Source organism: Coturnix japonica, chromosome Z (assembly GCF_054131305.1).
Source record: "Coturnix japonica strain WE chromosome Z, WE-NBRP24, whole genome shotgun sequence".
Taxonomy (NCBI): domain Eukaryota; kingdom Metazoa; phylum Chordata; class Aves; order Galliformes; family Phasianidae; genus Coturnix; species Coturnix japonica.
Genome location: NC_140702.1, coordinates 3,480,912 through 3,539,350, shown reverse-complemented (window position 1 = coordinate 3,539,350; position 58,439 = coordinate 3,480,912). Strand labels below are relative to the sequence as shown.

Genomic DNA, 58,439 nt, shown 5'->3' with positions numbered 1-58,439 from the left:
ATTATTCTAGAAATAGAAAGGTCAAAAAGTACCCTTTCTCACCTGTTACATCGACTTTGAAGGTGAGTTTCTGGCCAGCAGCCTCGCAGCTGTACTCCCCTGCATCTTTCTTCTCCACCTGGCTCACCACCAGCCGACGCCGTTTGCCCTCTGACTCAGCGTTGAACTTCTTGCTCCAGGTGATCAGTTTCCCCTCCTTGTACCCCTTCACCTCCACCTTCTCCTGGGCTTCCTCGCAGCTCAGCGTGGCATTTTGGGTCAGTACAGCTTCACCTCCTTGTCTACCTTGTCCTTGTTTGTAGACTCACCTTGGGAAATGATAGGCATATCATATCATATCATATCATATCATATCATATCATATCATATCATATCATATCATACCATATCATATCATACCATATCATATCATAAAGCTAAACGTTTTGCAGTCTAATAGCAGATTTGAACATGAGATTTAGAACACCTGCATGCACAGCTGAACCTCCCCCTTCTCTTTTTTTCTGCTCATGTCTCTCTACATTTCCAGTAAATCAGAAGGGAACGGCCCTCTAGAACAGGCTGCCCAAGGAGACTGTGGATGCTCCATCCCTGCAGGCATTCAAGGCCAGGCTGGATGTGGTTCTGGGCAGCCTGGGCTGCTGCTTGGCAACTCTGCACATAGGAGGGGGCTGGAACTGGATGAGCACTGTGGGCCTTTGCAACCCAGGTCATTTATGAGTCTGATTATTGGCATTATCCACCTCATTGTGTCATTCAAATTTTGTAACCAGATCTCTTCAAACACCTCCCCTTTTCTCACTCCTTGCATGCCTGGTGTGCTCTTGCACTGTAACCCTGCAGACATCAGCTGACTACAAGAGCTGCACAAGTTACCCTCCTTGCCTATGGTTTGTTGCAGGAATTCATTCCTGGATGGAAAAGCACATGTAGAAAAGTGTTGCTATGACACTAGTTGACCAAAATGTTTTGCACCAGAGGGGCGGCAAGTTGATCCTCCAAATGCAAGACACACCAAATGAAGCGTTCCTTTATCTCTGGGATTCCAAGCATTTTCTCACCTCTGACTTTCACTTGGAATGTTGCTTTGTCATCTTTTGTTTCACAGCTCTAGCTCCCTTGGTCTTTCAGGGTCACATTTTTGACCATGAGCTTGCGCTGCGTCCCCTGGGAGATGATGGTTGTCTTCTGGTCCTGCTTCACCTCTGTTTGATCTTTCTTCCATACAACAGCTCCGCTTGCAGCTGACACCTCACACACCAGCTCCAGGTCTTCAGAAGGACTGACTGATATTTCTGGAGTCATTTTGGGCTTGTTGACAACATTAATGGCTTCATCTGAAGAAAAAAAGAGAAAGTGGTTTACATCCTGACTCAGGCTTATTCAGCACAGCATGAAGATACAGTTAGAACTGATTGTAATGTCTCTGCTCATTACATTTGGGTGATCGAGTTTCACCTCCGGAGATACTCACATACAAACGTGTGCTTGATTCTCCTGTGTAAGGAAAGAGTAAGTTCTATGCAGACAGTTCTTATTTCTTTTAATCAATTCTGTATTCTGCACGTGTTCTTCTGAAGCTAAAATGAAGGCAGCTAAGTAACGTGTTTGCAATGCATGAACAAACCTATTCAACACCTTGTCTCTAAGCTAACAAGCAGCGTTTGAAGAGCACATCAGTATTTCATGCCCTTCATTCCATCCAGACAGAACCTGCCTGAGGAGCAAGCTGATGGCTGTCAGCTACAGGCAGACCTAGCTTAGCATTGCATTTCTTAGAGCAACAACTGTTGCTTTCAGTCACTGAATATACCAAGGCCAATTGCTATGCCAGGCACATTTATGGCATCAGTGAACAAATAATGCGTTAAAAATTGTAATAGACAGGAGCCATCTATTCTTTTAAAACTAGGTAACCAAAGAAGAACAGTCCCTCTAGAGTCAAGCTGTTAAGAACTAACAGCATCAATCAATATCACATAGATAGATTACTTCCCTGCCCTAAGACCATCTTGTGACCATTTGTTGCTCCTAATTAAGCCCTCTTGATGGCTTTTTTGTCTGAGCCATGTGACATTTTGTGATAGGAGTTACTGCTAGTGTTCCCTTCACCCTACACCAAAGTAGGAGGTATCCATTCTCAGGGAATCATGCAGGCTTCCTCTGGATTTGATGCTCAGAGACAGCCCCAGAACTTTTTAAATCTTAGCTTAGCTCTCATCCAATAATGTTCATCAAACAGTGCAACTTGTCCTTTGGGGATGCCTTTGTTCTGCATCCACCAGTTCCAACGGAGTCTTCTTGGCTTGTTTTAGATCAGTTTTTCAACAGATAAAGCCAGGGTCTTTGAATTACAAAGTGAAATTGCAGAATGCATGATTCTCAACCAAACAGAACGGGAGGTGGGATGCAGGGTGAATACCTGAGCCAACACCACCTGCAAGCAATCCTTCAATATCTTAGGAATCTCTAGCCATCCCAAATCCAGTGTTGGGCTTGATCTATCATCTCTGCTGAGTTTTTAGCCTGCTGATGGTGAGCATCTTGGTGGAGATGGGTGAGCAGTCGGACTAGAGGGTCTTAATCAACCTTAAGGATCCTCTGATCAGAGGAAATTGAATGTGCTGTTAAAGGTCACAAGAGCTGCACTGCAGCATGAGCATACACAGCAAAAGGCTTTCAGTAGAGCTTCGGTTCATAAATGAGGGCTGGGTTATGGAAAATAGGCTCAAGAAATAAACCAGAAAACAGATCTTAACGCCAGGTTCTGTGAATGCAGCCAGCTGAATTTCACAGATATTGAATTTCAATGACAATTTCTTGTGTTATTTTACCCTCCAGCTCCACCCTGAACAGGAACAGATCAGTGACAAGCATTACTCCTCCAGGCTTGACCTGACAGTGCTTTACTTGTACTATGAGCTAATGCCAGGAAGAGCAGGAAAAGAGTTTCATCCACGTGCCTTCTCCTTCCTTAGTAAAACCAGTGTGAAACTGCAGCCACGTCAGGCTGAAGGAGACGTCTCAGATGTCCTGCCTGGATGCAGGAGCTCACGTGTCAGAGGATGTCTGGCACGTCAAGTCTCATGGCAGTGCAGTGCATGACAAACTGCAACAACACTTTCCTGTGGGCTCCTTTGGGCACGAGGCCCAGCGGGTGACACACCTCTGGCTGCAGCTCATCAGAGCCTCCCAGCAGCCACGTGATGCCCATGGGAGAGACACAGCTGACCCGCACAGCAGATGATTTACCAGCTAGCTCTGATTTACAGCAAGAGAAGATACAAGTGGTGATGCTGAATGGTGAAATACTGCGAGTGTGTGGCATAGGTATAAGATTTGTGAGCCTGAGGATGTTCAAAGTCAGGATGGACAGGGCTCAGAGCACCTGATGGAGCTGCGGTGCCCCTGTTCATTGCAAGGGAGTCCAACTAGCTGACCCTTAAGGGTCTCTTCCCTATCTATGAGATACACAAAAGCTGATTCTGCAGTAACCAAGCTACCAACAGCAGCTGTTTGTCTTACAGCTTGCCAACACAGATTTTAAAATAACAGCATTGATTACTCATTTGATAGTCACATTACAGTGCAAAGCACATGGAAACGTCCATCAGCTAATTCATTTAATTCTTTGGGCAGACCTGCCAGTATGAAATATTATGCTAACATGACAGAGAGAAGAAAAGCAAAATTAAGACTAGCTGACAAGCCGTGGCAGGAAGTTCTGCTCTCCATCAATTTAGTCCCATTATTCAATTCTGTTTGGAGATGTCTCCATGACTCTCTGGAGTTTGTTCTTTGAGAAGAAGCAATTAAGTAAGCTCTCCAATGCCAAAGTGCATGCACTACTCTAGGCCTTTCTTGTTTCTCCATGGATCAACAAGGGTGACAAGCCAGCAGAATATGATGAAGAGCCTCATCATGCAAACTCATGCATTTTATCCCCCTCACAGATGCACTGACAACTTACAGCATCATCCATTGAGACGTTGTGAATTTTCAGGATGTGTTTCTTCCCCACAATGTGCAGTTCATATTTTTCACTGGCCTTGAGCTCCTTCCCATCCTTCATCCACTCCACAGTAGCGCCTGTGTCTGAAAGCTCAGCCTGCAGTTTGGCTTCCTCACGCAGCCGAGCGCAGATCTTTTCTACATCTTTGCTCTTATTGGTAAATCTCACTGCAGCACCTGTCAGGAGCAAAGGCCTCGTTAGTTCAATTGATATCAGGCTAACATGGTCAATGTTTGCTGCAACATCTCTGAAAAAGTATCACCTTCTGTTCCTGCACTCATCATTGTGTCAGTGCTGAGCAATTCAAGATATTTCATTTGGTCTTCTTGCCGGATTTACTAAGTAAAAATCAACCAAACATCTCCTTCTACTGATTAAGAATGCTCTAAACATGCTTCTGCAGAGGTTTCCACCCAATGACAAACAGGTCCTCCCATCATGAATGTTTATTTGTTCTATTTGGTCATGCAACGCTGATTGATAGAGATATTATTGGAATGATTGCTCCCCTACTTCTAAATTATTCCAGTGCAATCAGAAAGGCTGTCTGAACCTGGAGCTGAAAGTACTGCTCTATGGTGATGCAGTGGTAAACCTGCTGACTGAATGCACTGGCCAAGAGCTGTGAACTGCAGACATTCATCAGCTGGCATGAAGCAATCTGGTTCAGATACCAAGCAGCTGGGTAGATTGGCTTACCCTACACTCAGTGCTATCATGTTTAGGTCATTACCAGGACTCACGTCAGTCCATGGGATGCAATTTCAGGTATTTGGTACAGTCAGTGAATGCCTGCAGCCCCAGTTCTAATCATCAGATCACAGCAACTATGCCTTGACTATAAGAGGAAAGGAGAAGGATCAAAGCAAATACCTCTCACTCTCATCTTGGTGCTGACATCAACATTTTCGGCAACAAATTTCACTTCTGCTCCACCATCGTTCTTGGTGATGTTCTTTATGATTAGGCTGTGAGTAGTTTGGGTTCTCTTGATGATGCAGGTCTCGCTTTCCTGTAAGACTTTACCACTGAGGTACCAAGTGCTGCAACACATTGTTGTAAGATCAGTAGTAAACATGGCATCCCCTCCAGGTACAGCTTCACCAGTTGTTAGGGGGGATTTCACAACCAGGACTGGTCCTGAGGAAGAACATGTAATGCTCTTTAGATGCAAGTCTGGTATCTCATTTAGAGATGGAAGATTAAATCATGGGTACATTTCTACTTCTCCCTTTGCATGAGTGCTAGAAGAAGCACTTCTGTGCTTAAGATCTGTTACAGAATGTTCTGCCTCTTGCACATGTGAGATATCAAAAGATAAGGATATTCACGTCTCTCTCACAGAAACAGAACTTGTATCACTTTAGTGGTAGCTGGAGGTTGATAGGAGATAGGAGAACTAGGAATAAAGGAAAGCCTTTGGTGTGTTAATGCACTGCTATCCTTAAAGTCAAATGAAACATCTTTAGGGAACCAACACAGCTGCTCAGCACACACTGACCCATTTCCATTGGGGTTTTTGTGCTTACCAAGGTGCATGCTTCCTGGGAATTCCAGATACAGGCTCTGTCCATGCACATTGACTGCAGACACTCGGATCTGATCATCAGCCTCTTCAGACAGATTGCTCACCGTGAACTCTGGGACGGGGACATGAGACTCGTGGCACCTCACCCAGGTGAAGCCAGTTAGTTTATTGGGTTCCACAATGTAGCCATCGATTGGAATGGGGCGGTGCATCTTCGGAGGGGACCATGCTAGCGTCACTGAGGTTTCTGTTTTATTTTTCACCACGGGGTCAGCTGGGGGCTGGGTGGGAGGTTTTCTGGGAGCTGAACAGAAATAAATACAGAAATATTAGCATAAGGTCATGTAGGCTGGAAAAGACCTTCAAGATCAGCAGACTCAACTTTCAGCATGACCTACTGAGTCCCACCATTAACTACTGTGGTACCTGAGGACATACATGACAAGCTTATTCCTGCAGGTATTTGCATAGTGAATATATTCACCCTCTGGTTGCTTTGGAACATTTTAGAGGTTAAAATCCCATCAGACTTTTTCCACTGTGTTCAGCCACTGATACAGGCAGGAGGCTGGGAGTTACCTGATGGGCTCTAGTTACAGACTACTGACACAGTAAAGGATTGATTTCATTTCATTTTGGCCATCAAAAAGTTTGGAGTCTGGTTTAAGTCATCCATCTAGACTCCAATTATAATCATATGGAGAACAGCGCATTCAGGAGAACTTATCCTAATAAACCTGAATGAAATCACAGAATCATAGGATCACGGGAGGGCTTGGGTTGGAAGAAACCTTCAAGATCATCCAGTTCTAAACACCCTGCCATGGGCTGGCTGCCCACTAACCAGCTCAGGCTGCCCATCACCCATCCAACCTCGCCTTCAACACCAAGGACAGGCATCCACAGCTTCTCTGGGCAGCCTGAAATGGAAGCAATGAGCCACATGTTGAAGATACTCAAATATTCATGACTGTAGAGAGAGCCAAATACTCCATACATATTGCCTGCCTGGTCAATGGTATTAAAATGCCAACAACAGACTCATCCAGCTCATTGAAAATGGTGTGAACACAGCGTACAGGATTCTTCCAACAGCTAGTTAGATCTGCAAAGAGTAAAAATAGGAAATCTCAATGCCATACAATTTTCCCTCATAACATAAATAGACACATAACTGCTTTGGGGTGCACTGTTACCAGCCTGTCAGTTGTTGGTCAGTGCTAGATGCCAAAGGTCCCACTAACATAGCATGAAGCCGAAAGCTAGACGCTGGAATCAGATCTCCTGACCTTACCATCAGAAACTGAGATGTCATATTTTGCTCAGAGGTGCCTGCTTGTAGGAGGGACAGTTTCCGAGCTTTTTCTACTCCAGGATCCAGCTCAAGATTCAGAATTTAAACAGCAGTCAGAAATTAAACTGAGCTTTGTCACATCCATCAAATAGAAGGAGTGGTTGGGTTCTACAGCTTTCCAAATAACTTAGAAACTGGTACAACAATCAGATGCCTACCTTTTCTTTTTTAACTTGTTAATACATAGAGCTTAATAGCATCAGAATGCCCCAAGCACTTCAGACAACACGACAGCTGTAAACCCTTCTTTAAGGATTCCTTTGTTTAACCACTGAGTAACTGTAATTCAGTGGTGCTGCTAGGAGAAGGGAAGTCCTAATCTTCCCAGATGGTGAATAGAGTTGATGTTCACATGCAGACTGGTGCTGCAGCACAGCCAGAAACCACTCATTTGGGATACACAGCACCAAGAAAATAATGGGAATAGCTTCATAAAATCAGGCAGCTTCACCCAAATTTCATGTCAGGTCCATTATTCTTCCTATTTTCAGGAAGAAAGGTTTTCCCTTTTTCTTGTAGTTTTATTTTCTTTTCCTTTCATGCAAGCAGCTTTGTAGCTTACAAACTGTTTTCTAATCATCTCCTGGTATGGACAAATCACACAGGTTTGACTCCATGTTTTACATAGTTAGCAATTTATATTTGTTCCACTATGGAACTGTACAGTCATAGAATGGCCTGGGTTGAAAAGGATCTCAAAGATCATCCAGTTCCAACCCTTTGCTATTTGCATGGATCTATCTTTTTCATACGGATATTCCCATAGATGTACATATATATACCACACCTACAGTCCCACAATCTGCTACAACTCCATAGAATTATCAAGGTTGGAAAAGACCTATAAGATCATCCAGTCCAACCATCACCAATACTTCCCAGTTAAATCATATCCCTCAACACAACATCCAAACGTTTCTTGAACGTCCCAGGGTCGGTGACTCTACATGAGAGAAAAGGGCACACAGATAAGGGATTCTGCATTTGCTATTAGCAGAGGTGGGATGAGACCGAGCACTGCCCCAGCTCCTGGGATAACGCAGAAGGGCTGAGACCTTCCAGCTGCTTCCACCCAGGGTCACACAGCAAAGCCGACCCTGCAGGAGTCTGCATCATTCTTTGCATGGCATTGCTAAGAGGAAGATCCCCCCCCTACCCTTGGCTCTACACTCCAGCTGCTGTCTGCCATCTGTAAAGCCACCACAGCTCTCCTACTGGAGTTCCCATCTGCACAGTGACAGCTTGGTTTCTTCTTACTGTCCAAACAGCCACAGCCTCAGTGCTTCTCAAATTTCCCCTTTTCAGCTGATTTCCTCTTTCTAGTGGCTGGGCAATTCCTCCCTCTCACAGTCATCCCTCTGCCCCACTCTATGCCCACAGACCCACAGAGGGCACACAGAGCCAGCCCTGTCCCAGCAGCTGCTGCTTCACATCTGACAGTCTCAGGAGCTGAGATCCAGGCCGAGACAGCACTGCCCAGACATGGTTTGTAGGACGTTTGTGAGAGGAAATAGAGACTCCCTAGAGACCCCCACAGCCCCTGCACAGCTCTATAGAACAGTGTGATAGAACTACCTCTAGTAGAAGCAATCTCCACACAGAGATCCTTTCCCAGTGGCACTCAGCCCTTCAGTGGGGTCTAAGAGAGCTGCAGCCAGACTCAAACACAACTGCTCACACAGCTCAGCTGCCTTCACCTGTGCTCCTGACGCTGACACATTGCAGCCCCACATCCCCCTCTGCCCCCCCACAGCCCCACACCCCCCTGTCCTCCCCGCACTCCCCATCAGCCCATCCCACCTCAGTGCTGCCTCTGTCTCTTCTCTCCTCTCCCCGTCCCAGCGCCGGCCTCCCCCGGCCTCCCATTGGGCAGCGGCAGCTCCGCTGGCTCCGATTGGCTGAGCCGCAGTGCGCGGGAGTGGCCGTTGTGGGGGGGGCAGAGGGGGATGTGGGGCTGCAATGTGTCAGCGTCAGGAGCACAGGTGAAGGCAGCTGAGCTGTGTGAGCAGTTGTGTTTGAGTCTGGCTGCAGCTCTCTTAGACCCCACTGAAGGGCTGAGTGCCACTGGGAAAGGATCTCTGTGTGGAGATTGCTTCTGCTAGAGGTAGTTCTATCAGACTGTTCTATAGAGCTGTGCAGGGGCTGTAAAGGGAGCTGAGGGGGACTGTAGGGGGGATATGGGGCTGTGGTGGGCCATAGGAGGACTAGGGGCTCTAGGGGGCTCTGAGGGTGTGTAGGGGTTGTGGGGAGCTATTGGAGGATATGGGCAGGTATGGGGCTTTAAGGGGTGGTGTATGGAGAGATAGAGGGTTGTGGGGGCCTTAGGGTGATATGGGGCTACTGGGGGCTGTCGGGGACTGTGGGGAGGAATATGAAGTTGTAGCAGATTGTGGGGGTGTAGCTGTGGTATATATATGTACATCTATGGAAATATACATATGAAAAAGATAGATCCATGTGTGTTCTGGGCTGCACTGAAAAAGGGGTGGCCAGCAGGAGAGGGAGGTGATTGTCCCCTCCTGCTCAGCTCTTGTGAGGCCCTATTTGCAGCACTGTGTCCAGGCCTGGGAAGGATGTGGAGCTGTTGGGGTGGGTCCAAAGGAGGGCCACTGTGATGATCAGACGGAAATTTGGGTGAAGCTGCCTGATTTTATGAAGCTATTCCCATTATTTTCTTGGTGCTGTGTTTCCCAAATGAGTGGTTTCTGGCTGTGCTGCAGCACCAGTCTGCATGTGAACATCAACTCTATTCACCATCTGGGAAGATTAGGACTTCCCTTCTCCCACCAGCACCACTGAATTACAGTTACTCTAAGGAATCCTTAAAGAAGGGTTTATAGCTGTCATGTTATCTGAAGTGCTTGGGGCATTCTGATGCTATTAAGCTCTATGTATTAACAAGTTAAAAAAGAAAAGGTAGGCATCTGATTGTTGTGCCAGTTTCTAAGTTATTTGGAAAGCTGTACCACCCAACCACTCCTTCTATTTGATGGAGGTGACAAAGCTCAGTTTAATTTCTGACTGCTGTTTAAATTCTGGAGCTCAAGCTGGTTCCTGGAGCAGAAAAAGCTCGGTAGCTGTCCCTCCTAAAAGCAGGCACCTCTGAGCAAAATATGACATCTCAATTTCTGATGGTAAGGTCAGGAGATCTGATTCCAGCGTCTAGCTTTTGGCTTCATGCTGTGTTAGTGGGACCTTTGGCATCCAGCACTGACTAACAGCAACTGACAGGCTGGTAACAGTGCACATCAAAGCAGTTATGTGTCAGGACGGGTCAGGAAAATTGTATGGCATTGAGATTTCCTGTCTTTGCTCTTTGCAGATCTAACTAGCTGCTGGAAGAATACTGTACGCCATGTTCACACCATTTTCAATGAGCTGGATGAGTCTGTTGTTGGCATTTTAATACCATTGACCAGGCAGGCAATATGTATGGAGTATTTGGCTCTCTCTACAGTCATGAATGTTTGAGTATCTTCAACATGTGGCTCATTGCTTCCATTTCAGGCTGCCCAGAGAAGCTGTGGATGCCTGTCCTTGGTGTTGAAGGCGAGGTTGGATGGGTGATGGGCAGCCTGAGCTGGTTAGTGGGCAGCCAGCCCATGGCAGGGTGTTTAGAACTGGATGATCTTGAAGGTTTCTTCCAACCCAAGCCCTCCCGTGATCCTATGATTCTGTGATTTCATTCAGGTTTATTGAGATGAGATGAGTTCTCCTAAATGCGCTGTTCTCCATATGATTATAATTGGAGTCTTAAATTATAATTGGGTGACTTAAAGCAGACACCATACCTTCTGATGGCCAAAATGAAATGAAATCAATCCTTTACTGTGTCAGTAGTCTGTAACTAGAGCCCATCAGGTAATTCCCAGCCTCCTGCCTGTATCAGTGGCTGCACACAGTGAAAAAGTCTGATGGGAATTTAACCTCTAAAATGTTCAGAAGCAACCAGAGGGTGAATATATTCACTATGCAAATACCTGCAGGAATAAGCTTGTCATGTATGTCCTCAGGTACCACAGTAGTTAATGGTGGGACTCAGTAGGTCATGCTGAAAGTTGAGTCTGCTGATCTTGAAGGTCTTTTCCAGCCTACATGACCTTATGCTAATATTTCTGTATTTCTTTCTGTTCAGCTCCCAGAAAACCTCCCACCCAGCCCCCAGTTGACTCCGTGGTGAAAAATAAAATAGAAACCTCAGTGACGCTGGCATGGTCCCCTCCGAAGATGCACCGCCCCATTCCAATCGATGGCTACATTGTGGAACGCAAGAAACTAACTGGCTTCACCTGGGTGAGGTGCCACGAGTCTCATGTCCCCGTCCCAGAGTTCACGGTGAGCAATCTGTCTGAAGAGGCTGATGATCAGTTCCGAGTGTCTGCAATCAATGTGCATGGACAGAGCCCGTCTCTGGAATTCCCAGGGAGCGTGCACCTTGGTAAGCACAAAAGCCCCAATGGAAATGGGTCAGTGTGTGCTGAGCAGCTGTGTTGGTTCCCTAAAGTTGTTTTCTTTGACTTGAAGGATAGTGGTGCATTAACACACCAAAGGCTTTCCCTTATTCCTAGTTCTCCTATCTCCTATCAACCTTCAGCTACCACTAAAGTGATACAAGTTATGTTTCTGTGACAGAGACATGAATATCCTTATCTTTTGATATCTCACATGTGCAAGAGGCAGAACTTTCTGTAACAGATTTGAAGCATAGAAGTGCTTCTTCCAGCACTCATGCAAAGGGTGAAGTAGAAATGTACCTATGATTTAATCTTCCATCTCCAAATGAGATCCCAGACTTGCATCTAAAGAGCATTAAGACATCCATGTTGTTCTTCCTCAGAACCAGTCCTGGCTGTGAAATCCCCACTAACAACTGGTGAAGCTGTACCTGGAAGGAATGCCATGTTTACTATTGACCTTACAACAACGTGTTGCGGCACTTGGTACATCAATGGTAAAGTCTTACAGGAAAGCGAGACCTGCATCATCAAGAGAACCCAAAGTACTCACAGCCTAATGATAAAGAACGTCACCAAGAACGATGATGGAGCAGAAGTGAAATTTGTTGCCAAAAATGTTGATGTCAGCAGCAAGATGAGAGTGAGAGGTATTTGCTTTGATCCTTCTCCTTTCCTCTTATAGTCAAGGCATAGTTGCTGTGATCTGATGATTAGAACTGGGGCTGCAGGCATTCACTGACTGTACCAAATACCTGAAATTGCATCCCATGGACTGACGTGAGTCCTGGTAATGACCTAAACATGATAGCACTGAGTGTAGGGTAAGCCAATCTACCCAGCTGCTTGGTATCTGAACCAGATTGCTTCATGCCAGCTGATGAATGTCTGCAGTTCACAGCTCTTGGCCAGTGCATTCAGTCAGCAGGTTTACCACTGCATCACCATAGAGCAGTACTTTCAGCTCCAGGTTCAGACAGCCTTTCTGATTGCACTGGAATAGTTTAGAAGTAGGGGAGCAATCATTCCAATAATATCAATCAGCGTTGCATGACCAAATATAACAAATAAACATTCGTGATGGGAGGAGCTGTTTGTCACTGGGTGGAAACCTCTGCAGAAGCATGTTTAGAGCATTCTTAATCAGTAGAAGGAGATGTTTGGTTGATTTTTACTTAGTAAATCTGGCAAGAAGACCAAATTAAATATCTTGAATTGCTCAGCACTGACATGTAGAAGAGACCTGTGACGAGTCACAGGGATGTTTACTTAGCTGTCATTCCATGGTGGGCTTTTTCTTACACAGATGTAGGGAGAAACTGAACTTTCCCACGCAGGTCTCTGTTTTGCTGCAGGGTTTAGGTCTGATCTCTGAGATCCACACACTGGGCCTTGATTGCAATAAATGAGAGCCCTTTGTTTGCTCCAGGGGAAGACTTTCCATTTCTGCAGTACCCTCTGCAGAAGACACAAATGCAAATGCACCTTCTTCCCAGCAACAATTGCCTTGTTCTTTTTTACACTGAGTATGCATGAGGCTCTTCATCATATTCTTCTGGCTTGTCACCCTTGTTGATCCATGGAGAAACAACAAAGCCCTAGAGTAGTGTATGCACTTTGGCATTGGAGAGCTTACTTAATTGCTTCTTCTCAAAGAACAAACTCCAGAGAGGCATGGAGACAGCTCCAAACAGAATTGAATAACGGGACTAAACTTATGGAGAGCAGAACTTCCTGCCAAGGCTTGTCAGCTAGTCTTAATTTTGCTTTTCTTCTCCCTCTTTGTCACGTTAGCATAATATTTCATACTGGCAGGTCTGCCCTCAGAATTAACTGGCACAGGCTACCCAGGGAGGTGGTGGGATCCCTGGAGGTGTTCAGGAACTGTGGAGATGTGGCCCTGATGGATGTTATCAGGGGGCATGGTGGGGTGGGTTGGGGTTGGAATCAAAGGAGGACCCCCATGTATTTCAGCAGGAAGCACTACTGGTAATAAGACTTTTGGAGCAAATCCTGGTAGGGCCACGCTCAGCTGGTCCAGTCTGGAGGCTGTTCCTCCTTCCTGCAGTATCTGCAGTGAAAACCAGCAGCTGCTTTTGTGTGGCTGGGCTCACATCCAGCAGTGGTGAGGTGACTACAATTATTCCACTGTGTGTTAATAGAGGCCAGTTTCATCATCTAACTTTTGCGCTCCAATTAACTTCCATAAAGGAATTCTGTTTTTCTTTTCAGTCCTAAGTGTTGTCTCCATCTTTTAGGCTCGATTTGTTTTCCAGGGGGTTACAATGCAGTAATAGAACACCCTCCATTTATTTCCTTCTAGTTTGCTTGTTCCAATTCTTTCCTCAGTTTTCCGAGTTTAGACATTTTCTTTAAGCCCTGGGCTTCTTCCTTTGGCTCTGTCCCCTGTACAGTGTATGTCTTTCAACTTGTGGAGATAAGGTAATCTGGTACGTGGTTTATAAAAGCTGCCAATTTGCCAGCTTCTGAATTAGAATCTAGCAATTAGAACTAGGATTAAACGTGTATGTTTGGCCTTATGATAAATGAATGCCTCATGGTCAGCAATGTCCCTGCAGTTCTTTACCATCGTACATATTTTGTGTGCCCATATTTTGTTTCAGCACAGGCAGACTTCATAAACAAAGAGACAACTGGAGTCACGACTTGAGCCCTGACATCTGGGCTTCATTCTTCTAGTTCATGAATTGCCTCAGCACTTACATCATCTTTAAACCTATGACTGAAATGTTCCTAAGTTCTTAGCATGGGAATCCAGTCTCCTCTTTTGACAAATTAAACTCCACATTTGGAGAGTTGAGTGTCTCCTGCTGTACCCGAAGGACGTTGTGATCTCTGAGGTGTCTCCCTGAGGTGCTGTAAGCACAGCCATTAGCTCATAGTGCAAGTAAAGCACTGTCAGGTCAAGCCTGGAGGAGTAATGCTTGTCACTGACATGTTCCTGTTCAGGGTGGAGCTGGAGGATAAAATAACACAAGAAATTGTCATTGAAATTCAATATCTGTGAAATTCAACTGGCTGCATTCACAGAACCTGGCGTTAAGATCTGGTTTCTGGTTTCTATCTTGAGCCTATTTTCCATAACCCAGTCCTCATTTATGAACTGAAGCTCTACTGAAAGCCTTTTGCTGTGTATGCTCATGCTGCAGTGCAGCGCTTGTGACCTTTAACAGCACATTCACATTCCTCTGATCACAGGCTCCTTAAGGTTGATTAATACCCTCTAGTCCAACTGCTCACCCATCACCACCATGATGCTCACCATCAGCAGGCTAAAAACTCAGCAGAGATGATAGATCAAGCACAACACTGGATTTGGGATGGCTAGAGATTCCTAAGATATTGAAGGGTTGCTTGCAGGTGGTGTTGGCTCAGGTATTCACCCTGCATCCCACCTCCCGTTCTGTTTGGTTGAGAATCATGCATTCTGCAATTTCACTTTGTAATTCAAAGCCCCTTTCTTTATCTGTTAAAAAACTGATCTAAAACAAGCCGAGAAGACTCCGTTGGAACTGGTTGATGCAGAACAAAGGCATCCCCAAAGGACAAGTTGCACTGTTTGATGAACATTATTGGATGAGAGCTAAGCTAAGATTTAAAAAGTTCTGGGGCTGTCTGTTGAGCATCAAATCCAGAGGAAGCCTGCATGATTCCCTGAGAATGGATACCTCCTACTTTGGTGTAGGGTGAAGGGAACACTAGCAGTAACTCCTATCACAAAATGTCACATGGCTCAGACAAAAAAGCCATTAAGAGGGCTTAATTAGGAGCACCAAATGGTCACAAGATGGTCTTAGGGCAGGGAAGTAATCTATCTACGTGACATTGATTGATGCTATTAGTTCTAAACAGCTTGACTCTAGAGGGACTGTTCTTCTTTGGTCACCTAGTTTTAAAAGAATAGATGGCTCCTGTCTATTACAATTTTTAAAGCATTATTTGTTCACTGATGCCATAAATGTGCCTGGCATAGCAATTGGCCTTGGTATATTCAGTGACTGAAAGCAACAGTTGTTGCTCTAAGAAATGCAATGCTAAGCTAGGTCTGCCTGTAGCTGACAGCCATCAGCTTGCTCCTCAGGCAGGTTGTGTCTGGATGGAATGAAGGGCATGAAATACTGATGTGCTCTTCAAACGCTGCTTGTTAGCTTAGAGACAAGGTGTTGAATAGGTTTGTTCATGCATTGCAAACACGTTACTTAGCTGCCTTCATTTTAGCTTCAGAAGAACACGTGCAGAATACAGACTTGATTAAAAGAAATAAGAACTGTCTGCATAGAACTTACTCTTTCCTTACACAGGAGAATCAAACAGACGTTTGTATGTGAGTATCTCCAGAGGTGAAACTCCATCACCCAAATGTAATGAGCAGAGACGTTACAATCAGTTCTAACTGTATCTTCATGCTGTGCTGAATAAGCCTGAGTCAGGATGTAAACCACTTTCTCTTTTTTTCTTCAGATGAAGCCATTAATGTTGTCAACAAGCCCAAAATGACTCCAGAAATATCAGTCAGTCCTTCTGAAGACCTGGAGCTGGTGTGTGAGGTGTCAGCTGCAAGCGGAGCTGTTGTATGGAAGAAAGATCAAACAGAGGTGAAGCAGGACCAGAAGACAACCATCATCTCCCAGGGGACGCACCGCAAGCTCATGGTCAAAAATGTGACCCTGAAAGACCAAGGGAGCTACAGCTGTGAAACAAAAGATGACAAAGCAACATTCCAAGTGAAAGTCAGTGGTGAGAAAATGCTTGGAATCTTAGCATGCAAGGAGTGAGAAAAGGGGAGGTGTTTGAAGAGATCTGGTTACAAAATTTGAAGGACAAAATGAGGTTGAAAATGCCAATAATCAGACTAATAAATGGTCTGGGTTGCAAAGGCCCACAGTGCTCATCCAGTTCCAGCCCCCTCCTATGTGCAGAGTTGCCAAGCAGCAGCCCAGGCTGCCCAGAACCACATCCAGCCTGGCCTTGAATGCCTGCAGGGATGGAGCATCCACAGTCTCCTTGGGCAACCTGTTCTAGAGGGCCGTTCCCTTCTGATTTACTGGAAATGTAGAGAGACATCAGAAGAAACAAAGAGAAGGGAGGAGGTTCAACAGTGCATGCAGGTGTTCTAAATCTCATGTCCAAATCTGCTATCAGATAGCGAAATGTTTAGCTTTGTGATATGATATGATATGATATGATATGATATGATATGATATGATATGATATGATATGATATGATATGATATGATATGATATGATGTGATATGATGTGCCTATCATTTCCCAAGGCAAAATAGAGGGGAAAGTGTTTTCCTGCCTTAATGAGGCATCACGATGCTCCTGTGAAGGGCAAGTATAGTGAAAACGGGGAACTGAAGTAAGCTCTGCAGCAGACTACAGCAAAACAGTGTGACTGTTGTGATGTCCCTGCAGAGGAAGAAGACGTGTTTACAAACAAGGACAAGGTACAAAAGGAGGTGAAGGCTGTACTGACTCAAAATGCCACGCTGAGCTGCGAGGTGGCCCAGGTGAAGACGTAGGTGAAGTGGTACAAGGAGGGGAAACTGATCACCTGGAGCAAGAAATTCAAGGCTGAGTCAGACTAAATCTGGATAGGTGAGTCTGCTACTCACAGTAAGAGACCTGGTAGAGCTGACTATTCCCAGAGCTCCAAGTAAAACAGATATCTGCAAATCACACACAAAGAACAAAGGACTGCTTTGGTGAGCATATTTCCTTTGTGCCTTTGACAGTCACAGTTGTGGCAATGGTAGAGGCCATGAGTAGTCTGTTCAGGAAGCCAGGAGTACTATTCTGGGTCATGAAAAGGCAGCCAGTGGTTTGACTATCACATGTTTATGTGTTTTGATGTTTCACAGTGGGTCTTAAGTAAAAGGAACTCAGGCGTTGGTTGCCTGCAGGACAGATGTTCTTTTGGGTTCAATATGTTTGCATAGTGACTTGCAACCATGGGACTGGTGTTCAAGGACCCTCTTGGTTCCTTCAGCTCCTAGGTTCTTTCTTGCCTAGATTTGACACTTAGTTTCAACAGAAGAGCTGATATTCTCTGGTGAAGGCTATTAGTTTGGTCACAAGTGGTAACCTAAACCTGTTCCAACCTGTACATACAGACCTGCAAGATGGTCTCATTTCAGTCCCTCAGTCAATACTTTTTCTTTTCTTCCCTCAGGGCCAAAACCTGTGTTTATAAACCAGGAGCAGGTGCAGAAAGAGGTGAGTGCTGCCCTGACAGCAAGTGCCTCCCTCAGCTGTGAAGCAGCACTGGAGTAAAATGGTTCAAGGATGGAAGACTGCTTGCCTCCTCCAGAAAGTTCAGAATGGAATCTGTGGGCAAAACATGGCGTCTGGTTGTGGAGCAGCTGGAGAAGAAAGGTGCTGGAGAATACATCTGCGAGGCTGCTGGCCAGAAGATGACCTTCAAGTTGGAATCAACTGGTGAGCATTCGCTTTGGGAGCACTAAGCAGCTGTTTATGTGGCTTAGAGGAAGAGGAAGTGAGCCATGTCAAAGGGAAGGTGGTGTGGCGCAGGAATGCAGTTGAGATCAAACCCAGCAAACGTTTCCAAATTGATGAGGAAGGGGTCAGAAGAACCCTGACAATAACAGGGATCTGGACTGAGGATGAGGGAGAGTACTTCTGTGAGTCCAGAGATGACAAGAGCAGCATTACCATCACCCCCAAAGGTATGTCTCTGGAAATGAAGGCTGACAGTGTGGAAGGATCCTTGGCTTCCCTCATCAGCCATTACAACACTGCAAAGCTGAGTTCATTTGTGTGTTTATGCTGTTCTTTGTGTTAACAACCAAGTACAAAACTTGTCTTTCTCTCTAAATAACTGTGGAACAACTGCTTCTGAAGAGCACAGCAGTTAAGCGAGGAAATCAGCCTTCAAGGCTGGAATTAAGCATCCCAAATGTGAGATGGGATTTTTTTTACCCCTTCTTTGCCTCTTTTCTTCTTGCATCTTTGTAGATGCAAGGAGGATCTCCTCTACAGGCAGGAGATGTGAGTGTCAGTTATGGTGATCACTAACTGCAAGTCATAAAATCTGATACTTCCAATAAAATCATTGACTCTGTTGGCTCTTTGAAGGTGCTCATACATAACATGATAGCTGGTTTTGAGTTATACAACAAAAAAGCATTTAATGGTTGGATGACTGGATTAGTAATTTGGAGGGGCTTTGAAGCCTTCACTGTGGGTTTCAGGAAAGGTTAGTGAAATATCTGGGGCACAAAGAGCTGAGCATGTCCTGGAGCAATGGAGAAGGGCTGGATGATTTTTGCGCGTATTTTCAGCCATAGAATTTTGTGTTCTGGTGGTGTCAGTACATTCTTTCGTACAGCATGGATGGGTTGGTTTGTTGCATTGGTTCAGACTTTTGTACTAGGAGCTCAGCAGTGGTTAAAGCTCACACTTGTGCAAAGTAAACAAGCTCCTGCAATTCGTCTCTATTCTGTTTTAGCTGTGGATTAACTTTACAGTTTCTTCCACATGCTTTATGGTTCCTTTCTGTAAGTCTACTTACACAGACTGAGTTGCTTAACTTGAAGTCTTGCTCCAGGATTTTGGGCATATTCTTAGCAGAAATATCACAAATAATTTCACCAACAATTCTCCCCACCTATATGTAGCTTTCCTTTTTTTCACTGGAAGGTTTTACACTGGCAGATATGGTGGGCATGTAGAAACAACCCCATTAATTCTCATGAAGCTCTGATTTCTCTGACTGGCCTTTGTATTGTGATTCTGCATGCATGCCCTGTAGCTAAAGCCTGGATGTCTTCCCCAGCACCTTCAGTCTCCCATCCTTACTTGAGTTACTCCGTTGCAAATCTCTCTGCTAGTACAGGAGAGTTTTTATTTTACCCCTTCTGTGAGGCAGCAGCTGGATGAGAAGGGTGAGATGAGGGAGGACTAGGTTGTTTGGGTGGCTTTTTTTTTTTTTTTTTTTTTCCTAAGAGCCAACTGGGAATCAAAGATCCCAAAAATTGAAGACGAACTGTGTCATATAGAGCAGGGTTTGTCAAATCACTGGCATGCACTGTTAGGACATCTTCTTCATCAACATATTCCGGGCTGAGAGTTGTCACTAAATTCTGCTCTGTGTCCCAAAATGTGCACTTATCACTTCTATTGGCAGTTATGCCAATATTCTATTGGCAATTATGTCAGTAATGCATATAGGAATGTTTTGCACTGGGCCATTGCCACCAGAGTATCCCTGATCTATCAAGAGGATTGTTGTAACATTATTGTCCCTAGCACAAGTAATGATAATGTGCTCAAAACAATAGGTTTTTTTGTTGTTAATGACAAGTTCTAGTAAGCATAGAGAGTAGGCACTGCCTTTCATTATTCCTTATGCCGGATGCTCCTAGAGACCTCATTCCCAACGAAATCCACATCCTTCTTTCTCCTTCTCAGAATTGCCTTTGTAAATCAGCAAACCATTGGCAGACACGAGCGTCACTCAGAAGGACAAGGTCACATTTGAGTGTGAGCTGTCCAGGCCCAACGTGGATGTCAAGTGGTTCAAGGTATGGCATGTAATGGTGTTTTCCTTTCTGACTTGTCTGGAAATGAATGAGAGCCTTTAATTTCACTTCCAAGGGATGCGAGTCTGAGCTTTTGCTTGATAGCTTTTGCACTGCTCTCTTTTCTTTATGCTCTTTTACTTGCCCAGATCAGCACTCTTTGTTATTATGTCCTGAGTTCATTTATCAAGTTGAAATGGAAGTTTGTTTTGTGTTTCTTGTGAACTCCTGAGGTCTTGCTGCACAAAATATTGTTGGTTGGTGTAGAGTCTTGAGCTTCAACTCTAACACAGAAATTCTCAGCCAGGATTTTGTATCCTTGTTGTGATCTGGCTTTTAGGGTGAAATCTGAGTTTTCTTTGCACCTGACAGTGTGAGAATTTGCTCTGGCACTTTGTGTACCTCCCCTGTGCTCAGCTGTTCCTTCCCTTACTTGGGGATAACGTCATTTATTCAAGATGATGTCCAAACGGGCTTGTTAACAGTTTTCCACAGTGCTTTAAGCTGTCATAGGTCAGCCAGAATTTATGCATGTTCTATAGCCATTCCTCCATGTTGAAAACACTACACTGTGCTTAAGCTTCAGCATATGTTCCAGTAAGCACAGTTCCATTAATTCTAGGGAAGCGGGTGAATTAAGCATAGATCTGAAGGCTGCCTATGCTCAGTGCAGAGATGGAAGGACTCATGGAGATCTGACTTGATACTTTCCCTTCTTAGATGGGAAGGAGCTCCATCATAGTAAAAAAGAGGGCATTACTTCCCAGGGAAATAGGAGAAGTCTCATGATTCACCAGTGTGAATATGAAGGTCAGGGAACACCCACGTGCCAAGCAGCTGAAGACAAGACATCAGCTACCCTAAAGGTTCATGGTATGTTTAAATGAAAGAGCAAATAAATCCTCTTGTGGTGTTTTGCACCACAGGAAGAAATGCTTCATGGGCAGTTTGGGCATTTCTTGGTTAGTCATTTTGGATACCTTTCTCTTTCTTCTTTATGCTCAAGACAGATTTTCCCTCCATGTGTTGCACTGGTTAAACCCCAGTTTGTAGTTCATCAGCTGGCTCTGAAGCATCAGACTGGTTACTGAACAGACGGGTCTGCTGTGCCCTGGTAGATGCCACTTTCCAAAGGGACGTCTGAAAGGATGCTTTTATCTGATTTCCTACTAGATGCTGTCCTCATGTGGCCACTTGGGTTCAGTGTTAGCATGAACATGAACATCTGTTCTGTCCCATGACTTTGGTGAACTCTCATTTTCTCTCTCAGTCTGCAACCAGGTTGGGTTGGTGTTTCAGTACTGGCTGTTTTATGCAGGAATTCTGCCCCAGAGGTTTATCCAAGTTGTATCCAGGCCCTTCAGAAGGAAATGGAAATAGTAGCACAGAAATATGAGCTGATTCTGACATAAAGAAGTGCAGACCTGGAGAGTTAAAAGGGATTGTGTGATGTTCAAGGGATTTTGAAGCAAAAATGTCCCCTAGGTAAGATTTGTGGCTGACATTCCCCATACATTGTGGGCACACAAGCTAAGGAGAGACTAGTGATGAGCATGCAGAGAAGCCAATGGTTCAGACAGGTTTGTAGTGACATGACATTGTAGAGTTCTGCCTAGTTTTCCATGGTGGAAGGTGGTGTTGTTACCAGTTTTCTTTAACATTTTTGTAGGCAACATGGCCAGTGGAATCAAATGCAGCCTCAGCAAGTCTGCAGATGACACCAAGCTGAGCGGTGCTGTTGATGTGCTAGAGGGAAGGGATGCTACCCAGAGGGACCTGGACAGGCTGGAGGGGTGGGCCCTTGGCAGCCTCATGAACTTGAGTGTGGCCAAGTCCAAGGCCCTGCACCTGGGTCAGGGCAATCCCAAGCACAGGCACAGGCTTAGAGGAGAATGATTTGAGAGAAGCCTTGACCCTGAGGAGAAGAGTTGGTCTGGAGGGAGGTGTCCCTGCCTATAGCAGTGGGATTGGAACTAAATGACCTTAAAGATTCATTCCATTCTATTGTTTTTCTACCCTTAATTTTGCTTGAAAGGTTTTAGAATAAATGAGATTCTGGTTTCCATGAAAACTGTTTGCAGGGAGCTCCATTGTAGCTAGTAAGTCTATGTTTAAGTTCAAGGCCAATAATGCATTTACTGTGTTGAAGAGAGAAATGACGCAGGAATGGATGATGGTTTAGAATAAAACATAATCCTACTTATTTTCTATGCAAGTATGTGTAAGGAAAAGATGCTTGACTCAGTTCTGGAAATACCCTGACAAATATATCTCTACTGTTTCACAGCTGGAGATATCAAGATTGTGAAACCAGTGGAAGATGCGGAAGTGAATGAGTATGGGAGTGCATCTTTTGTCTGTGAGATTTCACACGATGAGGTTCAGAGCCAGTGGTACAAAGAGGACAACAAGCTGAAGGCTGATGACAACATCAGAATGCGGCAAGATGGTAGGGTGTAAGAGGGGGATCTTTCTCCTGAGTGGGGGGTTGGTTGGAGATCAAACAGAAAGGACATCTGAAATGAAGTGAAGAAGGTTCAGAAGGGAGTTCCCCTTTTGTTTTGGGACTGAGGTTAGGGTGGAACAAGTGACAGGTGGGAAGCTTAGTGTGGGAAGTGTGATGCTATCCCACCATCCCACACTGCCAGGAGCAGGTAGGAAATGAGTGCAGTTCTTTCCAAAGTGGGGGTGAACAGGTCAGTCAGTTCACCTCTCCAAAGAGGTTTTGTCTGACAGTGAGTGTGATCCTTCTGTATCAGGTACTTTGAAGGTGACGGCGGCCGCATTCGGTCAGTCCTTGTAGAAGCCATGTTTAGATTCTGCTTTGGTGGGGATGTGGATATGGGGGAATGGGTGGTTTCATTGACATGAGAGAACAGGCAGTGATGCTGTGAAACCAGATGGATGATGCTCAGCCTGGCCATGTGCCTCAGAGCTGTTTGCTCAAGGAAGCCAAGTGTGGTTGTGGGTTTGCTCTCAAGAGCACAGTTTGGTAGGGATGAGTTGGCGGTTGGACTAGATGACCTTAGTGGTCTTTTCCAGCCTTAGTGACTCTGTGGTTCTCTGCTTCAGGAAGGACCTACTCGCTGACTTACACACGTGTCCAAGTCAAGGATGCAGCAGAAATAAAATCTGTAGCAGAAAAAGTGCCCATCTTACAGTGAAAGGTAATTATGCTTCTGATGACGATTTTGCTTAAATTATCTTATGTTATAAACCAGCCAACAACTTTTGCTTTAATGTCAAGGAAGCTAAACACCACCAGAACCTTTCACAGAAATAAAAACTCCTAGCTACCTACCTTTCTGCCCACAAAATATGCAGCTTGTCTTTTGGGATTTACTTTTGCTAAGTAAAACAGATTATTTTCTTAGGAGGTTGATTTTCTACCTCTAGACTTCAGATTTGTGTTTGAACGTTGAGGGATAAAAACATAGCTTGACTTTTTCTTCATTTTCTCTGTCTGTTTGAAAAGACCACAGTTTTGTTTTTTTTAATTTATACAATGTTAGGGTATATATATGATGTTAAGTGTGATAAAGAAAAGGGAGACATTTGAGTTAGCACAGTACTCAAGAGTTCAGTCCCCAGCTTTGCCAGTGTTACAATTATAAGGGCAAGAACATCCTGGAAAATGAATTTCTCCTAAGTTGAGTCATTACATTTGAGCTACAGAGACCTTTACTAGGAGAAAACTTGTTGTTCAGAGCTAAGTTGCTGTATTTAACCAAAGTAATTATCAATGTCCATGTTTCATTGAACCTCTTTTCCATTTCGTAATGCGAGGAGTTTGATATCGGGATGGGAAGGTCATGGTTTGATTTGGATGTTGGACTGGGAATCAGAAGATCTGGGCTCTCTTCAGGTTGTCAGTCTTATTTTCTGACTTCTTAACAGCATTCCTTTCTTTCTATTATTTTTTAATGATGTTTTAAGGCATTTTGAGCTGATAGGTGTAGTGTTCATGTGCAGTAATGCTGACGTGAGTAAGTAGGGTGATAATGTAAGGGTTATTTACATTCCTTCTAAATCTCTGCTTTCTCTTGTTCCATCCTTCTTAAAGAGCAATCCATTAATCTAGTAAAGGAGCTGTGTGATGAGGATGTGACTGAGCCTGAAGAAGCCAAATTTGAATGCGAGATATCCATTCCTTCTGTGAAACCTCCCAAGTAGTATCTACGTGGGGAAGTCTTACAGGCTGGCGGAAACTTGATTATGCAGCAAGAAGGCACCATCCACCGGCTGACCATACCGAAAACCACCACTGATATGACAGGCACCATTCAGTTCTCAATTGGCAGATCCAAATCCACAGCCAATCTGCTCGTCAGAGGTAACATATCCTGGCTTGGTTTACATCATGAAGATGAAGAATTAATTAATGTCCAGTCTTCCTTCACTGGGATCTTTGAAATATTGTGTGTGTGTCTGGAGGTTCTGCTCCATTTCCAGTTCAAAGTCATTGGACACTAAATGAGACAGCTGCGTCTCAGTAAAAGATCTGTATGAATAGTTGTGATGTGCTTACTGTTCAGATCTACAGAGCTGAGGTTTTGTCCTTGGCTATACCAAAGAAGTCAAATCAGGTGAAATTAATTGTATTTCTGAAGTAGACAAGTTTAAGTTTGGTAGCACCTAAATTTGATGCAGTTTGTCATTGATTTTATCTGAAAGAAACTTCCAGGCTTTTTATCTGCTGTGGTCCCCAGTGTAAGAGTCTCCATTCACATCCTAAAGTACTTATTATATTTTCAACTCACTCTTATTTGAATAAAAGCCTCAACTGGGAGCAATTTAATAAGCACAGAGCAAGAGCTGGAGCTTGCATTTGGTAGATACTATACAGTATTACTTTATAGAAATGTAATCAATGGCCTTCCCTATAGATAATCATTTGTTTTATCTTTAGAGTTGTTCAAAGAACCATTGTGAACATGAAATTAATTGGAATGGAATAGATGCAAGAGACTTTCCTCTTCTTCCAATTGTCCTCATCCTTTCTTCTCTTCCACCCCTGCTTTTCAGATTACCATATACAAATCACCAGGAAGTTGGAGGACAAGACAGCTTTGGAATGTCATTCTGTCATCCTGTCCTGTGACTTCAGGCCTTCTCCAAAGGTTGTGAAATGGTTCAAGGGCCACACACCCATCGAGCCCTCTGAGAAGTACAAGATCAAGAGGGATAAGCATTCAGCAGAGCTCCAGATTCTCAAGCTGAAGCCCAATGATGCTGGTGTGTACAAGTGCAAGGCGGGAATTGCAGAGACTGAGGCCACGCTGACAGCTGAAGGTATGAGCAGGGAGGGTGGCCTCTTCCATGTCCTATTTCACCTCAGATTTCTCTTCTTGAGGTTGATTTCTGCCGTTCTCTCCTGCTAACTTTGCAAATGTATAAACTTCACTGAGAAGATTACACAAAGATTATCTAGTCCAGCCATTCTACCACATCCCAGTATGCTTTATAGTAACAGTGGTAACAGTTCACCTTGTTTCCCTACAGCCCACGACGTAGAAGTAAGGAAGCACCTGCAGGATGTGGAAATTGAAGAAGAGAGCTCTGCTGTCTTCTCCTGCGAGCTGTCCCATGATGACGAGGATGTGGAATGTTTTCTGAATGGCAGCCTCCTTTACACCAACAATTACAATGACATCAAGAACGTTGGCAACTGCTGCACACTGACAGTGAAGCAGGTTAAGCCTGAGGATGCTGGCACAGTGACAGTGAAGTCAGACAAGGTGTCAGAAAGCGCGCGCCTGAAGGTGAGAGGTGGGTCTGATCACAGCCCTCCTGGAAGTAAGAGATGCTAAGGAGCGACAGTTCATTCTATTGTGCAGCAGTCCTGCTTCTAAAGCTCACCTCTCTGGGGTGACAAGTCATCAGGGGCTTTCTTCCAGTGGAAGGTTCCATTGCAGCAGATATCAACGAAGGAGGATGGTTTTGGTGTCCTGCCAAAGCATTCCATTGCTTTTTATCATCATTTTACTTAACACAAGGAGAGTTACAGGAGCAGATTTTTTTACTGCTTCAGTGCCATGCAGTGTCAATGCTGTTGTCTCCAAGGATTTATGACTGCAGGGAGAGATCATTCAGTGTGTGTTTTGCCTCTGGAATGACTAATGACAGGCTGTGAGCAACCCGATCTAGCTGTGAATGTCCCTGTTTATTGCAGGGGAGCTGGGCTAGATGGCCTTTAAGGGTCTCTTCCAATTCTAAGGATACTGTGATTCTAATCTGCTCTCCCCAGTAATTAAGCTCTTTTACTCTACGCGCTCAGAGTTTGAAGGATTTCCTCTTTCTCCTTTCTTTTGCATTTGGTGGATGTTTTTTCCCCAGTGTAAACCTCTGATGTGTGAAATAGAAGATAGATAAAAGGAGTCAATAAAGAGGAAAATAAAAAGTGTTCAGCAGCTTATCCTCTTAATACTGTGGCCTGCTGTATGAGCTCTGCTCCACGTGAGGGCAATGCCAGCTCTCCAGCTTTAGAAGAGCTACATCCCAATTTTTTCATATGATATCAGTCCCACCTACGGCAATGCAGGCTGTCCCTCCTGTTCCCTGTATTCTCCTACTGAATACTTGAGAATTCCATAAAGCGTATTCAGTCAACAGACATGAAACCACTTTAGGTTCTATATTGGTGTCGTCAGTAATGGTAAAGATTTATTGATACCTCTTTAAAAATCTGAACACAACTGGAAATGTCTCAACTTCTGTATCATGTTGTTCTGTTTTGCCTGTTTAATTGCAGAGAAGCCAGCTGTCTTCATGAAGTGTTTGAATGATGCTTTTGTTGAGGAGTGGGGTGTGATTAAATTGGAATGCGAAGTCTCTAAAGAGAAGGTCAAACCAGTGTGGAAAAAGGACGGTGTTGTGCTCACTTCTGGCAACAAGTATGAGCTGCTACAGTCTGGGAAGACCCTATGTCCCCTTATCTATGACCTCGAGAAGTCAGATGCAGGTTTATATACCTGTGATATTGGCACTGATGTGTCCAAGTCAAAGGTCGGCGTTCAGGGTAAGTACTGTGGAAAGTAAAGGAGTGCTGAAAGCACATTCAGTGTGGTCACTATGTCTTACACCTATTCCCCCACGAGCCTTAATAGTTTCTACAATAGAACTGTATTACTGCAATTTAACACAGTGATGTCTGGAAAATTCCCATTGCTTTTGATGTAAATGTAAATTCATTTTGCCATGAAAATCACCAAACACATCAAGAATGTCCTGGAAATGTTTCCTTTCTAAACATCCCTAAAATGGAGAAATGGTTTGAACACCAGTAGGGGTAGGATGGTAACAAATTAGCTAATAGAAACAGTTAATTTCTTGTCATAGGCAAAACCCTTTTTCTCACGCAGCATCCTAGATTTGTCCTCTCTGTTAGGTTTTTCCCTCTGCAGCTCATTGAATCTTCATTGTGCCTCATGGACTGAGCTGCTCTCCTTGTAGTTCTTCCAGAGCAAAGCCAAGAGATTCACGTCTCTTTTTTTTTTACAGCTTTCTGGTGATTCTGAGAGGAGAATGTCTTAGAGAATACATCAGTGAGGAACGCAGCCATGATCTGCAAATCCTGAGTTAAAACACCAGTACTGCTACTCACATCGGTCACAAATGCCTTTTCTCCACATAAACCTCATACTAACCTCTCTCTTATCTTCCAGAGCTGAATATTGGCATTACCAAACGGCTGAAAAACACTGAAATCCAGGAGGGAGAAGATTGCACTTTTGAATGCATTCTGTCCCATGAAAGCATTGATGAGTTCAAGTGGACACTGAATGGAAGCAGAGTGGAAAGTGGTGGGCGATTTAAAGCTTCTAACATGGGTTGGTAAGAGACTCTCCTTATCAAAAGTGTGACTCCTACTGACGCTGGGGAAGTCGTTTTTATTGCCCGTGGTCTAACCTCCAAAGCCTCTCTGTCTGTGAAAGGTAATGAGATGGGAGAGATTCTGGGGTCTGATTCCTTCAGCTGTCTTCTGATAAGATTGTCATGAGAGCTAACTCATAATATGGTTAAAGTGAATAGCAACCTTCTACTTGAACCTTGAAGCACTGAGAATTTCTCTTAAAAATAAGTGAAAGGAGGAACCATTTTACACAAATGTGAGAACTACCCAAAGCACTGGGGTAGTGTTGGAAATGGGCATCTCACTCCAGCTTGTTCCATTAACAGTAAATCAGGAATGATCTGTTGAGGGAACTGTGGGAGCAAATATCCTCTAAGTATAAGCTGAAGGGATGGCCTTCACATCATCTAGCTGTACAACAAATTCCTATCTAGAACATGTGCATCTGAGAGCATCATCTGAGGCTCCCAGTGTGATCAGTGGAGAGAAGGAAGAGGCAGTTTTCAGACATGGTTCATCATCCTCAATGGGGTAGATTTAAGAGAGAATTAATGGTGCCTGGAATTCTGTTGTCTGTACTTTACAGATTACTGCTGGCTGTAGGATGGCCTCTGCTGCAAGTGCCTCTCTAACTTATCTCCAGCATGTAGATGCGTGTATTTAGAGAGAGGCATCCTACCCTAAGTGTATGTTACTCAAAAAGCAATGCAAAACAACCACCAAGGTGAACTCTTCCAAAAGGAGGAACGTTCTAGTTGCTGCAAGCCACCGAGGTAACCAATAGAGGGGCTGGGAACGAAGGACACATCTTTTGTGTCACTCACCCACCTGTGCCACCTACAATGAAGTAGATGTCATTTTTTTGGAGTCCTTTAATTCCATGTCCATCATTTCCCAAAAACAAAAGAATTTGGAGGTAACCAGCTGCAGTGAAGTGAGCGATTTCAGTGCCTACTTCAGGTGGTGGCAGTGAGTTCAGAGGTCACACTTAATTGATGGTGCTTGCTTCCGTTCTGACAAAGGCTGTAGTTGCAGCTGACTTCCCGAGGCTGCCATACGTGGTGGTGATGCAGCCTTGGGCTTGTGCGTTTGCATGACTCCCACCTTTCCTTTCTGTGTCTTGCAGGTCAGCTGGTGCTGGAAGCGGCCGGTATCTGAGTAGGAATGAAGGTGAGTGCAGGAGCAGCTGCTGAGGGGAGGAAGGAAGTCCATGCTAATGAGCTCTGAAGCATCTGCGGGTCCGGTACCAGAGGAGGCAGCAGTGATGCTGGAGGGCACGTGGTGAGTGCGTGGATATGGTGGCACAAAGGCGTGCGTGTGCTGAGGAGTTGGGTTGCACACAGGTGCACACAAAGGGGTGTTTGTGGAAGGTGTAGGCACGTACGTGTTCCCAGGGATGGTTGGCACACGTCTGTGAATGCAAAGGAGGGCAGAAGATGCAGTACGTGCATGGGAGTGTGCAAAGCACAGAGGGTGGCGCAATGGTGATCGTGTGCACATGGATAGGGGAAGGCTGGAGTTACAGGTTGACCTGTGCTGAGGTGAGTGTGGGCTCACGGTGTTGCTCAGTGGTAGATTTGTTCACACTGAGTGCTAACAAAATGCCGCACACCCTTTTTGTTTCAGCTGTGCCAGTGCTGTGATCCCTTGCTGCAGGGATGTGCTGTTGGAAGGATGGTGTGCATGCCGAGCTCCCATCACTTGCAGGAATGTCCCCCATGACATCCTTATAACAAAGCTGAGGAAGTATGGGATAGATGAGTGGACGGTTAAATGGGTTGAGAATTGGCTGACTGGCAGAGTGCAGAGGGTTGTTGTTGGCGGTGCGGTGTCTGGCTGGAGGCCTGTAACTAGCGGCGTCCCCCAGGGGTCTGTTCTGGGTCCGGTCTTGTTCAATGTCGTCATCAACGACCTTGATGAGGGAATAGTGACCACCCTCAGCAAGTTTGCTGATGATACGAAGTTGGGAGGATTTACTGACACGCCTGAAGGCTGTGCTGCCATTCAGCGAGACCTGGACAGGCTGGAGAGCTGGGCAGTAAGAAACCAGATGAGGTTTAACAAAAGCAAGTGTAGAGTCTTGCACCTGGGTAGAAATAATTGCATGCACCAGTACAGGCTGGGGGAAGAGCTGCTGGAGAGGAGCTCTGCTGAGAGGGACCTGGGCGTCCTGGTGAACGACAGATTGACCTTGAGCCAGCAGTGTGCCCTTGTAGCCAAAAAAGCCAATGGCATCCTGGGGTGCATTAAGAAGAGCGTGTCCAGCAGGTCGAAGGAGGTGATCCTCCCCCTCTACTCTGCCCTGGTGAGGCCTCATCTGGAATAGTTTCCAGTTCTGGGCTCCCCAGTACAAAAAAGACAGGGATCTCTTGGAAAAAGTCCAGCGGAGGGCCACTAAGATGGTGAAGGGCCTGGAGCATCTCCCTTATGAGGAGAGACTTAGGGAACTGGGTCTGTTTAGCCTTGAGAAGAGAAGACTGAGAGGGGACTTGATCCAGGTTTATAAATACCTGAGGTGTGGGAGCCATAGTGGTGAGTCTGGTCTCTTTTCAGTAGTGTGTGGGGATAGGACTAGGGGTAATGGGATGAAAGTACAGCATAGGAAGTTCCGCACATTCGTAAAGAACTTCTTTACAGTGAGGGTGACGGAGCACTTGAACAGGCTGCCCAGGGAGGTGGTGGAGTCTCCTTCTCTGGAGATATTCAAGACCTGCCTGGACGCCTTCCTGTGTGACATGGTGTAGGGAGCCTGCTTTGGCAGGGGGGTTGGACTTGATGATCTCTAGAGGTCCCTTCCAACCCCTACAATTCTGTGATTCTGTGAATCAAGTGTAGAGCAAAAGGGAAGTTTGGGCCAGGTGACTGTAAGAAGGCTGGCTGTTTTGGATGGTGGCAGCTGATGGAAACAGGTGCTCTGGGGACCATTCAGCTTTTAACAGAAGTCAGGGGTCCTGCAGCAAGAACGACTAGGTTCTCAAATGGCTTCAAACGTGCACACCGAGTACGTCTGTCCTGCCGTGCCATCTCTGCTTCTTTTTGATGAAAGCATTTTCATGATCACGTGTTGGGCCTGTTTGCTTGTAGAAGGAGGAATGTTAGGTGCAGTTCTCACTGAGAACTTGTGCTAGGATTTCTGTGTAATTTGAATCTGAACTACCAGAAGGAGTGCTGCAAGGAAGGGCCCTGCCACTGCCAGTAAGTTCCTTCTCAGCTCTCCTGGACGGACCCCACTGTGGAGACAAGTGTAAACGACAGCAGTTCAGAATCATCTCTTGCCAGCTTGATGTGCTGGATTTTGAGCTTGTGAAGCCTGCTCTGTCTTTCTGTGGTGTTTCCTTCTGTTCTAAAGGAGAAGGGCAGCATGGTGAGTTTTCTTCTGCATCTTGCAGCTGCGCTCCTTGGCACACAGCTTTGCTTCCAAGCAGTATATTATTTTGCAGACCGAGGATGTCTCAGATTCAGCCTTCTATTCCTCTAGTTTGAGAATCAGTTTATTTTGAGGAGGATGTGGTATAATCATGACGACAGCTGAGTGTTAGTACAGTGAGGTGAAGGAGGGCCCCAGAAGCAAATTTGGAGCTGTTGAAGCACTGTCTGATGAGAAGGTGGGAGGTAACACGTGCTGGCAGACATGGGAAGTACTTTGGGATTGAGGTGTGGAGGAAAGGAAAAGCGATGACGGAGCTGATGGCAAAGTTTCCTGGGGAGGCTCGGTGCTTGCTTGGGGTTGGATCTGATCAACTTCTTGTTTGCTGGTGTCCAGCTGGGCTTTGGAGAGCAGTCTGCATCCCAGGGTCTGTCTGGTTAACTTATGCTAACGGCATGAGTTTCAATAGGGCCAAGAGTCGGGTCCTGCATTTTGGTCACAACAACCCCAGGCAGCCCTACAGGCTTGGGGAGGTGTGGCTGGAAAGCTCACAGATGGAAAGGAACCTTGGTGTGCTGATGGACAGTCGGCTGAATATGAGCCAGCAGTGTGCCCAGGTGGCCAAGAGGGCCAATGGCATCCTGTCTTGTATCAGGAATGGTGTGGTGAGCAGGACTAGGGAAGTCATCCTGCCCCTGTACTCGGCATTGGTGAGGCCTCACCTCGAGTACTGTGTTCAGATTTGGGGAGCTGAGCACAGGAAAGACATGGAGTTACTGGAGCAGGTCAAGAGAAGGGCAACAAGGCTCATGAAAAACTTGGAGAATCATCCCTATGAGGAGAGGCTGAGGAAGCTGGGGCTGTTTAGTCTGGGGAAAAGGAGGCTGAGGGGAGACCTTATTGCCCTCTTCCAGTACCTGAAAGGTTCTTACAGTGAGAGTGGGGCAGGTCTCTTCTCACTAGTGACAAGTGAGAGGACAAGGGGAAATGGCCTCAAGTTGCAGCAGGGCAAGTTTAGGTTGGATATTAGGAAGCACTTCTTTACAGAAAGGGTAGTTAGGTACTGGAATAGGCTCCCCAGGGAGGTGGTTGAATCGCCATTCCTGGTTGTGTTTAAGAGCCGTTTGGATGTGGTACTCAGGGATATGATTTAGTGTAGGGTTTTTAGAGTTAGGGTAGGCTGTGGTTGTACTTCATCATCTTCCAGGTCTTTTCCAACCTGGGTAATTCTATGATTCTATGGTAGGACCGGGTCTTGGGCCAGGCCAGGGTGAATCCAGTGACTGAAGTCAAATGGATTTGAGACCTGTGGTGAGAGGATGAGGCGTAGGAACAAGAACCTCTTTGGTCCGTATTAGCTCCTGCCGTTCCCTTTTTTGGTGGGGGATCAGTGTGTTTTTTTTTGTGTCAAGAACAGACTCATTGTGCAGCCTGTGAATGAATTCATTCTCACCTGCTGATTGATGCTCTTCTCTAGATGGAGCTGCAGTGGAAATGGACACTTGTGGTCCGATGTCCGACCCCCTCCCTCATGCTCCGATCATCCGAATTAGCAAGACCTGGCTGATGGTTGGTGAGTTGGCTTTTGTTGGCTTGGAGAAACGTCTTCCAGTTGCACCTCACATTATATCTGTTGTATTGAGCTCTCGATCTCCAGCCCAAACTGGATCTATGTATGAACACAGAAGGAGTAGTTTAGATCTATGTTTACCTTGATTGGAAATGCAGTGCAGAGGGTTGCACTGTTGTGACAGCTCTGAGATTATGGAAAAGGTATCTGGTGGGTGAGCGCTTTGCTGGGTGAGCATCCCCCTGCTGAAGAGCAGGCAGCTGTTGTGTTTGTAGACAGAATCATCCGTGGGGATTGGAGGCGTTTCCAGCCTTCCAGCTCTTGGCTGTTGCTGAGAGAGTAGAGCTTCCTGCCCAGAGAGAAGGAGCAGCAGAAGGGATCCCATGAGAGCAGCCTTAGAAGCCTTTCAGACAAAGCAGGTGGATCAGGCTGTGGCCTGTGCCTGTGGTTTGCAGTGAAGCCAGCAGGCTTTGCCCCAAGCAGAATGAGCTGTGGGTGCAGCATCCAGCAGTGCAAGTGGCCAACAGCTGGAGACAGCATCACCTTGAGCAGCACTCTTGAGGGAAATGCTGAGTGTGAAGGAAGGCCACGAAGAAGAGAGTAGCTTGTGGCTGTGTTCCCGGGGTAAGGTTTTTCCTTCCTGAGCTGTTACCTCTCAGGTGCTGTGTGAGTCTTCTGCAGTGTGCCTACAGCTGTGCGATGTGCTCTGCAGGAAGCGCTGATATTGCGCACATGCAGCCCTGTCTTTCATGTCTCATGTCCAGTTCCACGTGTTGTTTGAAGCACCATCTTAGAGGCAGCCTTGATTTCTGCAGCCCCGAGCTTTGTGCCACGAGAGCTCTCCTGCTTCTCGCTGTGATGTGAGACCAAATGGAAGGCCCTGCAGAAGTCTGGGTAGGTGATGTCAGTTGCTGTTGATTTCCCAACCCATGCTGGGAAAAGCAGGGAATGGGACTGGGGGACATCCCGGCGGTGGGATCCTGCCTCATCAGAATGGCTGTTCTGATCCACGTATTTTAACCTGAGTGAATCTGACACTAATGAGAAAGGGGAGGGACCTGTGGGAAGAAAATGTATGTGCCGCAGTTTGTGGTGCAAGGTGTTCTAGGAGCTGCTGGTAACAGTGCCCAGAAAGCTTGCTTTTTTGATGGGGAGATAATTAACTAGGTTATTTTAATGAATCTATTTCCTTTCTGTTCATCATTCATACTACCTCTCAAAAAACTGTCTGTGGATTCTCAAGTAGTATTTCTTGCTAAAGAGAATTCATGTGCACCCTTCCTATTTGTCTGCTCAAATTATCTTGCAATCATCTCTGTCTGTGTTTCTTTTAGACCCTGTGATGGAGCAGAGTGGAACACAGACTTGGGTGGATCTTCATTCAGGAGCAGGGACACGTCATGCTCATCTGAGGTGTCTGGCTGACAGCAAGAGCAGAGAGGTAAGTTTCATAGGGTCGCGTGCCCATTTTATTTTATTTTTCATTCATGATGCATAGAGGCGTTCCCCAGACAAAGTGAGCATTTCTCAACTGGACTTTCTAGAAATGAGCTAGGCAGTGAAAATGGGTTTGTAGCATTCCTAAGAGCCCCGCAAGAGAATGCTGAGAGTTAATCTGGCACCCTCCTTTGGAAACGTCCGTTGTCTGTCAGCTCTTCAGCTGTGCCGTAACACCTCCCATTGCGCTGCCACACCAGGATAGAATTCCAAGCCCACACTGAGTCCTGGAATGTTGTGGTGCCGTGTTGGAATCAGATGTGACCACGTGGTCTTGGCTCCCCGCCTTGTGGGGGGTCATGGTGGACCAGGCTGTTGGCCGTTGGTGATGTCATAAGCGGCTGGAATGAGGGGAGGAGCGGTGCGTTCTGTGTTCCTTTGTGGGTGAGCTAGTGGTCGGAGTGGTTGGTTGCGTTGTTGTTCTTGTGCCTTTAGTGCCTTTAGTGCTGTTAGTTAGTTAGTTCTGATAGTTAGTTAGTTCTGTTAGTTAGTTAGTTCTGTTTGTTAGTTAGTTCTGTTTGTTAGTTAGTGACTTTAGTTAGTTAGTGCATTTAGTTAGTTAGTGCTTTTAGTTAGTTAGTGCCGTTAGTTAGTTCCTTTAGTGTTTTTTTCTTCTCACCGTCGTGTGCAGCAGCTTGTAGGTAAGTTGAGCTGACGTGGGATGGATGGGTGGGCAGTGAGGTGTTGAGAACTGCTGGCTGTCGGAGCTCACAGCACCGTATTGCTTACTCTTGACCATCAGACGTAATTCTCCCCTGGTACACACGTTCCAAAGGGGGTATCAGTAAAGTTGACACCTGTCCCGTGCTTCTTCCATTGTCTTTGCTCAGTAGTGGAAGCGTTGTAAAGTTGCTGGGTGGACAGGCATCACGTAGCCTGAGACTCAGCATGTCTTGCAGCAAGTGGATGGGACGGTTGTGCTGTGTGTGTTATTCCATGGATGTCTTAGCCCTGCTCACTGACCTGCTCTTTCTCTCTCCTCTCCTCACCCTCCGCCCACTGCCTCGGTGCAGCTTTTGCTCTCATTCCATCTGAGCAAAGCGACAAGGAACTGCTGCAGATAGCTTGAGGTGATCTCACTGCCAGGTACGTGCCATGATTTGTCCCCCTGCATGGTTTTGCCGCAGGGTATGCGCGGGTAGCTCTGAAGAAGTGTGTCCATACTGTGCTGTGTGAATAGAGAAAACAGAAGTGTGTTTCTGCTCTGTTCCAGCTGTTCACAGCTTCTGTGATGGGTGTTGCGTGCAGTGAGATCAGCCGTGAGCCTGAGCTGGCGGCGACGGAGGTACAGTATGAAGCTCTGTCTGGTCTTTGTTCACTGTGTTGAGCCATTAGAAGGAGCTGCAGATGTACTCTCCTGCAGGAAAGAATGGGCCAAAAAGGGCCTGGCCACCTGTCTGCGCCAGTGCCATTGCTGATTAGTCTGGGTAGAGAGAGATGCATCTTTGCATGGCCTGGCAATGCACGCCAGGAAGAGAAATAACTGTGATGAGACGTGCAGCTCCTTCTGAAGTGCTCCTGATAAGGACGGAGTGCATTTGCTGCAGCTTTCTCTGCAGATGTGCTCCTCATCTTCAAATCCTCCTGGTTTGTCCTCAGCTCCTGACCACGGTCTGTTCTCTGTTTTGCAGGCTGATAACATGCGGAAGCCACAGCTGGAGCGTGTAGTGTCATCGATTAATGTTCCAGCGATTGCGGCAGCCCATGTTATTAAGTCCTACGTCGCCCAGGGGCCGGGTGAGCTCTCCCTTGAGGTAAGCAGTTAGAGGCATTCCTTGTTGTCATGCATAGAAGGAGGCAGTCATTTGAGCTGTGTTTTCCTACCAGATTTTCTGAATGTGGGATTGACGATTTAATCTCTTGCAGGTCGGAGATCTGGTGAGCATTGTTTCTATGCCACCAAAGGAGCTGAGCCCCTTTTGGAGAGGCAAGCGTGGCTTTGAGGTAGGCACACGTTTCTGACTAGAGAGCAGAACTTCAGTACAGTCGGGTATCTCAGGCTGGAGGTGCTCTGCCTGCACAGGATGGCGTCTGGATACAAACGGTTGCCCTGTGTCGGTGTCAGTGGACCTTCCCTTTGGCTCTGGGCTTGGGCTAATGCCCACCTGTCTTTTTGTTCTTATTACAGGTTGGGCTTTTCCCTGGTGATTGCGTTGAACTCATCAGAGGAAAAGTTCCCGATTCCCTCGTCAATTCATTGCCAGAGCCAGGTACGTATGTTACATTTGATAATTCGGGTTAGTAAAATGGGATCAAAATGTGGGTTTCAGGGGATTTGTTAATGCCCAAGTTCAGCAAGCTTAGCAAGAGGACTGCATTAAGCTCCTTGGGCACCTCCAGGGATGGGGAAAATCTGTTCTTGCATGTCCTTGTTGGGAATGCTCTTCCCGTTGTTACATGCCCTGTCGAATGCATTATGTTTGGCCTTGTCCAACTGAGCCAAGCCTGTAATTGAAATGAATTGGATTCTTTGTTTTGTTGTGCAGTGCCAAGGAGACGGGGCAAGCTCATCCCCTTCCTTCGCTCCCTGGTGAAGGCCCGTCCAAGGAGAGCGGCGGAGCCAGAGCCAAAGAAGGACGGGGTGTTTGGATGTGACCTGGGAGAGCACCTTCTCCGCTCTGGCCGTGATGGTAAGGAACAGCCCATTCCTGTGATCTTGCTCCATTGGGCATCTAAAGGTGAAAGGGAGATCATATCCAGCAATTGATTCAGCCTGAAAACGTAGGAAGCCTTCTGGCCAGAGAGAGCATCCTGCATCCTTTTTGTAGCTCTTCTGGTCTTTAGATTCCCGAGGGAGCTGTGATGGGACTTGCAGTGTCTGTGGCTTTGCCAGAATTACTTTCTCCAGGCTGTTGATAGGTCGTGGCATTTCTGGAAAGCCAAGAACACATCTCGGTGCAGTTTCCTCACAGCTGTCTCTGCCAGCTTTCTCCCCTCTGGAGGAAGCAAGCAGTATATTGGCTGGGCTTAGAGGATGGGATGTGAGAAGGGCACGGCCTGATCCAGGACTTGAGTAAGAAGCTAAGCTAACCAGTGTCTCTTGTTCTGTAGTCCCCCAGGTCCTGCAGAGCTGTGCTCAGTTTATTGAGCAGAATGGCGTAGTGCGGGGCATATACCGCCTGTCCGGCGTCATGTCCAAGATCCAGCGACTACGGTAAGAGTGCTGCGACTGACACAGCTGTCAGTAGGGGCCCATGCCATGCTGTGGGTGTTCAGAGGAACCTCTTCCTTTTCTTGACTGTATTTTGTGTGGCTGTGGACTTGTTTTCGTCTTTCTCAAAGCCCTCTGCCCAATTCTGTGTCCTTCTCTGCAGCCATGAATTCGATATGGAGCAGCTTCCTGAGCTGAGCGTCCAAGACATTCACAGTGTGAGCTCCCTGTGTAAAATGTATTTCAGGGAGCTCCCGAACCCTCTGCTGACCGAGGAGCTGTATGACAAGTTCTTGGTAAGCACAGGGCAATGTCTTGGAAAAGATATGTGCGTCTTCCCTGGGTGTCCTGGCTAGTGGTTGCTGCAGTGCCCCAGCTCTGAGGTCTTCTTTCTGTTAGCCCCATGAGGCATGTCTTTGCCACATCCTGCCTCTCACTGATGGCACTTGTAGTGCCAGGAGGTGCTTATTTAAGCTATTCACAATGCTTGTGAGTATTCCCTTTCCTTTCCTGTTCCCCAGCTATTGGTAGAATGGGGTTAATAGCAAATTGGAGACGAATGCCTGCTGCAAGGAGCTGCGCTGTGCAATCAGGCAGTAAACCCCCCCATAGCTTGCACTGCTTGTCCTTGATGGCACAGGCTGCGTGCTGCTGTGTTCCCCTGATGCCTCTTGGAAGGCATCGAGTCTGCATCAGTGCTGACCACCAGCGCGCTGTCCCCACATTTCCCAAACCTGTGGCAGCTCTCCAGCCTGACTGGTGTCTGAATCCCTTCCTGCCTTTTTCCAGGACGCTGCTGGTGCTGCAGAGGAGGAGTGGGTCCAGAGAATGAAGGACGCCATCCAGCAGCTGCCCGCTCCTCACTACAGGTCAGTGCTGCGCTCGATCTGCTGAGCTCAGCCCTGCTGCCTTTCAGAGGGCGATGATGCGATTCCAGGTGTTGTCTCACACCTGCAACATCATGCCTGTGCACGCTGCAGTGGCTGAAGGCTGCATTGGGTCAATTGATTGGGTCAGTTCCTTGGCACGGGGGCACGGTTGGTGCAGCCGATGGCTGCGGCTGTGCTTTGCAGGGCTTGGTGCTGCAGCGTGGTGGCATTGGGAACGTTTTATGTACTTCATGTTCAGGGAGGGTAGCAATGACAACAACCAGCATGAAGTGATGTTTGTTTTGCGCACTGCAGCACGGCTTGCTTTTTGGTGCTGAACATCTGCCTCTCTTGTTTTCCAGGACTCTGCAATATTTAATGAAACACCTGGCATCTCTGGCAGGCAGCTGCTCAGTCACCAGCATGGACGCTAAGAACTTAGCGATTGTGTGGGCTCCAAACCTCTTAAGGTAAACTTCTTTTTCCATTTCAACATGATGCTTAGTTCTGTTTTCCCCCAACCCCAGGGGCACAATTTCTAGATGGCAGTTTCTTCTCACTTGTTTAGCTGGGACTGCTGTGTCCCTGATCATCCAGGAGAATTTCGTCAGTGGCATCGCTGTTTGCCCACTGCGAAAGTCTCCAGAGCCCAACTTGACAGTTTTTGGCTACAGAAATTCAGACTTGGGGAAATGATCTTGGGGAAATGACTTGTAAGATCTGCTTTCTCTTCAGATCCCAGCAGAGCCCGTCTGCCTGTGCCAGTAATGAAGCTGCCTGCATGGAGCTGCAGAAGCAGTCAGCTCTGGTTGAATTCATCATAACTCACACAGACGTCCTCTTCAGCTCAGAATCTACACCAGCCGTGGGAGAGGGTGAGCGTCTTCCTCCATTAGCTTGATCTTGATCTGTCACCTTGATCCAATCCAGGACTTCTCCAAGACCTTTGCAAATGCTTTTGCTGTTGAGGAGACAGCAGGCTTCTGGGCTTAGATTAGAATATGGTGCCCTGTTGCTGGGTCCTTAGTGTGTCCAAACCCAAACTTTACTTGGAGAAAACCATCACTGTAATTAAGATGTTTTGCAAGCAGGTGAAGCTTGATTGAATTGTGGCAGCAAAGCTTTCTGAGTTCCCAGCCCCCTAGTTTTTCTAGGGTTTTTGTTTGCCTGTTTCAGTATAGTGAGTTGGTCTTAATTGTGACTGTGTCCTTTGCCACAAGCATACCTCTGGGCACACAGTTATTTTGAGCTCCTCTTCTGCTAGTGGCTTGGATATGCAAGTCTCAGAGAAATGCATAACTGTGATGGTTGTGCTGCTGCTTTCTGATCCTCCGTCTTACCTGTGGTTTTCCCTTGCAGGGCACAGTTCTCTACCTGGGCCCAAGTCTGTGTGGGTGTCTCCTCCATGCACCAAGCTGCTCACTGTGCAGGAGGCACAGGCTCAGATGAGAGGCCAGAGCAGCTCTCCTACTGCGACAGGGAGCAGCGAGATAGAACTGGATGAGGGCCCCGCAGCTGTACCGGGCAGCATCCACACAGTCATTGATCTTCCATCTAAAAGGTAAAGAGGACTTCCCTTTCCAGCCCCTGTCTTCATTGGTCACATGGGTTTTATTGATTTATTTTTTGTCCATTACATATATATGAGCCTGCCAGCTCCTGTCCTGTCCTGCTGTGTAGCCTTAACTCACATGCTCCGCACCTTGCTTGACATGGTTAAGAGGAATTTAGCTAGCAGGCCTTGAGGGCTGATCTGTAGGAGTGGAAGCGTCCTCTGCTGTTTGAAACAGAGCACGTTTCTAAGCTGTGTTTCAACAGAAAGCAGGCATTGCCAGGAACAGGCAACTATTGGCAAGGGCTCAGTGCAGCTCGTCCCTCGCCCTGCACCACGACTGACAGCATGCTCTGTTTTCTCTCTCCAGACCAAGTTCTCCCAGTAGGAGGGCAGAGTCAGCAGCTTGCAGTTGGTGTTCGTGCTTCTGCGTGCACAGACCATCCCATATGGCCGAACACCAACTGCAGAGCAGCGCCAGGGAGCCCTCTGAAGCAGAAGTCGTGGTCCTGGCAGGTAAGGGTGAAAATCCAGCTTTCAAAACACTGCTTGTCAGCGACATGGGTAGAATTCATGCTTCCAGTGGGCTTGTATATTTTTCTGGCGTTCGAGCCCGTGCCTGACATCTTCAGTTGACCCCTGTCTTTCCCAAATGAGTCTCTTGTCAACACAAGAGCTGGGCCTGCACGAGGATCACTTTCAAGGCAGTGACACTGTTGCTAGAAGCCTATTTGCTTCTGCCCACCACCACTACATAGCCACATGTCAAGAACCTCTTTCATGATTCATCTTCTGAACGTTCGACACTAACCACTGTGTATCTACTCGTTCCTAGGTGACTCCAGCCCTATTGTAACCCAAGGACTCAGCGCATATGATGATGCCGCATCCTGTGCTTCCATCAATATAGAGCTGTTAGGAAGCACAGGATGCGGCAGTTCAAGTGACACAGTTTCATATGACAGCAACGATGAAAAGGAGAATGTCATCCTCGTTGAAGTTCTTATTCATTCCATCCCTGATGAATCTGCTGACCTGAGCCTGCCAGACAACTCAGGAACCAGCCTGGATTGTGACCCAGAGCCTTTCCAGGACAGCCCAGCCCAAGCAGAGCCCGAGTGCCCCGAAAGCGACACCACCATGCAGGCTCAGGTCAGCATAGCAGAGGAGAAGCCGAGCATCTCGGAAGGGGGCGCAGAATCAGGCCACCAGTCCCAGGCTCCAGGCAACAGCACGAGCTCTGAGCCACTGTCATGATTACAAAAGAGGATGAGTCCCTTCTTTCCACCAGACCTCACGACCCCTCCCTTCTCCTATTGAATAAAGGCACGCTCGTGCTCAATCAATGCCTTGACTGCATTCTGAGTTTTCATTCGCAGAGATTGGGATGAGTGCAAGAAACATCAAGGCAGCTCAGCTTGCAACGCTCTGGCTGTGGGGTGCGTGCACGGACACTGTAACCGTACAGGGAAAGGCTTCCACTGCTTCCTCAAGCTGTAGTCCAGCCCTGCTACTGCTCTGTGGCACAAAGCCCTGAGGGATGTTCCATATTGTTAACCTAAGTGAAGCCAGCTTCATGCACTGTGTTTTGTTGTTGCTGGGTGAGAGGGGGATGCACGTTGGTGAGAAGATGAGCATTGCTGGATCTGCCACGAGTGTCCCTTCTGCCTCTAAGAATATGTCCTAAGTAGGCTGTGAACACTGCTGGCACTTCCTCATTGCACGTGCTTGGAGGATCTTCAGTTCTTTCACATTCAGGATGTTTGTCAACGACTACAAGGAAATTCTCAAGTACTAGGAATTCCATGAAACAGTTGGAACGGGTAAGTGTCATCTTTGTACAGAAACAGCACGCCTAACAGTCTGTCTCACCACCCCAGAATTAATCTGAGAATAGACTGTCAGCTCTTGTCGGTTCTCTAAGTCAGGTTTCATTTGTATAAACTTGGAATTGGATTTTTGAGACCAGTTGGAAATTGATGGTGCTGATTACCTCTTCCTCTAATTAAAGCATTACACACAGTGTATGCTAGGTACTCTGCTTGACCTGTAATATTATATTAGAGAAGAATTCACTAATATATATCAATATATACTATACTATACTATACTCAACTTTAAGCATCTGTGTTTTGAATTGTAGGTGGTTTTGCAAAGGTAAAACTTGGGCAGCTTAATTTTACTGGTGAAAAAGTTGCACTAAAAATCATGGAGAAAGTTACTTTAGGGGTAAGCGAAAAAGCATTTAAATATGAGAATATCTTCTGTTGGAGTTGTGGAGTTCTCAAGAACACGGGGGCAGGTGGGATGGTACATAGGAATGCAGCCTACTGGTCCCATTGCCTTTTGAAAGATGCTGTAGAGCTGGAAAAAGTTTAACAGAGCACCACAAATCTTGTTCCTCGTTGTTCAGAGGGCAGTATTCTCTGGCTGTAAAATGGAGGAAGTTATTACATTATAACATTACATTACATTATTGTTACATTACTACAGGAACTTTACCAAAATGCCAATGAAAATGCTGAATGTTTTACTATTCAGTTTTCACAGCTCTGTTTCAGAATTTCTATGGGAGTGATGTCAGTCATTGCTGAGTTGATGTTGAATTGTGTACTGTCCCATATGTGCTTGTTCTGTTCCACAGCAGTCAGATGTGGTACCTGGTATGTCACAGTAGTTAGCGATTTCATCGCTTGCTTTTATGGTCTCTTAAGGATGACTTGCCTCATGCTAAAACAGAATTTGATTCCATAAAGAACTGAAGCCATCAACATGTTTGCCCATTGGATATCACTATCCCATCGTGACCTGCTGGCCAGAGCCTCAGTCAATCTTCATACGCACCCCCTCTCCCCACCCCGTAGGCATTGAGAAGCTGCCATGAGGTTCCTCTGCACTCTGAACAAATATCTTTCTCCCCAGCTTCTCTTCTCTGAGTGGGAGCTTCAGCCCCCTGCACAGGCTGGATGTCATCCACAGAGTTTGTTTCAGGTTGTTATCCTTCCTGGCCAAAAACCAGATACAGTATTGTAGATGTGGTCCAGTGAGTGTTGAAGCAGGAATGACTTGTCCTGGTCTGGTTGTGCTGCTTTTTAATGCAGCTGATGATCTTGTTGTACTTCTTTTCTGTCAGAGCACACTGCTGGCTTGCATTCAGCCTGTGGTCTCTCACCACTTGTCCTCCTAGTCCCCAGGTCCTTTCCAACAGATACAAGCTAGTATTTCCCACCTGGGATATTGGAAGATGGGAACTTGCCAGCAGTCAGTGAAGATCTCTGAGACAGCGAGAGCGAGCGAGCTTTGAGTAGACTGGGAACCACTGTCCACAGCAGGAAATAAGAGAAGAGCAAATATGTTTCCTTGGGCACTTGGGTGGAAATCATTCCTGACTGCTTTCTCATCCACCGGGAAAATCTGCTGATTGACAATTTGAAGCTGATAGACTTTGGACTCTGTGCAAAGCCAAAGGTAAGAGTATCTGTTAAATCAAATACAATGTGCCCCCAAGTAATGCATGTTTGACCACCGTATGCAACAGGGGCTTGTCCAAACAAACTCCTTAAAATCAAGCTGTTTCTGTGGCTGACATGTCATTGCATCTTGTTTGGATTGGCCTGAACTGTATGAGAGTGGTTAACAGATTGCTCAGAAGCACAGGTAGATTATTTTCTCTAGCTAGACTCCCTGTTTTCATAGTCTAAGCTGTAGATAATCTTGTAGGTATATCACCTGTGTTATGCAAGGGTCTGCAATAGGAGCATGGGGTTGGTGTGCCTAAGGAACCCTCTAAGGAACTGCATGTAGGATGAGATTGTGGATAGAATAAAATGACTTTTGCAGGTGACGTACAAATCCTGTGATTGCATATGCTTGAACTGAATTGTTTCTTGATCTTCAAACTGATTTCCAGAATCCTTTATTAACATGTAAAATGGGTGCTGGTAAGAAAGAATGGGAAGACTGCCTTACTGATTCCAAGAGAATTACTTGTCCTCAAATGATTTTTCCTGGCCAAAGTTAGAGCCTCTCACAGGTTATCGAGACCAACAGGCTGTTGTTGCACAATCAACAGGCACAATCGAGATGATCAGCTGAGGAAAATAAAGCATCATGCCAAGGGTACTAGATAAGTGAGCAGCTTGAGATCTGCACATTTATGTGATACTCATGGTCTTAGACAATATTTGCATAGTGAGGTCACATTGAATGAAAGCAAAATCTAAGATGAATGAAAATATACACAGGAGAAGAAGCCTCTGAGGCTTCTGAAGTGTTATGACCAGAAGACATAAACTCTGTTTTTGAAAGAGCAATTTGCTCTGTTAATTATCCATCATTTTTGTGCAGTCTGTTTTGTCAGACTTGTCTTTAGCTTCCAAGTTGTTTATGAAGACTTGTTTGCACTGTAATGCACAATGTACGAAAAATTGAGAGATGAAAATGTGAAGAGTTTTTCCAGCTTTGATTTCATGTCTGGAATTTTGGAAGCCACTACTTGCAGTTGTTAATCTGTCCAAACTGGTCTGGTTTGGAATGCCCTCATACTTCTTGAAAAGCTCTGCTGTTAAAGGCAGAACAATTCCTACAAGTGCCATGGCCCCACTGTTGTTCTAATTCTTGTTTCTTTGTTTTCCACACGCTGCTTTTCAAGCCTCCTGTTTCTTTACAGTCCAAGTGAGAATTGCACTGTGAGGTGTCTGAACCTTGTTGTGCTTCTACATAAAGAGAACAGTAGCAAAGCCTGACAGGTGACTGTGCTGACAGCTCTCGTAGCCAGTAACACGTAATTGTGCTAAATCCCTTGTGACGGCTTTGATTTCATTTTTGCCAGTGAAATCCTTGTAAAAGGAACTGCAGCAGTGTGATGAGCTAAGGTGAAGATGCTGGTTTTAGTAGTGCTCTAAGCTGAGTGGAAGAACAATTGAATGAGGGTTATATGCTTTCTGTGGACAATAAGGTTGTGGTGCTGTTGGGGTGGGTCCAGAGGAGGGGCCACTGTGATGATCAGAGGGTTGGAGCAGCTCTCCTATGAGGAAAGGCTGGATTGTGGCTCTGGGCAGCCTGGTCTGGTGGTTGGCGACCCTGCACATAGCAGGGGGTTGGAACTGGATGATCTTTGAGATCCTTTTCAACCCAGGCCATTCAATGACTGTACAGTTCCATACTGGAACAAATATAAAATGCTAACTATGTAAAACATGAAGTCAAACCTGTGTGATTTGTCTACACCAGGAGGTGATTAGAAAACAATTTGTAAGCTACAAAGCTGCTTGCATGAAAGGAAAAGAAAATAAAACTACAAGAAAAAGGGAAAACCTTTCTTCCTGAAAATAGGAAGAATAATGGACCTGACATGAAATTTGGGTGAAGCTGCCTGATTTTATGAAGCTATTCCCATTATTTTCTTGGTGCTGTGTTTCCCAAATGAGTGGTTTCTGGCTGTGCTGCAGCACCAGTCTGCATGTGAACATCAACTCTATTCACCATCTGGGAAGATTAGGACTTCCCTTCTCCTAGCAGCACCACTGAATTACAGTTACTCAGTGGTTAAACAAAGGAATCCTTAAAGAAGGGTTTACAGCTGTCGTGTTGTCTGAAGTGCTTGGGGCATTCTGATGCTATTAAGCTCTATGTATTAACAAGTTAAAAAAGAAAAGGTAGGCATCTGATTGTTGTACCAGTTTCTAAGTTATTTGGAAAGCTGTAGAACCCAACCACTCCTTCTATTTGATGGAGGTGACAAAGCTCAGTTTAATTTCTGACTGCTGTTTAAATTCTGAATCTTGAGCTGGATCCTGGAGTAGAAAAAGCTCGGAAACTGTCCCTCCTACAAGCAGGCACCTCTGAGCAAAATATGACATCTCAATTTCTGATGGTAAGGTCAGGAGATCTGATTCCAGCGTCTAGCTTTCGGCTTCATGCTATGTTAGTGGGACCTTTGGCATCTAGCACTGACCAACAACTGACAGGCTGGTAACAGTGCACCCCAAAGCAGTTATGTGTCTGTTTATGTTATGAGGGAAAATTGTATGGCATTGAGATTTCCTATTTTTACTCTTTGCAGATCTAACTAGCTGTTGGAAGAATCCTGTACGCTGTGTTCACACCATTTTCAATGAGCTGGATGAGTCTGTTGTTGGCATTTTAATACCATTGACCAGGCAGGCAGTATGTATGGAGTATTTGGCTCTCTCTACAGTCATGAATATTTGAGTATCTTCAACATGTGGCTCATTGCTTCCATTTCAGGCTGCCCAGAGAAGCTGTGGATGCCTGTCCTTGGTGTTGAAGGCGAGGTTGGATGGGTGATGGGCAGCCTGAGCTGGTTAGTGTGCAGCCAGCCCATGGCAGGGTGTTTAGAACTGGATGATCTTGAAGGTTTCTTCCAACCCAAGCCCTCCCGTGATCCTATGATTCTGTGATTTCATTCAGGTTTATTAGGATAAGTTCTCCTGAATGCGCTGTTCTCCATATGATTATAATTGGAGTCTAGATGGATGACTTAAACCAGACTCCAAACTTTTTGATGGCCAAAATGAAATGAAATCAATCCTTTACTGTGTCAGTAGTCTGTCACTAGAGCCCATCAGGTAATTCCCAGCCTCCTGCCTGTATCAGTGGCTGAACACAGTGGAAAAAGTCTGATGGGATTTTAACCTCTAAAATGTTCCAAAGCAACCAGAGGGTGAATATATTCACTATGCAAATACCTGCAGGAATAAGCTTGTCATGTATGTCCTCAGGTACCACAGTAGTTAATGGTGGGACTCAGTAGGTCATGCTGAAAGTTGAGTCTGCTGATCTTGAAGGTCTTTTCCAGCCTACATGACCTTATGCTAATATTTCTGTATTTATTTCTGTTCAGCTCCCAGAAAACCTCCCACCCAGCCCCCAGCTGACCCCGTGGTGAAAAATAAAACAGAAACCTCAGTGACGCTAGCATGGTCCCCTCCGAAGATGCACCGCCCCATTCCAATCGATGGCTACATTGTGGAACCCAATAAACTAACTGGCTTCACCTGGGTGAGGTGCCACGAGTCTCATGTCCCCGTCCCAGAGTTCACGGTGAGCAATCTGTCTGAAGAGGCTGATGATCAGATCCGAGTGTCTGCAGTCAATGTGCATGGACAGAGCCTGTATCTGGAATTCCCAGGAAGCATGCACCTTGGTAAGCACAAAAACCCCAATGGAAATGGGTCAGTGTGTGCTGAGCAGCTGTGTTGGTTCCCTAAAGATGTTTCATTTGACTTTAAGGATAGCAGTGCATTAACACACCAAAGGCTTTCCTTTATTCCTAGTTCTCCTATCTCCTATCAACCTCCAGCTACCACTAAAGTGATACAAGTTCTGTTTCTGTGAGAGAGACGTGAATATCCTTATCTTTTGATATCTCACATGTGCAAGAGGCAGAACATTCTGTAACAGATCTTAAGCACAGAAGTGCTTCTTCTAGCACTCATGCAAAGGGAGAAGTAGAAATGTACCCATGATTTAATCTTCCATCTCTAAATGAGATACCAGACTTGCATCTAAAGAGCATTACATGTTCTTCCTCAGGACCAGTCCTGGTTGTGAAATCCCCCCTAACAACTGGTGAAGCTGTACCTGGAGGGGATGCCATGTTTACTACTGATCTTACAACAATGTGTTGCAGCACTTGGTACCTCAGTGGTAAAGTCTTACAGGAAAGCGAGACCTGCATCATCAAGAGAACCCAAACTACTCACAGCCTAATCATAAAGAACATCACCAAGAACGATGGTGGAGCAGAAGTGAAATTTGTTGCCGAAAATGTTGATGTCAGCACCAAGATGAGAGTGAGAGGTATTTGCTTTGATCCTTCTCCTTTCCTCTTATAGTCAAGGCATAGTTGCTGTGATCTGATGATTAGAACTGGGGCTGCAGGCATTCACTGACTGTACCAAATACCTGAAATTGCATCCCATGGACTGACGTGAGTCCTGGTAATGACCTAAACATGATAGCACTGAGTGTAGGGTAAGCCAATCTACCCAGCTGCTTGGTATCTGAACCAGATTGCTTCATGCCAGCTGATGAATGTCTGCAGTTCACAGCTCTTGGCCAGTGCATTCAGTCAGCAGGTTTACCACTGCATCACCATAGAGCAGTACTTTCAGCTCCAGGTTCAGACAGCCTTTCTGATTGCACTGGAATAATTTAGAAGTAGGGGAGCAATCATTCCAATAATATCTCTATCAGTCAGCGTTGCATGACCAAATAGAACATATAAACATTCATGATGGGAGGACCTGTTTGTCATTGGGTGGAAACCTCTGCAGAAGCATGTTTAGAGCATTCTTAATCAGTAGAAGGAGATGTTTGGTTGATTTTTACTTAGTAAATCCGGCAAGAAGACCAAATGAAATATCTTGAATTGCTCAGCACTGACACAATGATGAGTGCAGGAACAGAAGGTGATACTTTTTCAGAGATGTTGCAGCAAACATTGACCATGTTAGCCTGATATCAATTGAACTAACGAGGCCTTTGCTCCTGACAGGTGCTGCAGTGAGATTTACCAATAAGAGCAAAGATGTAGAAAAGATCTCCGCTCGGCTGCGTGAGGAAGCCAAACTGCAGGCTGAGCTTTCAGACACAGGCGCTACTGTGGAGTGGATGAAGGATGGGAAGGAGCTCAAGGCCAGTGAAAAATATGAACTGCACATTGTGGGGAAGAAACACATCCTGAAAATTCACAACGTCTCAATGGATGATGCTGTAAGTTGTCAGTGCATCTGTGAGGGGGATAAAATGCATGAGTTTGCATGATGAGGCTCTTCATCATATTCTGCTGGCTTGTCACCCTTGTTGATCCATGGAGAAACAAGAAAGGCCTAGAGTAGTGCATGCACTTTGGCATTGGAGAGCTTACTTAATTGCTTCTTCTCAAAGAACAAACTCCAGAGAGTCATGGAGACATCTCCAAACAGAATTGAATAATGGGACTAAATTGATGGAGAGCAGAACTTCCTGCCACGGCTTGTCAGCTAGTCTTAATTTTGCTTTTCTTCTCTCTGTCATGTTAGCATAATATTTCATACTGGCAGGTCTGCCCAAAGAATTAAATGAATTAGCTGATGGACGTTTCCATGTGCTTTGCACTGTAATGTGACTATCAAATGAGTAATCAATGCTGTTATTTTAAAATCTGTGTTGGCAAGCTGTAAGACAAACAGCTGCTGTTGGTAGCTTGGTTACTGCAGAATCAGCTTTTGTGTATCTCATAGATAGGGAAGAGACCCTTAAGGGTCAGCTAGTTGGACTCCCTTGCAATGAACAGGGGCACCGCAGCTCCATCAGGTGCTCTGAGCCCTGTCCATCCTGACTTTGAACATCCTCAGGCTCACAAATCTTATACCTATGCCACACACTCGCAGTATTTCACCATTCAGCATCACCACTTGTATCTTCTCTTGCTGTAAATCAGAGCTAGCTGGTAAATCATCTGCTGTGCGGGTCAGCTGTGTCTCTCCCATGGGCATCACGTGGCTGCTGGGAGGCTCTGAAGAGCTGCAGCCAGAGGTGTGTCACCCGCTGGGCCTCGTGCCCAAAGGAGCCCACAGGAAAGTGTTGTTGCAGTTTGTCATGCACTGCACTGCCATGAGACTTGACGTGCCAGACATCCTCTGACACGTGAGCTCCTGCATCCAGGCAGGACATCTGAGACGTCTCCTTCAGCCTGACGTGGCTGCAGTTTCACACTGGTTTTACCAAGGAAGGAGAAGGCACGTGGATGAAACTCTTTTCCTGCTCTTCCTGGCATTAGCTCATAGTACAAGTAAAGCACTGTCAGGTCAAGCCTGGAGGAGTAATGCTTGTCACTGATCTGTTCCTGTTCAGGGTGGAGCTGGAGGGTAAAATAACACAAGAAATTGTCATTGAAATTCAATATCTGTGAAATTCAGCTGGCTGCATTCACAGAACCTGGCGTTAAGATCTGTTTTCTGGTTTATTTCTTGAGCCTATTTTCCATAACCCAGCCCTCATTTATGAACCGAAGCTCTACTGAAAGCCTTTTGCTGTGTATGCTCATGCTGCAGTGCAGCTCTTGTGACCTTTAACAGCACATTCAAGTTCCTCTGATCAGAGGATCCTTAAGGTTGATTAAGACCCTCTAGTCCGACTGCTCACCCATCTCCACCAAGATGCTCACCATCAGCAGGCTAAAAACTCAGCAGAGATGATAGATCAAGCCCAACACTGGATTTGGGATGGCTAGAGATTCCTAAGATATTGAAGGATTGCTTGCAGGTGGTGTTGGCTCAGGTATTCACCCTGCATCCCACCTCCCGTTCTGTTTGGTTGAGAATCATGCATTCTGCAATTTCACTTTGTAATTCAAAGACCCTGGCTTTATCTGTTGAAAAACTGATCTAAAACAAGCCAAGAAGACTCCGTTGGAACTGGTGGATGCAGAACAAAGGCATCCCCAAAGGACAAGTTGCACTGTTTGATGAACATTATTGGATGAGAGCTAAGCTAAGATTTAAAAAGTTCTGGGGCTGTCTCTGAGCATCAAATCCAGAGGAAGCCTGCATGATTCCCTGAGAATGGATACCTCCTACTTTGGTGTAGGGTGAAGGGAACACTAGCAGTAACTCCTATCACAAAATGTCACATGGCTCAGACAAAAAAGCCATCAAGAGGGCTTAATTAGGAGCAACAAATGGTCACAAGATGGTCTTAGGGCAGGGAAGTAATCTATCTATGTGATATTGATTGATGCTGTTAGTTCTTAACAGCTTGACTCTAGAGGGACTGTTCTTCTTTGGTTACCTAGTTTTAAAAGAATAGATGGCTCCTGTCTATTACAATTTTTAACGCATTATTTGTTCACTGATGCCATAAATGTGCCTGGCATAGCAATTGGCCTTGGTATATTCAGTGACTGAAAGCAACAGTTGTTGCTCTAAGAAATGCAATGCTAAGCTAGGTCTGCCTGTAGCTGACAGCCATCAGCTTGCTCCTCAGGCAGGTTCTGTCTGGATGGAATGAAGGGCATGAAATACTGATGTGCTCTTCAAACGCTGCTTGTTAGCTTAGAGACAAGGTGTTGAATAGGTTTGTTCATGCATTGCAAACACGTTACTTAGCTGCCTTCATTTTAGCTTCAGAAGAACACGTGCAGAATACAGAATTGATTAAAAGAAATAAGAACTGTCTGCATAGAACTTACTCTTTCCTTACACAGGAGAATCAAGCACACGTTTGTATGTGAGTATCTCCGGAGGTGAAACTCGATCACCCAAATGTAATGAGCAGAGACATTACAATCAGTTCTAACTGTATCTTCATGCTGTGCTGAATAAGCCTGAGTCAGGATGTAAACCACTTTCTCTTTTTTTCTTCAGATGAAGCCATTAATGTTGTCAACAAGCCCAAAATGACTCCAGAAATATCAGTCAGTCCTTCTGAAGACCTGGAGCTGGTGTGTGAGGTGTCAGCTGCAAGCGGAGCTGTTGTATGGAAGAAAGATCAAACAGAGGTGAAGCAGGACCAGAAGACAACCATCATCTCCCAGGGGACGCACCGCAAGCTCATGGTCAAAAATGTGACCCTGAAAGACCAAGGGAGCTAGAGCTGTGAAACAAAAGATGACAAAGCAACATTCCAAGTGAAAGTCAGAGGTGAGAAAATGCTTGGAATCCCAGAGATAAAGGAACGCTTCATTTGGTGTGTCTTGCATTTGGAGGATCAACTTGCCGCCCCTCTGGTGCAAAACATTTTGGTCAACTAGTGTCATAGCAACACTTTTCTACATGTGCTTTTCCATCCAGGAATGAATTCCTGCAACAAACCATAGGCAAGGAGGGTAACTTGTGCAGCTCTTGTAGTCAGCTGATGTCTGCAGGGTTACAGTGCAAGAGCACACCAGGCATGCAAGGAGTGAGAAAAGGGGAGGTGTTTGAAGAGATCTGGTTACAAAATTTGAATGACACAATGAGGTGGATAATGCCAATAATCAGACTCATAAATGACCTGGGTTGCAAAGGCCCACAGTGCTCATCCAGTTCCAGCCCCCTCCTATGTGCAGAGTTGCCAAGCAGCAGCCCAGGCTGCCCAGAACCACATCCAGCCTGGCCTTGAATGCCTGCAGGGATGGAGCATCCACAGTCTCCTTGGGCAGCCTGTTCTAGAGGGCCGTTCCCTTCTGATTTACTGGAAATGTAGAGAGACATGAGCAGAAAAAAAGAGAAGGGGGAGGTTCAGCTGTGCATGCAGGTGTTCTAAATCTCATGTTCAAATCTGCTATTAGACTGCAAAACGTTTAGCTTTATGATATGATATGGTATGATATGATATGGTATGATATGATATGATATGATATGATATGATATGATATGATATGATATGCCTATCATTTCCCAAGGTGAGTCTACAAACAAGGACAAGGTAGACAAGGAGGTGAAGCTGTACTGACCCAAAATGCCACGCTGAGCTGCGAGGAAGCCCAGGAGAAGGTGGAGGTGAAGGGGTACAAGGAGGGGAAACTGATCACCTGGAGCAAGAAGTTCAACGCTGAGTCAGAGGGCAAACGGCGTCGGCTGGTGGTGAGCCAGGTGGAGAAGAAAGATGCAGGGGAGTACAGCTGCGAGGCTGCTGGCCAGAAACTCACCTTCAAAGTCGATGTAACAGGTGAGAAAGGGTACTTTTTGACCTTTCTATTTCTAGAATAATTTCTCGAATATTTATAAAAATGATTATTCTTTTATAAGAATATTTCCTATTGGGTGTCATATTTTTGTAAACCATGACTGGTATTGTTCAGGTCTGCTGGGAAAATGGAGAAAATAGTTGTGAATATATTTCACTTTGTATCTCCTCCATAAAGCTTTAGAAAGTCCTTAGGACAGGCAGCTCCATCCTTTAAAAACTTGCAGAGTTTCCCATTGCTATGGGAGCAGATCCATACACAGGAAGGTTGTACTTGTGCCTGTCTATCCCCACACACTGGTACAACTGGAGAACTGTGAAGTGCAGCTGATTCTAGGAATGATTTAGAAGAGGGGCATCGTGGTGAGCATTTGGGTGTCAGCCCAATGTCTGATCACTTTTTATTCATCTTGGAAGGTCTTGTCTCATGCTATGGGGAAGATATAACTGAAAGGTTTTCTGTAGATTAATGTTTCTGAGACATCAAGTAGTTGGCAGCAAGGGGAAGAAAGTGGTGTGGCGAGTCATCCAAGATTCATTGCCATGCTGTGGCTCCAGAGTAGGAAAAACACTTTTGTTTTCTGACCTACTCTGCCTCCCAAGTGACCTGACTAATGTGCCTCCAGGACGATGAGGATATTCCACCATTTGGATGCAGTAGAGGGTTTTTAGAGTTAGGGTACTATGGTTAGGCTGTGGTAGGAATTGATGATCTTCAAGGTCTTTTCCAACCTGGGTAATTCTATGATTCTAATAATGTGAGATAAGCTTAGCTCTTCTCAGGATGGGATGGGAAATAGTGACAAAGTCCTGAACATGGAGTCCTGGTCCGTCACTCTTTGCAGTGAACAGAATGATCCAGTGCTGACAACAGAGGCAGCTACTGGGATCGAAAGAAATGAATGCTATGTGTCTCTGATGCAGCATGGTACATTTCCTGATGCTAAAATTTGTCAGTTTGCACTCAGCTTCAACCAAAATATTTCCTCCTTTGCAGCGAAGTGACTTTAAGAACCCCTCAGGTGATCTCCTACCTTGCTGCACAGAGATAGTTGCTTTGTCACAAAGAGATTACTAAAAGCTTCTTTAGGAAACAAAGCTTCATCAAACAGACAAGCAAATGAAAATCACCCTCCATGGCACAGTTTGCATGTTATCCCAGCAGCTTTAGGTGTGTTCTGCCAGGTCAAAGAGATGGTTTTCCATTGTTCCTGTAAAGTGGAAGGGCAGTGGGCAAATTCATATCTTGGACATGAATTATTTTCCCTTCTAAGAGCCAGAAGTGGTATTTACAAACAAGGAGAAGGTGCAGGAGGAGGTGAAGGCTACACCAACAGAAAATGCCACACTGAGCTGCGAGGTGGCCCAGGAGAAGACGGAGGTGAAGTGGTACAAGGAGGGGAAACTGATCACCTGGAGCAAGAAGTTCAAGGCTGAGTCAGAGGGCAAACAGCGTCGGCTGGTGGTGAGCCAGGTGGAGAAGAAAGGTGCAGGGGAGTACAGCTGCGAGGCTGCTGGCCAGAAACTCACCTTCAAGATTCATGGCACAGGTAAGACAGGTGTTGTCTGAAATACAGCAGAGAACAGTAAAGTAAAATCTAGTTTCTATTATACAGTGATCCAGTTGCAGTAGTCTGTGCTGAGGTTTTTTCTCTAGACTTGATTGGCTGGCTTTGTAGAAAGTATTTGGTTTTAGTATGGCACAAAGACCTGTTTCAGTCTGTCTGTAGAATAATTATTACTGATTTATGTACAATGGAAGCAATATTCAAGATATTATTCAAATCTCTCCTGTGCCTGAGATCCCAAACTGTAATTCTTGTTCACCAAAACATTTGACTGAGATAAGTATGTGCAGTGAGGCTGGAGTGCATGTTGTACGTGCAGCCTTTCATGGCAGGAGAAGCAGGAACTTCTCCTAGTAGTACACTGCCTTTTTACTATGCCTTTATGTTGGAGGCTGCATCTGGATAGGTGAGTCTGCTACTCACAGTAAGAGACCTGGCAGAGCTGACTATTCCCAGAGCTCAAAGTAAGATAGATATCTGCAAATCACACACAGAGAAGAAAGGACTGCGTTGGTGAGCATATTTCCTTTGTGCCTTTGACAGTCACAGTTGTGGCAATGGTAGAGGCCATGAGGAGTCTGTTCAGGAAGCCAGGAGTACTGTTCTGGGTCATGAAAAGGCAGCCAGTGGTTTGACTATCACATGTTTATGTGTTTTGATGTTTCACAGTGGGTCTGAAGTAAAAGGAACTCAGGTTTTGGTTGCCTGCAGGTCAGATGTTCTTTTGGGTTCAATATGTTTGCATAGTGACTTGCAACCATGGGACTGGTGTTCAAGGACCCTCTTGGTTCCTTCAGTTCCTAGGTTCTTTCTTGCTTAGATTTGACACTTAGTTTCAACAGAAGAGCTGATAGTCTCTAGTGAAGGCTATTAGTTTGGGCACAAGTGGTAACCTTAACCTGTTCCAACCTGTACATACAAACCTGCAAGATGGTCTCATTTCAGTCCCTCAGTCAATACTTTTTCTTTTCTTCCCTCAGAGCCAAAACCTGTGTTTATAAACCAGGAGCAGGTGCAGAAAGAGGTGAGTGCTGCCCTGACAGCAAGTGCCTCCCTCAGCTGTGAAGTAGCACAGGACCCAACCCAAGTAAAATGGTACAAGGATGGAAGACTGCTTGCCTCCTCCAGAAAGTTCCAAAGGGAATCTGTGGGCAAAACACGGCGTCTGGTTGTGGAGCAGGTGGAGAAGAAAGATGCTGGAGAATACATCTGCGAGGCTGCTGGCCAGAAGGTGACCTTCAAGTTGGAAACAACTGGTGAGCATTCGCTTTGGGAGCACTAAGCAGCTGTTTATGTGGCTTAGAGGAAGAGGAAGTGAGCCATGTCAAAGGGAAGGTGGTGTAGTGCAGGAATGCAGTTGAGATCAAACCCAGCAAACGTTTCCAGATTGATGAGGAAGGGGTCAGAAGAACCCTGACAATAACAGGGATCCGGGCTGAGGATGAGGGAGAGTACTTCTGTGAGTCCAGAGATGACAAGAGCAGCATTACCATCACCCCCAAAGGTATGTCTCTGGAAATGAAGGCTGACAGTGTGGAATGATCCTTGGCTTCCCTCATCAGCCATTACAACACTGCAAAGCTGAGTTCATTTGTGTGTTTATGCTGTTCTCTGTGTTAACAACCAAGTACAAAACTTCTTTCACTCTAAATAACTGTGGAACAACTGCTTCTGAAGAGCATAGCAGTTAAGTGGGCAAATCAGCCTTCAAGGCTGGAATTAAGCATCCCAAATATAAGATGGGATTTTTTTTACCCCTTCTTTGCCTCTTCTTGCATCTTTGTAGATGCAAGGAGGATCTCCTCTACAGGCAGGAGATGTGAGTGTGAGTTATGGTGATCACTTACTGCGAGTCATAAAATCTGATGCTTCCAAAAAAATCATTTTCACCAACAATTCTCCCCACCCATCTGTAGCTTTCCTTTTTTTCACTGGAAGGTTTTACACTGGCAGATAGAATGGGCATGTAGAAACAACCCCATTAATTCTCATGAAGCTCTTATTTTTCTGACTGGCCTTTGTTTTGTGATTCTGCGTGCATGCCCTGTAGCTAAAGCCTGGATGTCTTCCCCAGCACCTTCAGTCTTCCATCCTTACTTCAGTTACTCTGTTGCAAATCTCTCTGCTAGTACAAGAAAGTTTTTATTTTACCCCTGACTTTTAACTGAGTTAGTTCCATTAAGTGGCTGAAGCCCTAAGTGATCCAAAAATGAAAATTGCAATCAAAATTAGCGTCACTCAGAAGGACAAGGTCACATTTGAGTGTGAGCTGTCCAGGCCCAAGGTGGACATCAAGTGGTTCAAGGTATGGCATGTAATGGTGTTTTCCTTTCTGACTTCTCTGGAAATGAATGAGAGCCTTTAATTTCACTTCCAAGGGATGCGAGTCTGAGCTTTTGCTTGATAGCTTTTGCACTGCTCTCTTTTCTTTATGCTCTTTTACTTGCCCAGATCAGCACTCTTTGTTATGATGTCCTGAGTTCATTTATCAAGTTGAAATGGAAGTTTGTTTTGGGTTTCTTGTGAACTCCTGAGGTCTTGCTGCACAAAATATTGTTGGTTGGAGTACAGTCTAACACAGAAATTCTCAGCCAGGATTTTGTAGCCTTGTTGTGAACTGTGTTTTAGGGTGAAATCTGAGTTTTCTTTGCATGTGACAGTGTGAGAATTTGCTCTGGCACTTTGTGTACCTCCCCGGTGCTCAGCTGTTCCTTCCCTTACTTGGGGATAACGTCATTTATTCAAGGTGATGTCCAAACGGGCTTGTTAACAGTCCTCCGCAGTGCTTTAAGCTGTCATAGGTCAGCCAGAATTTATGCATGTTCTATAGCCATTCCTACATGTTGAAAACACTGCACTGTGCTTAAGCTTCAGCATATGTTCCAGTAAGTACAGTTCCATTAATTCTAGGGGAGTGGGTGAATTAAGCATAGATCTAAAGGCTCCCTTTGCTCAGTGCAGAGATGGAAGGACTAATGGAGATCTGACTTGACATTTTCCCTTCTAGGATGGGAAGGAGCTCCGTCAAAGTAAAAAAGTGGGCATTACTTCCCAGGGAAATAAGAGAAGCCTCATTATTCACAAGTGGTGAACTCTCATTTTCTCTCTCAGTCTGCAACCAGGTTGGGTTGCTGTTTCAGTACTGGCTGTTTTATGCAGGAACTCTGCTCCTGAGGTTAATCCAAGTTGTATCCAGGCCCTTCAGAAGGAAAGGGAAATAGCAGCACAGAACTATGGTCTGATCTGACATAAATAAGCGCAGACGTGGAGAGTTAAAAGGGATTGTGTGTTGTTCAAGGGATTTTGAAGCAAAAATGTCCTTTAGGTAAGATTTGAGGCTGACATTCCCCATACATTGTGGGCACACAAGCTAAGGAGAGACTAGTGATGAGCATGCAGAGAAGCCAATGGTTCAGACAGGTTTGTAGTTTGGAAAATAAAGATGAGGTGATTGGTGGTAACCAATATGGCTTCATCAAGGTCAAGCCATGGCTGACAAACTTGGTGGCCTTTCATGATTGAGTAACAGCATTGGTGGATAATGGGAGAGCAACTGACATAATCTACTTGGACTTGTGCAGAGCATTTGATCCCGTCCTGCATGACATCCTGGTCACCAAAGTGGAGAAAAATGGTTTTGATGGATGGACCAGTTGCAGGATAAGGAACTGTCTGGATGGTCACACTCAGAGAGTTGCAGTCAATAGCTCAGTGTCCAGGTGGAGGGTGGTGTTGGGACCAGTGTTCTTTAACATTTTTGTAGGCAACATGGACAGTGGAATCAAATGCAGCTTCAGCAAGTTTGCAGATGACACCATCTGCAAGCATTTGGAGGTAATCAGCTGCAGTGAAGTGAGCGATTTCAGTGCCTATTTCTGATGGTGGCAATGAGTTCAGAGGTCACACTTAATTGACGGTGCCTGTTTCCATTCTGACAAAGGCTGTAGTTGCAGCTGACTTCCTGAGGCTGCCATACGTGGTGGTGACGCAGCCTTGGGCTTGTGCGTTTGCATGACTCCCACCTTTCCTTTCTGTGTCTTGCAGGTCAGCTGGTGCTGGAAGCGGCCGGTATCTGAGTAGGAATGAAGGTGAGTGCAGGAGCAGCTGCTGAGGGGAGGAAGGAAGTCCATGCTAATGAGCTCTGAAGCATCTTTGGGTACAGTACCAGAATAGGCAGCAGTGATGCAGGGAGCTCCCCAGCAGGAAGCTGTCTGATCCAAATGCTTGCTGAGAGTTTGGAAGCCCAAACCCTTATGGTCTCTGTAAGGGTGGCTAGTAAAAAGATGTTAACCAAGATGGTGGTAAATAGTCAAATGTTATTAGCAAAGGGAAAGTCACCAATGTCAATGCCTTGACCAGAAAGCTGAGGCAGTCTCAACTGGGGAGCAACCTCCAAGAGATGCTGCCTCAGTGGTGGTCAGCC

The 58,439-nt window shown here is 45.7% G+C and overlaps 6 protein-coding genes and 1 long non-coding RNA gene across 8 annotated transcripts; 6 read left to right on the top strand and 1 right to left on the bottom strand.

Annotated features, from left to right (window-relative positions):
- Nucleotides 1-220: 220 nt before the first annotated feature.
- On the bottom strand, nt 221-5,147 carry LOC146753542 (obscurin-like protein 1). Its single transcript, XM_085530621.1, has 3 exons — nt 4,886-5,147; nt 1,062-1,337; nt 221-308 (listed from the first exon to the last, which is right to left on the bottom strand). Exons 1-2 carry the CDS (start codon nt 5,088-5,090, stop codon nt 1,111-1,113), a joined length of 432 nt encoding a protein of 143 aa, XP_085386747.1. The 5' UTR covers nt 5,091-5,147; the 3' UTR covers nt 221-308; nt 1,062-1,110.
- Nucleotides 5,148-11,707: 6,560 nt separating this feature from the next.
- On the top strand, nt 11,708-16,144 carry LOC146753541 (obscurin-like protein 1). Its single transcript, XM_085529383.1, has 2 exons — nt 11,708-11,998; nt 15,831-16,144. Exons 1-2 carry the CDS (start codon nt 11,794-11,796, stop codon nt 16,142-16,144), a joined length of 519 nt encoding a protein of 172 aa, XP_085385509.1. The 5' UTR covers nt 11,708-11,793.
- Nucleotides 16,145-19,808: 3,664 nt separating this feature from the next.
- On the top strand, nt 19,809-24,056 carry LOC146753540 (uncharacterized). The gene is made up of 4 exons (XR_014940044.1): nt 19,809-19,918; nt 22,203-22,364; nt 22,988-23,082; nt 23,979-24,056. It is a non-coding gene; the product is annotated as an uncharacterized LOC146753540 (long non-coding RNA).
- A 2,620-nt stretch (nt 24,057-26,676) lies between these two features.
- Nucleotides 26,677-34,140, top strand: LOC146753539 (obscurin-like protein 1). Of its 2 annotated transcripts, none has more exons than XM_085530605.1 (6): nt 26,677-26,933; nt 27,580-27,748; nt 28,894-29,048; nt 32,612-32,707; nt 33,520-33,598; nt 34,039-34,140. In XM_085530605.1, exons 1-3 carry the CDS (start codon nt 26,684-26,686, stop codon nt 28,958-28,960), a joined length of 486 nt encoding a protein of 161 aa, XP_085386731.1. In that variant the 5' UTR covers nt 26,677-26,683; the 3' UTR covers nt 28,961-29,048; nt 32,612-32,707; nt 33,520-33,598; nt 34,039-34,140. The 2 variants fall into 2 exon arrangements, with proteins under 2 accessions (XP_085386731.1, XP_085386730.1); XM_085530604.1 differs by having other exon boundaries at nt 33,488-33,598.
- A 2,085-nt stretch (nt 34,141-36,225) lies between these two features.
- On the top strand, nt 36,226-37,708 carry LOC146753538 (rho GTPase-activating protein 32-like). The gene is made up of 5 exons (XM_085529382.1): nt 36,226-36,255; nt 36,330-36,411; nt 36,688-36,831; nt 37,253-37,355; nt 37,516-37,708. The coding sequence occupies exons 1-5, from the start codon at nt 36,226-36,228 to the stop codon at nt 37,706-37,708; spliced, it is 552 nt and encodes a 183-aa protein (XP_085385508.1).
- Nucleotides 37,709-38,141: 433 nt separating this feature from the next.
- Nucleotides 38,142-41,590, top strand: LOC146753537 (rho GTPase-activating protein 32-like). Its single transcript, XM_085530603.1, has 6 exons — nt 38,142-38,221; nt 38,584-38,691; nt 38,957-39,096; nt 39,581-39,782; nt 40,144-40,289; nt 40,609-41,590. Exons 1-6 carry the CDS (start codon nt 38,181-38,183, stop codon nt 41,028-41,030), a joined length of 1,059 nt encoding a protein of 352 aa, XP_085386729.1. The 5' UTR covers nt 38,142-38,180; the 3' UTR covers nt 41,031-41,590.
- On the top strand, nt 41,533-52,253 carry LOC146753536 (obscurin-like protein 1). The gene is made up of 5 exons (XM_085529381.1): nt 41,533-41,564; nt 41,917-41,930; nt 47,331-47,597; nt 51,146-51,421; nt 52,165-52,253. The coding sequence occupies exons 1-4, from the start codon at nt 41,533-41,535 to the stop codon at nt 51,370-51,372; spliced, it is 540 nt and encodes a 179-aa protein (XP_085385507.1). The 3' UTR covers nt 51,373-51,421; nt 52,165-52,253.
- Nucleotides 52,254-58,439: the final 6,186 nt, after the last annotated feature.

Coding starts and splice junctions, on each gene's coding strand:
- LOC146753541 (XM_085529383.1), top strand. CDS start 11,794: ATGTTTACTATTGACCTTACAACAACGTGTTGCGGCACTTGGTACATC. Junction 11,999..15,830: donor CAGCAAGATGAGAGTGAGAG/GTATTTGCTTTG, acceptor TTTTTTCTTCAG/ATGAAGCCATTAATGTTGTC.
- LOC146753538 (XM_085529382.1), top strand. CDS start 36,226: ATGGCGTCTGGATACAAACGGTTGCCCTGT. Junction 36,256..36,329: donor GATACAAACGGTTGCCCTGT/GTCGGTGTCAGT, acceptor TTCTTATTACAG/GTTGGGCTTTTCCCTGGTGA. Junction 36,832..37,252: donor TCTCCGCTCTGGCCGTGATG/GTAAGGAACAGC, acceptor CTTGTTCTGTAG/TCCCCCAGGTCCTGCAGAGC.
- LOC146753539 (XM_085530605.1), top strand. CDS start 26,684: ATGAAGTGTTTGAATGATGCTTTTGTTGAGGAGTGGGGTGTGATTAAA. Junction 26,934..27,579: donor GTCAAAGGTCGGCGTTCAGG/GTAAGTACTGTG, acceptor CTTATCTTCCAG/AGCTGAATATTGGCATTACC. Junction 27,749..28,893: donor AAAGCTTCTAACATGGGTTG/GTAAGAGACTCT, acceptor TGTGTCTTGCAG/GTCAGCTGGTGCTGGAAGCG.
- LOC146753537 (XM_085530603.1), top strand. CDS start 38,181: ATGAAGGACGCCATCCAGCAGCTGCCCGCTCCTCACTACAG. Junction 39,097..39,580: donor TACACCAGCCGTGGGAGAGG/GTGAGCGTCTTC, acceptor TTTCCCTTGCAG/GGCACAGTTCTCTACCTGGG. Junction 39,783..40,143: donor ATTGATCTTCCATCTAAAAG/GTAAAGAGGACT, acceptor TTCTCTCTCCAG/ACCAAGTTCTCCCAGTAGGA.
- LOC146753536 (XM_085529381.1), top strand. CDS start 41,533: ATGTTTGTCAACGACTACAAGGAAATTCTCAA. Junction 47,598..51,145: donor CACCAAGATGAGAGTGAGAG/GTATTTGCTTTG, acceptor TTTTTTCTTCAG/ATGAAGCCATTAATGTTGTC.
- LOC146753542 (XM_085530621.1), bottom strand. CDS start 5,090: ATGTTTACTACTGATCTTACAACAATGTGTTGCAGCACTTGGTACCTC. Junction 1,338..4,885: donor CACCAAGATGAGAGTGAGAG/GTATTTGCTTTG, acceptor TTTTTTCTTCAG/ATGAAGCCATTAATGTTGTC.